The 70968-nt window shown below is 46.4% G+C and overlaps 1 protein-coding gene and 2 long non-coding RNA genes across 7 annotated transcripts; 1 reads left to right on the top strand and 2 right to left on the bottom strand.

The window, feature by feature from the left end:
* Window positions 1-30530: 30530 nt before the first annotated feature.
* Window positions 30531-52001, bottom strand: WNT5A (Wnt family member 5A). Of its 4 annotated transcripts, none has more exons than XM_019984803.2 (5): window positions 50706-52001; window positions 44686-44819; window positions 43156-43406; window positions 38675-38967; window positions 30531-35298 (listed from the first exon to the last, which is right to left on the bottom strand). In XM_019984803.2, exons 1-5 carry the CDS (start codon window positions 50709-50711, stop codon window positions 34840-34842), a joined length of 1143 nt encoding a protein of 380 aa, XP_019840362.1. In that variant the 5' UTR covers window positions 50712-52001; the 3' UTR covers window positions 30531-34839. The 4 variants fall into 4 exon arrangements, with proteins under 4 accessions (XP_019840362.1, XP_070632572.1, XP_070632569.1 ...); XM_070776471.1 differs by lacking the exon at window positions 50706-52001 and adding an exon at window positions 46803-46882; XM_070776468.1 differs by lacking the exon at window positions 50706-52001 and adding an exon at window positions 45779-45861.
* Window positions 38962-42640, top strand: LOC139178615 (uncharacterized). Of its 2 annotated transcripts, XR_011563008.1 has the most exons (3): window positions 38962-39566; window positions 40634-40961; window positions 41243-42640. It is a non-coding gene; the product is annotated as an uncharacterized lncRNA (long non-coding RNA). The 2 variants fall into 2 exon arrangements; XR_011563007.1 differs by having other exon boundaries at window positions 40634-42640.
* Window positions 52002-53481: 1480 nt separating the features above from the next.
* LOC109576504 (uncharacterized) lies at window positions 53482-64835 on the bottom strand. Its single transcript, XR_011563006.1, has 7 exons — window positions 62939-64835; window positions 61545-61726; window positions 59166-59356; window positions 57593-57788; window positions 56865-56952; window positions 55910-56050; window positions 53482-55084 (listed from the first exon to the last, which is right to left on the bottom strand). It is a non-coding gene; the product is annotated as an uncharacterized lncRNA (long non-coding RNA).
* Window positions 64836-70968: the final 6133 nt, after the last annotated feature.

Genomic DNA, 70968 nt, shown 5'->3' with positions numbered 1-70968 from the left:
CTGCTGTTATTGAGCTGTATGAGCTGCTTACATATTTTAGAGATTAATTTTGTTGATTTACATGCACCTGTCCGGCTTTCAAACACCATTTGCTAAAGAGACTATCTTTTTCCCAGTGTATTATACTCTTGCCTCTTTTGTCAAAGATGCATTGACCATAAGTGTGTAGATTACTTTGGGGGTTCTCTACTCTGTTCTATTGATCCATATGTCTATTTTGTGCCAATACATGCTATTTCGATTACAGTAACTTTGTAATATTGTCTGAAGTCTTTTAGGATTATGCTTCCTGCTTTATTCTTTTTCATAAGGATTTCTTTGACAAATCTGGGTCTTTTATAGTTCCATATGAATTTTTGCATTATATGTTCTAGTTCAGTGAAAAATTGTATAGGTAATTTGATAGACATTTCATTAAATCTGTAAATTACTTTGGGTAGTATGGCTGTTTTAACAATATCAATTTTTCTAAGCAAAGAGCATGGGGATTCCTGGCAGTTCAGTGGTTAGGACTTGGCCCTCCCACTCCTGGGGTCCTGGGTTCAATTCCTGGTCAGAGAACTAAGATCCCACCAGCTGCGCGGTATAGTCAAATAAGAGCAAAGAAGAGCGTGGAGTGTCTTTCCATTTCTGTGAGCCATCTTCTATGCCCTTTATTAATGTTTTATACTTTTCAACATATAAACCTTCAATCTCTTTTGTCAGGTTTGTTCCTAAGTATTTTAATTTTTACAGTATGATTTAAAAGTTATTATTTTTTTACATTCCTTTTCTGATACTTCATTGTTTGATGTAAAAAGTACATCCAGTTTCTGTATATTGATCTTGTACCCTGCTGCCTTGCTGGATTTACCGGTTCCAGGAGCTTTTGTTAGGTGTCTTTAGGGTTTTGCATGTGTACTATCATACCATCTGCACATAATGAGATTTTACCTCTTCCCTTTCAATGTTGATACCTTTTCTTTCTTTCTCTCACGTGATTGCTGTGGCTGACTTTCCACTGCTATGTTGAATAGAGTTGAGAGTGGGCATCCTTGCATTGTTCCAGATTTGAGCAGGGAGTCTTAGCTTTTCACCATTTAGTATTATATTGATTGTGAGTTTGTCACAAATAGCAGGTATTATATAAGATGTATTCCTGCTATACTCACTTTGGTAAGACTTTTTTTAATCATGCATGGATGTTGAATTTTGTCAAATGCTTTATCTGCATCTATTGGGATAAACGTGCTTTTTGTCTTTTATATATATGGTGAATCATGTTGGTTGATTTGTGTATGCTGAATCATCATTGTGATCTTGGGATGAATTACATTTGGTCATGGTATATGATCACTTTTATGCATTGTTGGATTTGATTTGCTAATATTTTGTTGAGAATTTTTGCATCTATATTCATCGAAGAATGTAATTTTCTTTTTTCATGGTGTCTTTATCTGGTTTTGATATCAGGGTGGTGATGGCTTCATATTAATAGAATGTTGTTGGGAGTGTTCTCTCTTCTTCAGTTTTTTGGAAGAGTTTGAGAACGGTCAGTAAAAGTTTGTATGTTTGGAAGACCTGTGAAAGCATTTGGCCTAGGATTTTTGTTTGCAGTATGATTTTAAGTTACAAATTCTATTTCACTTTTAGTGATCAGTCTGTTCAAAGTTTCTGCTGCTTCTTGGTTCAGTTTTGGTCGATTGTATGTTTCTAGACCATTCAGGTATGACCTAAATCAAATCCCTTATGATTATACAGTGGAAGGGAGAAATAGATTTAAGGCCTAGATCTGATAGATAGAGTGCCTGATGAACTATGGAATGAGGTTTGTGACATTGTACAGGAGACAGGGATCAAGACCATCCCCATGGAAAAGAAATGCAAAAAAGCAAAATGGCTGTCTGGGGAGGCCTTACAAATAGCTGTGAAAAGAAGAGAAGCAAAAAGCTGAGGAGAAAAGGAAAGACATAAGCATCTGAATGCAGAGTTCCAAAGAACAGCAAGAAGAGATAAGAAGGCCTTCTTCAGCAATCAATGCAAAGACATAGAGGAAAACAACAGAATGGGAAAGACTAGGGATCTCTTCAAGAAAATCAGAGATACCAAAGGAACATTTCAAGCAAAGACGAGCTCGATAAAGGACAGAAATGGTATGGACCTAAGAGAAGCAGAAGATATTAAGGAGAGATGGCAAGAATACACAGAACAACTGTACAAAAAAGACCTTCACGACCCAGATAATCACGATGGTGTGATCACTGACCTAGGGCCAGACATCCTGGAATGTGAAGCCAAGTGGGCCTTAGAAAGTATCACTGCTTTCTAAGTACAAAAGAACACTGGAACAAAGCTAGTGGAGGTGATGGAATTCCAGTGGAGCTATTCCAAATCCTGAAAGATGATGCTGTGAAAGTGCTGCACTCAATATGCCAGCAAATGTGGAAAACTCAGCAGGGGCCACAGGACTGGAAAAGGTCAGTTTTCATTCCAATCCCAAAGAAAGGCAATGCCAAAGAATGCTCAAACTATCGCACAATTGCACTCATCTCACACGCTAGTAAAGTAATGCTCAAAATTCTCCAAGCCAGGCTTCAGCAATATGTGAACCGTGAACTTCCTGATGTTCAATCTGGTTTTAGAAAAGGCAGAGGAACCAGAGATCAAATTGCCAACATCCGCTGGATCATGGAAAAAGCAAGAGAGTTCCAGAAAAACATCTATTTCTGCTTTATTGACTATGCCAAAGCCTTTGACTGTGTGGATCACAATAAACTGAGGGAAATTCTGAAAGAGATGGGACTACCAGACCACCTGATCTGCCTCTTGAGAAATGTGTATGCCCGTCAGGAAGCAACAGTTAGAACTGGACATGGAACAACAGACTGGTTCCAAATAGGAAAAGGAGTTCGTCAAGGCTGTATATTGTCACCCTGTTTATTTAACTTATATGCAGATTACATCATGAGAAATGCTGGGCTGGAAGAAACACAAGCTGGAATCAAGATCACCGGGAGAAATATCAATAACCTCAGATATGCAGATGACACCACCCTTATGGCAGAAAGGGAAGAGGAACTCAAAAGCCTCTTGATGAAAGTGAAAGTGGAGAGTGAAAAAGCTGGCTTAAAGCTTAACATTCAGAAAATGAAGATCATGGCATCCGGCCCCACCACTTCATGGGAAATAGACGGGGAAACAGTGGAAACAGTGTCAGACTTTATTTTTTTGGGCTCCAAAATCACTGCAGATGGTGACTGCAGCCATGAAATTAAAAGACGCTTACTCCTTGGAAGGAAAGTTATGACCAACCTAGATAGCATATTCAAAAGCAGAGACATTACTTTGCCAACAAAGGTTCGTCTAGTCAAGGCTATGGTTTTTCCTGTGGTCATGTATGGATGTGAGAGTTGGACTGTGAAGAAGGCCGAGCGCCGAAGAATTGATGCTTTTGAACTGTGGTGCTGGAGAAGACTCTTGAGAGTCCCTTGGACTGCAAGGAGATCCAAGCAGTCCATTCTGAAGGAGATCAGCCCTGGGATTTCTTTGGAAGTAATGATGCTAAAGCTGAAACTCCAGTACTTTGGCCACCTCATGCGAAAAGTTGACTTATTGGAAAAGATCCTGATGCTGGGAGGGATTGGGGGCAGGAGGAGAAGGGGACGACAGAGGATGAGATGGCTGGATGGCATCACTGACTCGATGGACGTGAGTCTGAGTGAACTCTGGGAGTTGGTGATGGACAGTGAGGCCTGGCGTGCTACGATTCATGGGGTTGCAAAGAGTCAGACACTACTGAGCGACTGATCTGATCTGATCTGATGTTTCTAGAAACTTGTCCATTTCTTCTAAGTTGTCAAATTTGTTGACATATAATTGTTCACAGTATTCTCTTGTGGATTTTTGTATTTCTGTGGTATCCGTTGTTATGTCTCCTTTTTCATTTCTTAGTTTGTTTATGTGGATTCTCTTTTCTTGTTGACTAGCCTGGCCAGAAGTTTGTCTATCTTGTTTATCCTTTCAAATAACCAGCTCTTAGTTCTATTGATTTTTTTTTTCTATTGTGTTTTATTTCCTCTCTAATCTTTATTTCCTTCCTTCTACTGACTATGGTTTTGTTTTGTTTTGTTTCTTTTTCTAATCCTTTTAACTGGCAGGTTTGGTTATTTGAAATTTTTCTTGTTTTTTGAGGAAGGCCTGTACTGCTATGAATTTTCCTCCAAGAACTGCTCTTGGTTCATCCCATAGATTTTCTATGGTTGTGTTTTCATTGTCATTTGTCTCAACATATTTTTATTTTCCTCTTTAATTTCCATGTTCACACATTGGTTTTTTAATAGCACTGTTTTTTTGTTTGTTTATTTGTTTTGTTTAGTATCCATATAATCATTTTTTTCATAGTTCCATGCTCAGTCCAGTTCAGTCACTCAGTCGTGTCCAACTCTTTGCGACCCCATGAATTGCAGCACACCAGGCCTCCCTGTCCATCACCAACTCCCAGAGCTCACTCAAACTCACATCCATCGAGTCAGTGATGCCATCCAGCCATCTCATCCTCTGTCGTCCCCTTCTCCTCCTGCCCCCAATCCCTCCCAGCATCAGAGTCTTTCCCAATGAGTCAACTCTTCGCATGAGGTGGCCAAAGTACTGGAGTTTCAGCTTTAGCATCATTCCTTCCAAAGAAATCCCAGGGCTGATCTCCTTCAGAATGGACTGGTTGGATCTCCTTGCAGTCCAAGGGACTTTCAAGAGTCTTCTCCAACACCACAGTTCAAAAGCATCAATTCTTCGGCGCTCAGCCTTCTTCACAGTCCAACTCTCACATCCATACATGACCACAGGAAAAACCATAGCCTTGACTAGACGGAGCTTAGTTGGCAAAGTAATGTCTCTGCTTTTGAATATGCTATGCTCTTTAGTCAAAAAAGATACTGAGATAATCTCTGTACTCTTAGATTTGTTGAGGTTGGTTTTGTGCCTTAGTGTGTGGTCAGTTCTAGATAGAGTTCCATGTGCACTTGAAAAGAATGTGTATTCTGAGTTCTGTGGATGTAATGTTTTGAAAATATCAATTAAATCTAACTGTTCCGTTGTACCATTTAGAATCTTTTTTGCCTTATTGATTTTCTGTCTTGAAGATCTGTCCACTGATGTGAGTAGGGTATTAAAGTCTCCTGCTATTGTTGCAGTCTTGTCAATGTCTCCTTTTATGTCTGTTAGAATTTGTTTATGTATTTGGGTGTGTCTATTTTGGGTGCTAGTCAAGGCTATGGTTTTTCCAGTGGTCATGTATGGATGTGAGAGTTGGACTGTGAAGAAGGCTGAGCGCCTAAGAATTGATGCTTTTGAACCTTGGTGTTGGAGAAGACTCTTGAGAGTCCCTTGGACTGCAAGGAGATCCAGCCAGTCCATCCTAAAGGAGATCAGTCCTGGGTGTTCATTAGAAGGACTGATGCTAAAGCTGAAACTCCAGTACTTTGGCCACCTCATGCGAAGAGTTGACTCACTGGAAAAGACCCTGATGCTGGGAGGGATTGGGGGCAGGAGGAAAAGGGGACAACAGAGGATGAGATGGCTGGATGGCATCACTGACTCGATGGATGTGAGTTTGAGTGAACTCCGGGAGTTGGTGATGGACAGGGAGGCCTGGCGTGCTGTGATTCATGGGGTCGCAAAGAGTCAGACACGACTGAGCGACTGAACTGAACTGATATTGGGTGCATGTTTGCTGACACATGTAAAATCTTCCTTTTATCATTATATACTGACCTTCTTTATCTTTCTTCATGGTCTTTGTTTTTAGGTCTGTTTTTTCTGAAATGAGTATTATGACCCCTACTTTCTTGTGTTCTCTGTTTGCCTGGAATATGGGTTTTCATCCCCTCACTTTCAATCTATGTGAGTCCTTTGCCCTAAGGTGGATCTTTTGTAGACAGCATAATATAGGCTCTTGCTGTTTTCTTCCATTTGCAGCTGCTATGTCTTTTGATTGGACCATTTAGTCCATTGAAACTTAAGGTAATTGTTGATAAATTTGTATTTATTGCCATGTTATACCTTGTTTTCCCATTCATTTTATGTTTCTTATTTTATCACTTCCTTTTCTTTTTGTGTTTCTTTCGTGGTTTGATTATCTTCTTTGTGTTATACTTACATTCTTTTCTTTTAGGTTTTTGTGAATGTATTGTCTGTTTTTGATTTATGGTTACCCTATTTTCAAGTATGTTACCCCCTTCCTGTATGTACGTACCTTAAACTGGTAGTCATATAGGCTCAAACAGATTTGGGGTGGGGGGAATCTGTATTTTATTCCTTCCCCACATTTCATGGTTTTGATGTCCTCTTTTGGATTTTCATGTTTATCCTTTTGCTGTCCATGGTGGTTATTAACAGTTTCACAGAATATTTTTGCTTTTTTAAAGATCTGTGTACTGGCTTATTAAGTGATTTACTTTTTAATTGAGATTTTTATCTTCCCTATAGATCCTTACTCCTTTTCTATTTAGAGAAGAGCTTTCAATATTTCCTTTAAGATAGATTTAGTGTTACTGTATTCCTTTAGTTTTTTCTTGTCGGAGCATTTTTTTCTCTCTCCTATTCTGAATGATAATCTTGCTCGGTAGAGTATCCTATATTGTATATTTTTCCCTTTCATAACTTTGAATATATCTTGCCTCTCCTTTCTGACCTGCAATGTTTCTGTAGAGAAATAAGCTGATAGACTTATGGGGGGTTCCCTTGTAATTAGCTCTTTATTTTTATCTTGCTGCCTTTAGAATCCTCTTTATCCTTAACTTTTGCCATTTATTAACATATGTCTTGGTGTAGGCCTGCCTGGGTTCATCTTGTTTGGAACCCTCTGTACCGGTGTACTATTTCCTTTAGATTTGGGAAGCTTTCCACCATAATTACTTCAAATATATTTTCCATTTCCTTTTATCTTTCTGCCTGTTCTGGAATCACTGCTATGAGTAGATTGGTTCACTTTTTACTATGCCACAGGTGTCTTATATTGCTTTTTTTTTTTTTTTTTGGCTTTTCTGCTGTCCTGATTTGGTGATTTCCATTATTCTTTCTTCCAGGTCACTTATTTGTTCTTCTGAATTACTTATTCTGCTGTTCATTCATCTGCAGTTCCTGTCTCTGCAAATGAGTTTTCTATTTTTTCTTGGTTCCTCTTTGTAGTTTCTAGTTCCTTTTTACAGTACTCTGCATTTCTGTCAATAGCCTTTCTTAATCCCTTAAATATTCTCACTGTGTGTGTGCTCGGTCACTCAGCTGTGTCCAACTCTTTGCAATCCCATGGACTATAGGCTGCCAGACTTCTCTGACCATGGCAATTTCCAGGCGAGAATACTGGAGTGGGTTGCCACTTCCTACTTCAGGGTATCTTCCCAACCCTGGAATCGAACTTGTATCTTCTTGTGTCTCCTCCATTTGCAGACAGATTCTTCATCATTGCACCATTTTCATTATATCCTTTCTTAAGTCGGTGTCTGTTAGAAGAGGTCTGTTGCCTTGTTTGGCCTTCAGGGTAGTTCTCATGGTCTTTTAACTGGGAGTGGTTTCTCAGCTTCTTTATTTTATTTATACATCTCTTACCTTCCGAGTTTAGAAGAAACAGTTATCTACTGAGGCCTTTGTATGTGGCGGCATCACCGTGTAACTTGTCTGAGTTAAATACATTTGGTGCCAGGGTTGTTTTTAGCAGAGATGCCTATCGCCTCTTTGCTCAGCGTGTGCTGATCTGTATGCACTTGACAGGGTATGCACAAGTGGCAGTCCATGCCTGGTCTTGAAGTGCTCAGTGGTGGTGGAGGCTCGGGGACCCCTGGAGCATGTGATGGGAGTGGAGGCAGCTCACAGCCACTTGTGGAGTCCAGGTGGGCAGAGACAGCACTTTGTGCCTGTTCCTGGGGTTTGGGCAGATGGAGGCAGCAGTTCACAACTGCTCCAGGAGGGAGGTGGCAGCAGATCATGATCCCTTGATTCTTTTTTCTATATTATGTTCTACTGCAGTGATTTCCACTGCTGTGTCTTCCAGCTCACTGATCCATGCTTATACTTCATTTATTCTTCTATTGATTCCTTCTGTGTATTTTTTCATTTCATGTATTTTATTCTTCACCTCTGTTTGGATGTTAATATTTTCTTTTTGTTAAAAACTACATGTAACTTCTCACTTTGTTACTTCTCGTATCCTTTGTTTTCCTAAGTTCTTTGAACATTTTTATGATCGTTACTCTGAACTCTTTCTTGTGTGGATTTCCTTTTCCAGGTAGATCGCCTGTCTCCATGCCGTTCAGTTGATCTTCTGGGATTTTATCTTGTTCCTTCATCTGGAACATATTCCTGTCCCATCTAAGTTTTGCCTAAATAACTATTTGTATTTTCATGATGTGGTATGTTTTGTTTCTCAGCCTTGGAGAAGTGTCCCTCTCTAGGGGAAGTCTTATGTGTCCCAGCAATACACTCCCCTCTTGTCACCCAAGGGCTAGGGACTGGCTGGCCCCAGAGTAGGTGCTGGCCTTTGTTTGCAGACTCAGTTTCACAGGCTGCAGGCTTGTAGATTTTTGCCTCTGGTGCACCCTGGTGAATGAGGTTGATCTAAAGGCTGTGCAGGCTTCCTGGGTTGAGGGGCTCTTGCCTGCCCACTGGTGGGTGGAGCTGAGTCTGGGCCCTCTGGGCAGGGCCATGTCAAGGGGCATGTCTAGAGGTGGCTATGGGCTTAGGAGGTGTTTAGGCAGCTTGTCTGCTAATGGGTGTGGATGTGTTCCCACCCTGATTTTTGTTTGGCCTGAGGCATCCCTGGAGCCTGTGGCAGTAGGGCCAGGTCTTGGTTCTAATGACCCAAGTAAGATGTCAGCCTCCAGCGAGAATTTATGCAGATGAATACTCCCATAATCTCTGCCAGCAGTTTCTGTGTCCCCAGGGTGAGCCACAACAGGTCCTCCCAGCTACCCAGGGCACCTCCCAAGAGTAGCAGGTAGGTCTGGCCCAGACTCCTATGAAGCTTTTGCCCTGCTTCCTGGTACACATGAGACCTTCTGTGTCTCCTTCAAGAGTGGAGTCTCTGTTTCCCCCATTCCTGTGGCACTTCTGCAGTCAAGCCTCATTGGCCTTCAAAGCCAGATGCTCTGGGGGTGCCTCCTCCCAATGCTGAGCCCCCAGGCTGGGTAGCCTGACATCAAACTCAGAACTCTCATTTCTGTGGGGGAACTTCTATGATGTAATTATTCCCATTTGTAGGTCACCCATCCAGGGGATGTTGGATTTGATTATATTGTGTATGTGCCCCTCCTACCATATCATTGTGGTTTATTCTTTATGTCTTTGGATGTACAATATCTTTGTTGATAGATTCTAGTGTTTTTTCTTGAGCCCATCTTTGCATGAAATGTATCTCTAATTTTCTTGAAGACATCTCTAATCTTTCCCATTCTATTGCTTTCCTCTATTTCTTTGCACTGATCACTAAAGAAGGCTTTTTTATCTCTCCTTGCTATTCTTTGGAACTCTGCATTCAGATGTTTATGTCTTTCCTTTTCTCCTTTGCCTTTCACTTCTCTTCTTTTCATTAGCTATTTGTAAGGCTTCCTCAAACAGCCATTTTGGTTTTTTGCATTTCTTTTTCTTGGGGATGATCTTGATCCTTGTATCCTGTACAATGTCATAAACCTCCATCCATAGTTCATCAGACACTCTATTAGATCTCGTCCCTTAAATCTATTTCTCACTTCCACTATATAATCATAAAGGATTTGATTTAGGTCATACCTGAATGATCTAGTGGTTTTCCCTACTTTCTTCAGTTTAAGTCTGAATTTGGCAATAAGGAGTTCATAATCTGAGCCACAGTCAACTCCCGGTCTTGTTTTTGCTGACTGTAGAGAGCTTCTCCACCTTTGGCTGCAAAGAATATAATCAATCTGATTTTGGTATTGACCATCTGGCGATGTCCATGTGTAGAGTTTTCTCTTGTGTTATTGGAAGAGGGTGTTTGCTATGACCAGTGCATTCTCTTGGCAAAACCCTGTTAGCCTTTGCCCTGCTTCATTTTGTACTCCAAGGCCAAATTTGCCTGTTACTCCAGGTGTTTCTTGACTTCCTACTTTTGCATTCCAGTCCCCTATAATGAAAAGGACATCTTTTTGGGGTGTTAATTATAGAAGGTCTTGTAGGTCTTCATAGAACTGTTCAACTTCAGCTTCTTCAGCGTTACTGGTTGGGGCTTAGACTTGGATTACTGTGAAATTGAATGGTTTGCCTTGGAAACAAATAGAGATCATTCAAGTCGTTCTTGAGATTGCATCCAAATACTGCGTCTTGGACTCTTTTGTTGACTATGATGGCTACTCCATTTCTTCTGAGAGATTCCTGCCTGCAGTAGTAGATATAATGATCATCTGAGTTAAATTCACCCATTCCAGTCCATTTTAGTTCACTGATTCCTAAAATGTCGACGTTCACTCTTGCCATCTCCTGTTAGACCACTTCCAGTTTGCCTTGATTCATGGACTTAACATTACAGGTTCCTATGCAATATTGCTCTTTATAGCATCAGACCTTGCTTTCATCACCAGTCACATTCACAACTGGGTGTTGTTTTTGCTTTGGCTCCATCTCTTCATTCTTTCTGGAATTATTTCTCCATTAATCTCCAGTAGCATATTGGGAACCTACCTACCTGGGGAGTTCATCTTTCAGTGTCCTATCTTTTTGCCTTTTCATACTGTTCATGGGGTTCTCAAGGCAAGAATACTGAAGTGGTTTGCCATTCCCTTCTCCAGTGAACCACATTTTGTCAGAACTCTCCACCATGACCTGTCCATCTTGGGTGAAAGAGGAGAGTGAAAAAGTTGGCTTAAAGCTCAACATTCAGAAAACGAAGATCATGGCATCTGGTCCCATCACTTCATGGGAAATAGATGGGGAAACAGTGGCTGACTTTATTTTTCTGGGCTCCAAAATCACTGCAGATGGTGACTGAAGCCATGAAATTAAAAGACACTCCTTGGAAGAAAAGTTATGACCAACCTAGACAGCCTATTAAAAAGCAGAGACATTACTTTGCCAACAAAGGTCCGTCTAGTCAAGGCTATGGTTTTTTCAGTAGTCACGTATGGATGTGAGAGTTGGACTATAAAAAAGCTGAGCGCCAAAGAATTGATGCTTTTGAACTGTGGTGTTGGAGAAGACTCTTGAGAGTCCCTTGGACTGCAAGGAGATCCAACCAGTCCATCCTAAAGGAAATCAGTCCTGAATGTTTATTGGAAGGACTGATGTTGAAGCTGAAACTCTAATACTTTGGCCACCTGATGCAAAGGACTGACTCATTTGAAAAGACCCTGATGCTAGGAAAGATTGAAGGCAGGAGGAGAAGGGGACGACAGAGGATGAGATGGTTGGATGGCATCACTGACTCAATGGATGTGAATTTGAGTAGGCTCCAGGAGTTAGTGAGGGACAGGGAGGCCTGGCGTGCAGCAGTCCATGGGGTCGCAAAGAGTCAGACATGACTGAGCAACTGAACTGAACGTTTTTTAATTGATGACTGTTTAGCAGTTAATTGTGATTTTGGTATGGTCATGAGAGGAGTGAGCTCAAAGGTCTTCTGTTTGTTTGGAGAGTGTATAATTTCCCTGGTTCTGTCTTACCGCAGTAAAGATTTGAAATGGTGGACCATTGTTACAGCTCGTTTACAGCTCTGAGTTTTATTCAGCAAACAAAGCATAGTACACCCTCGAGGTGTGATGGTGGGCTGACCCCAAAGGAGAGACCTCAATCTGTCTTGGCTTCCTCTTTTTATGTTTTGTCTCCTCCCCGACTGAGCCTGCCCTGTGCAAATTGGGCTGGCCACAGGAAGGGGGCGTGTTTGTTTCACCTGAGGGTCTCACTTTGGTGCCTGGATTTTCTTTTGTTCCATTTTCACAGCCTTTTCCCTTTCTTTGCCTTTTAGCCACTGCCATTTTGGACTCTTTTTTTCCTATTCCACCTAACATGTTGATACTTGGCCATCTTGCCTCCCATCCCACAAAGGAAGTTATAGTTTCTTGAAATACATTTTTTATCCCATTTTGTCTGTCTTCTTCTCCTTGGATCCCTATTATACATAGATCGACTCATTTTGTATTGTCCCGTAGGTCTTGTATATTGCTTTCATTTTTCTTTTTAATTTGTCTTTATGTCTGGTATTCTCATTGAGTGATTTCCATTATTCTATTTGCCAGACCACTTACTTTTTCTTCTGCATTATTTCATTTGATATTTATTGACTGCAACTTGGCTTCATCTCAGCAAATGCATTTTCTAATTGGCTCCTCTTTACAGTTTCTAGTTCCTTGTGACAGTGGTCTGGATTTCTATCAATAGCCTTTCTAATTCCTTCAGTATTTTTATTATGTCCTTTTTTGAACTAGGGATCTACAGTGCTGGAGAGATCTGTTTCATTCTTCACTCTTACAGGAAGTTTCTCTTGTTCTTTTAATTGGGAGTGTTGCCTCTGCTTCTGCATTTCTCTAACACTATGAATTGAAAGACAGTTATCTACTGTGGTCTCGAAATGCTGTTTTTATATAAAAGTGTCCCTTTGTAGCCTTTTGTTGTTGTTGTTCAGTCGCTCAATCATGTCTGACCCTTTGCGACCCCATGGACTACAGCACACCAGGCTTCTCTGTCCTTCACCATCTCCCAGAGTTTGCTCAAACTCATGTCCATTGAGTTGGTGTTGCCATCCAACCATCTTGTCCTTTGTCATCCCCTTCTCCTGCCTTCAATCTTTCCCAGCATCATGGGCTTTTCTTATGAGTTGGCTCTGTGCATCAGGTGGCCAAAGTATTGGAGCTTCAGCTTCAGCATCAGTCCTTCCAATGAATATTCAGGATTGATTATCTTTAGGATTGACTGGATTTTGCTTTAGTATTGTTGTGATCCTCACAGTCAAAGACTTTTGTGTAGTCAGTGAAGCAGAAGTAGATGTTTTTTTCTGAAATTCTATAGCTCTTTGGATGATCCAACAGATGTTGGCAATTTGATCTCTGCCTTTTCTAAATCCAGTTTGAACATCTGGAAGTTCTTGGTTCACATACTGTTGAAGCCTAGTTTGGAGAATTTTGAACATTACTTTGTTAGTGTGTGAAACTGTGTGGTAGTTTGAGCATTCTTTGGCATTGCCTTTCTTTGGGATTGGAATGAAAACTGACCTTTTCCAGTCCTGTGGCCACTGCTGAGTTTTCCAAATTTGCTGGCATAATGAGTGCAGCACTTTCACAGCATCATCTTTTAGGATTTGAAATAGCTCAGTTGGAATTCCATCACCTCCACTAGCTTTATTCGTAGTGATGCTTCCTAAGGCCCACTTGGCTTCACATTCCAGGATGTCTGGCTCTAGGTGAGTGATGACACCATCGTGGTTATCTGGGTCATGAAGATCTTTTTTGTACAGTTCTTCTGTGTATTCTTGCCACGTCTTCTTAATATCTTCTGCTTCTGTTAGGTCCATACCATTTCTGTCCTTTATTGAGCCCGTCTTTGCATGAAATGTTCCCTTGGTATCTCTAATTTTCTTGAAGAGATCTCTAGTCTTTCCCGTTCTATTGTTTTCCTCTGTTTGTTTTCATTGATCACTGAGGAAGGCTTTCTTATCTCTCCTTGGTATTCTTTGGAACTTTGCATTCAGATGTGTATATATGTGTAGCCTGCATGAGTCTAGGATTTTTAACGTAAGAGCCTTTTTGAGTATGGGTTCCTACCACATTTTCCCTTGGTGAGCTCTGGCCATCATTGCCTGATGGGGTCATGACTGGTAGTGTGACCAGAGCTGGTCAGGATGTTGAGCATGGTCTCGTCTTTGCTCTGCAATTTTCACAGCCCTGTCCAGGGCAGGATCTGCTCCCCAGTTGTTGGAGGAGAGGCCCCAGCTCTCTCTCTGATCTGCAGTGTTGTGAGTAGGTGGGATGGAGTGCTTCAGCTGGGAGAGGAGCCAGTGAGTATTCCTTCACAAGAGCTACACCAGGAGGTACAGGAAGCACGCTTATAATGTCACGCATCACCCACTGTGCCCACTCCCAGAGGGCACTGTCGTTGGGCCCTGCCCTTGGCCGTGCCTCAGCCGTGGATATGCAGGTAGTCAGCCCAGATGTCCCTCAGGCACTGAGCTCACCCAGCCTCCAGTGCAGATCCATGGAGGTCAGGTACCGGACTAAGCTGCAGTCGCGTGCCTGGACCCACCGTGGAAGCTATGGGGTGAGCCCAGACCCTGGCCTCGCCTCTACATGCTTGCACCTACAAAGCCTGCAGCTGCTGATGCAGACACACCCCGCCGTGGGAATACCTGCAGTCGGCTCAGATGTCACCCAGGCATTGAGCTCAAAGGTGCCAGCAGCATCAATCCTCCAAAGCTGCCAAGATACAGCTAAAGTTTCGGCCCCACCTACATGTGTGGTCAGCCCACTGGCTTGCACACCCGCAGACCTCATAGAGGTGGAGCCACCCCCACTGTGAGCGCTGGGGAAAGAAGTTGCCGTGGTGAGCCCCACCCCTCTCTAAAGGGGCACTAACGAGGGGGCTTCTTGTCGACCTGGGCTGGGCTTCCATCCTGCCTGTACCCCCAGGGCAGCCAGAGGTGTATACAAATTCTAGCCCCTTGGGGTTGTCTCCCACAGCCAGCCCTGGTCCTCTCTCCTGAGCTTTTTGTAGAAATCTGGGTTTCAGCGCCCAGCCACCATGCATTCCAGCAGGTGCACGTCTCAGGCTGTGGACCGCAGCCAACAGAAATGGCCAGGGTCCACGTGGTTCCTCTCTGTTGGCCCGCCACAGGCTGGTTGCCACACTCTGCTCTGAGCCTGTGAAGTTCCTTGCTGTCCTGGCTGATCTCCCAGCTGTTGAAGGAGGTTCCCAGAGTGAGGGAGCCTCTCCTCTTTCCTAGCACCCTCCCAGGGGTGCAGGCCCCATGCTGAATCCGTTTTGTTTTCCCCTTCCTTTGTACCTGGTCACTTGGTGATCTTTCTTGCAGGTTTATTGTTATTATGTTATAAATTAATATTATTATAATTGCATTATATACTATTATAATATAATTATAATATAATTAATATAATATATAATAATATAATGTTATAATATTATTATTCCTTTAATTTTGGCTGTGCTGAATCTTCAGTGAGACCTGGGCTTTTCTCTAGTTGCGGCGAGTAGGGGTTGCTCTCTAGTCGCCGTATGCCAGCTTCTCATTGCAGTGGTTTCTCTGGTTGCGGAGCACAGGCTCTAGGGTGCAGGGGCTTCTGTAGTTGCAGCACGTGGGTTCGGTTGTTGCAGGTCCCGAGCTCTAGAGCACAGGCTCAGTAGCTGTGGCGCACCGGCTTAGTTGTTCCGCGGCATGTGGCATCTTCCTGGGCCAGTGCTGGAACCGGTGTCTCCTGCATTGGTAGGTTTACCACTGAGCCACCAGGGAAGCCCCTTCTTGCCATTTTGATCCTAGGAGATCTTCTGCCGGCATTGAGTAGGTGTTCTGTGAGCACTTTTCCACATGTAGATTTTTTTATGTATTTACGGGAGGAGGGAACTCCACGTCCTTCTGTTCTACCTTCTGATCTCTCCCAAAAGATATTGAGTATAGTTCCCTGTACTCTATAGAAAGACCTTGTTGTGTATCTATGTTAACTCCCAATTTATCCCTCTCCACTCCCTTTTCCCTTGGGTAATTGTAAGTTTGCTTCCTATGTCTGAGATTCTATTTATCTAAATAAGTGCATTTATATTGTATTTTAGATTTTACATATAAGTGATATGATACTTGTCTTTCTCTGAGTTCATTTAGTGTGATAATCACTATCTGGTCCATTCATGTTGCTGAAAGTGGCATTATTTCATTCTCTCTTATGGCTGAGTAATATCCCATTGTAAATCTGTGCCGCATCTTCTGTGTCCATTCATCTGTCAGTGGGCATATAGGTTGCTTCCACGTCTTGGCTGTTGTGAATAGTGATGTGATGGACATGGTGATGCAAGTATCTTTTCGAATGAGGGTTTTGTCTGGATACATGCCCAGGAGTGAGTATTTCTAAATCATATGATAACTCTACTTTTAGTTTTAACACATTACTGACTGGGTGATTTTTGCAAGAACTAATGCCTATGACCAGCAATTTGTTATGTGTGAATATTGAAACACCTGCCTTTGAGTAAATATCAACAATTTCTTGCATTTAATGTATTTGTTTGAAACTTTGTAGATGTCTCACTAAAGCTTGGCTCAGATGGTAAAGAATCTGCCTGCAATGTGGGAGACCTGGGTTCAGTTCTTGGGTCGGGAAGATCCCCTGGAGAAGGAATTGGCAACCCACTCCAGTATTCTTGCCTGGAGAATTTCATAGACAGAGGAGCCTTGCGGACCGTGGGTCACAAAGAATTGGACACAACTGACTAGATGACATGACATAGTGTGATAGGCAGTGCAGCAGACACCTCTGTGCAGGGAAAGAGAACACCTATTACAAATATATAGTGTTTCACTGTGCTGCAAGAGCAGACTCTGTACTTTTTGGCAATCTTTTATTTTTAGTCCTGGGGGTATTATTGCGTCCAGAATATGTTCTTTTGTTTTACATGATAGTCAATAGGGTACATGTTTCCTGGGGGCTCTTTTAGAAACGCCACAAGAAGGACCAGGTGTGGGACTACCACTGCATTCACCAGAATGGTCAGAGACCCATTATCTAGGGACTGCTGAGAAAAATTGCTTGTAAGGCATTTTATTTGGAGCATTAAGGTTATAATAAATTTTAAATGCATTGAACAAACTACAGTTATGCAAATAGAAACCCACTGTCTTATACCATCTTCAAGTTTTCCAGAGGATATTAAAGTTTGCCAGATACTGATGGATTGATCAACTCCTTTATATATTTATTATACTCTAATGTACCAGTGCGGTGAGTTATGTGATGGCCAGTCCTCCTGTCTTCCTGTCCTATAGATGCTATGGTGGTGTCATGAAGAGCTGACACTGTGCATACTGGCCTCTTGTCTTTCCATGTAAGAACTGCTTCCCCCCTTCCATAAGAATGTCATTTCTCCCCTCTATATATTTTTACATTTCTCCTTAAATTGGTTTCGTAGACCATGATTCTCTCTTATAGTCCAGCAAATTCCGGTTTTATTTTTCAACAATATTTCAGATGTGGACACACACCATGATAATAATTGTCTTGGTAACATGGCTCCATGACCCAAAATATGGTTACTACCAATAATATTGTTTCCTAGTTTCTTTCCTTCACCTCAAGGTGTAAATCTCAAGATTGTGTATGTGTCTACTTTCACTAACCATCCTGACCAAAATTCCATACTTTGTGGGTTTTCCTGGATTATAGGTCTTGAATGGAGTCATCCATGACACTCCACTTTTATCATTAATCAAGCGATAGCTCTTGTGTGAGTATATGCAGTAATTGAAATTTTGGTAGAAAATAATCCAGAAGAGGCTTAACTTTTGAAATTCTCTCTGTAGGAAGTAGAGTTGTCATTAAACTGAAGAAATGTCATTATTTATTTGAACCTTCTTCTTGTCATAAACTTTGGAAAGATAGATGTTTCAAGTAAGGTATCAGTCAACCAATATTCTTTCCACTGTGACTTTTATTTGTCCCATCAAAATTATTATCCAGGAAACTTTTTCACATCACTATTGGCTACATCAGTCCATTTTAAAGCCTTACTGCATTTTTTATATGGTTTTTCATTCTGTTGGTGATACAAGTTTGACAAGCAACCAGCTCAAAAAAAGTCACTACCCGAAATTAAACCTGTCATTTCACGAAATTCAGCAGTTATACCTGACGCACCTGTAAAGTCTTCTAATTTTCATGAAATGTTGTCTTCAGTCCACTCTTCCGCAGAAGCAAAAGCACATTCTCCATCACCATGAGTTTCATTTTTGCTGTCTGTATCAGAATCAGTAAGGTTTTCTTGTCTTTCTGTTGGTCTAATTTTCACATCGCCTGAATCATAATTATATTCTGAAGAACTATCATCTTCTGAGATACTAGTATATATGTTGCTTGGAGAATCAGAGAAAATATTTGCATAAAATTCACTGAAAAAAATCTCCACTCATTTTTGAAATTTTTTTTGGTGATGCATTATTTTTGAAAATTTTACGGCAATAAACTTGTGTTTATAATATTCATGGTTGGAACAAAAACCTAATGGAGCAAAATGTGAATGATAATAGCAATCATAAGTCATATAATGAACCTGTGATCGATTTGAAGCTCTACCAGCTTCACACGGTAATGTTACTTGTATCACTCCCTAAAAAGGATTGATATGTCTCTAGTCAGCAATGTTCAGGTAGCAAAAGGCATATTAATATGTCTGTGATCAATAATGTGTTAGGGAACCTCCATACTGTTCCACAGTGGCTGCACCAACCACATTCCTGCCGACAGTGTAGAAAGGTTCCGTTTTCTCCACATCCTCGCCAGCATCTGTTATTTATAGGCTTTTCAAACGATGGCCATTCTGACCAGTGTGCAGTGATACCTCACTGGAGTTCTGATTTGCATATCCCTCATAATTAGTGGTGTTGAGCGTATTTTCATGTTCTTATTGGCCACCCGTATGTCATCTTTGGAGAAATGTCTGCTTAGGCTTCTGTCCATTTTTAATTGCATTGTTTTTTCATTACTGAGCTGCAAGAGCTATTGGAGTATTTTGGAAATTAAGCCCTTGTCAGTTGCATCATTTGCAGAGAGTTTCTCCCAGTCCATCCATACATTGTCTTGTCTTTTATGATTTTCATTTGTTGTGCAAAAGCTGCTAAGTTTGATTCATCCCATTTATTTATTTTTGTTTTTATTTCTGTTACGTTGGGAGACTGACCTAAGAGAACACTGCTGCAATTTATGAGTGTTTTGCCTATCTTCTCCTGTAGGCGTTTTTGGGTGTCATGTGTTACGTTTAAGTCTTTGAGCCATTTTGAGTTTATTTTTGTGGATAGTGGGAGGATGTGTTTAACTTCATCGATGTACACGTGGCTGTCCAATTGTTAGCACAACGCTTGCTGAAGAGAGACTGTCTTTTTTCCATAGTGTATGTGGGGAGAGACAGAGAAGGGACAGGAGTAGAGGATGGGACAGGAGGTTGCTGACACTGACTTTAATGCTTTTTGTTAACTATTTTGAAAAGTGAGTCAAGGAAAAGTTGTTGATTATCTACCTTTCTCTTTTAGATGAAATGAGCTTTATCAAGTTGTGACCACCATAGACGGGATGTTTGGGTATATGTCTGGCTACAGACTGTTAGCAGAAGGACTTTGATAGCAAGTGCCTTGTACTTTAGACAGGGTCTTATCCTTGGGAATCGAACCTGTCTAGCTAGCTGCCTTTCCTCTTTCCTTATCTCCTTCCTTCAACTTCTCCACTATGAATTCTAAATCAGATCAGATCAGATCAGTCGCTCAGTTGTGTCCAACTCTTTGCGACCCCATGAATCGCAGCACGCCAGGCCTCACTGTCCATCACCAACTCCCGGAGTTCACTGAGACTCACGTCCATCGAGTCAGTGATGCCATCCAGTCATCTCATCCTCTGTCGTCCCCTTCTCCTCCTGCCCCCAATCCCTCCCAGCATCAGGGTCTTTTCCAATGAGTCAACTCTTCGCATGAGGTGGCCAAAGTACTGGAGTTTCAGCTTTAGCATCATTCCTTCCAAAGAAATCCCAGGGCTGATCTCCTTCAGAATGGACTGCTTGGATCTCCTTGCAGTCCAAGGGACTCTCAAGAGTCTTCTCCAACACCACAGTTCAAAAGCATCAATTCTTCGGCACTCAGCCTTCTTCACAGTCCAACTCTCACATCCATACATGACCACAGGAAAAACCATAGCCTTGACTAGACGAACCTTTGTTGGCAAAGTAATGTCTCTGCTTTTGAATATGCTATCTAGGTTGGTCATAACTTTCCTTCCAAGGAGTAAGTGTCTTTTAATTTCATGGCTGCAGTCACCATTTGCAGTGATTTTGGAGCCCCCAAAAATAAAGTCTGACACTGTTTCTGCTGTTTCCCCATCTATTTCCCATGAAGTGATGGGACCGGATGCCATGATCTTCGTTTTCTGAATGTTGAGCTTTAAGCCAACTTTTGCACTCTCCACTTTCACTTTCATCAAGAGGCTTTTGAGTTCCTCTTCCCTTTCTGCCATAAGGGTGGTGTCATCTGCATATCTGAGGTTATTGATATTTCTCCCGGCAATCTTGATTCCAGCTTGTGTTTCTTCCAGCCCAGCGTTTCTCATGATGTACTCTGCATAGAAGTTAAATAAACAGGGTGACAATATACAGCCTTGATGAACTCCTTTTCCTATTTGGAACCAGTTTGTTGTTCCATGTCCAGTTCTAACTGTTGCTTCCTGACCTGCATACAAATTTCTCAAGAGGCAGATCAGGTGGTCTGGTATTCCCATCTCTTTCAGAATTTCCCTCAGTTTATTGTGATCCACACAGTCAAAGGCTTTGGCATAGTCAATACAGCAGAGATAGATGTTTTTCTGGAACTCTCTTGCTTTTTCCATGATCCAGCGAATGTTGGCAATTTGATCTCTGGTTCCTCTGCCTTTTCTAAAACCAGCTTGAACATCAGGAAGTTCACGGTTCACATATTGCTGAAGCCTGGCTTGGAGAATTTTGAGCATTACTTTACTAGCATGTGAGATGAGTGCAACTGTGCGGTAGTTTGAGCATTGTTTGGCATTGCCTTTCTTTGGGATTGGAATGAAAACTGACCTTTTCTAGTCCTGTGGCCACTGCTGAGTTTTCCACATTTGCTGGCATATTGAGTGCAGCACTTTCACAGCATCATCTTTCAGGATTTGGAATAGCTCAACTGGAATTCATCACCTCCACTAGCTTTGTTCATAGAAAGCCCCAAATCTTCACCACAATCTGCAAGCTCTTCTTGACCTCCAGCTGAACTTCCCAGCCTCGCTGGCCACCGTTACCTCCATTTTTGGTCATCTAGTCCCACTGACCATCTTCCAGCTTCTCAGACATGCCATACCACACAGGGCCTTTGCATTTGCTATTTCTTATGGCTGGAATACTCCCCCGACTCCACTCTTTCCAACTCTGCCTGTGCCCAGGTACCTCTGACTTATTCACTGAGCTTTGGTTTAATCCCCAACTGAGTTTTCATTTCTTTGAGGGAAACCTTCCCTGGTCGCCCGACTGGGATGAGCTCCCTCGTACAAACTCTCAGAGCACGGTGACCCCTTCATGTCGGTTACCGACGGCTCTGTCATGCTTGTGGGTGCGGTGGTTTGAGTGTCTGTTTCCCCATCTGGTTAATCCCATAGGAACACAGACAGAGTGTGCGCCAGTTTACACCTGATTCCTCAGTGTCTAGCACACAGCTTGGTTATCATAATATTTTGTGAGTAAAGACATGGATGAAGAACTGTCATTTATAGCCAGAAAAACATCCACTTAAGACTGATGGTTAAATAAAAACATTTTCCATAAAATAAAAGCTAAGATAGTTCCCACTAAGATAACCCACTAAAAGAACACCGAAAGGCTGGACTTCCAGCTCTAGGCAAGGTCAGCACAGATCACACAGATGTCTGAGAAACAAGATCTCGGCAAATATATCGGAAAATCTAAACACTGTATGAAGTAATACTTGCCGTGTCTATTATAGGGCATTAAACAACAACATACTGGTCAAATAAGAGCATATACGTTAGGAGAAAAACTAAAATTGAAATGATCTAAGAACCTCGCATTGTTTGAGATGAGGATCAAGGTACTGATTAATATTAGACTGTCTTCAATGTAAACTTAAGCTCCAATGCTTAAGCATATTGGGTATCCACGTTGTCAAAAAATAGGAAATGTGGTTTTCAAAACAAAAAGTCAGAAAATGGAATGAGGAAAAAGAAACACTACTCACCCCAAAGGAAAAGGAAGATAAACGAAAGAAAGAGAGTGAGTGAAAGTCTCTCAGTCGTGTCTGACTCTTTGAGACCCCATGGAATAGTCCATGGAATTCTCCAGACCAGAATACTGGAGTGGGTAGCCGTCCGCTTCTCCAGGGGATCTTCCCAACCCAGGGATGGAACCAGGTGGATTCTTTACCAGCTGAGCCACCAGGGAAGCCCAAAGAAAGGAAAAGTAGGACAAATAGAAAACTCAAAATATATCAATGATCACAGTCACTACAATGAACTGGCTTTTCAAAGACAAAGAGTAAAGGTGGCCAGAGCAAAGAAAATCCAACTCCAGATGTTTAAAAGAAACACTCAAAATCTAAAGATTCAGAGCAGTTGAATAAAAGGATTGAAAGAGACAAGTACCAACCAAAAGAAGACAACCATGGCCATATTGATACCAAACCCAATAGACTTTGAGGTGCAAAACATTCTTTGATATTAATAATTGTACATATAAATTATACATTTACAATTATGAATAATAATAGTAATGAAAGTTCCTGTTTGCAAGCAAGATAGCAAGTGAACAAATGAGTAAGATGCCATTAATTCATTTGTATCTTCAAGTCGTTGAAAAATCACGTCCATGGCAAGGGGGCAGGCAGCTCCGTTGAAACCAAGGGGGAGCTCCCTCCCAGCTTCCTCCGTTGTCTGGGCTGTACTGCCTGCCAGGAGCCTGCCATCCCGCTTTACGCAGCCTCGAATAGGAGGACCTCCCCGTGCTCACCACAGCTTCGCTTCCCTCAACTGCTGGCCGAGTGGACCGGTTTCCACTACTGTTTGGCACAATTCCTCAGTCACCCCCACTGAAAGCCACAACCGCTCAGCCACACGTCCTTGGTCCCCTGTTCTTCCAGCCCCGGGTCAGAGATATAAGGGAACCCAGATGCTCTGTGTCGAGTAAACATCCTCCAATTATCCCTCCTCTCCAAGCTTCACCATGTATGCATGTGTATATGCTTAGTCCCTTCAGTACTGTCCGACTCTATGTGACCCCATGGACTGCAGCCCACCAGGCTCCTCTGTCCATGGGATTCTCCAGGCAAGAACACTGGAGCGGCTGGCCATGCCCAGGGCATCTTCCTGACCCAGGGATCGAACCCGTATCTCTTACATCTCCTGCACTGGCAGGCGAGTTCCTTACCACTAGCGCTCTGATTCTCCCGCCTCTCCAAGCTTCACCCTGTGAGTCTGACTTAAATTCTTTCTCTATCTGTTCCCTCAGCACTTTTGCAAAATTATCAGCACAGAGCACTGTCCCAAGTACAAAGAAAAAACTCCTTAAGAGCCCTTAGCCTGACATTCCGGAACTATCCTAGCACATCCTGCTTCTCTGACTCCCGGGCAGGCAGGAGTGTGGTAACAACTGCCGAGCTCCTGAGCGACCCTCCACCCTTGGGACCCAAAACGTTTCTAACTTCAAGCCTGAAGGTAGCTGACAGAGATCATTTTTTATATGTTAAAATGACTTCTTTGAAAAAAATTCATTATCAATATCATAAACATTAATCAAATTTAAAACTGACTCTGCTGCTGTGAACACTTTTGTGCACTGCTATTCAGACATTCCCCACCCACACACATACGAAGTTTTCCCCATTCATTTCCATTATGAAATAGAGCATTTAGTCTAAGGGCAAAAATGAGATGAAGACCCCTGGATATCAGCAAGTCAGGCGTGTGACACACCCGTTAAAATCACGTGTTCTCAGGACTAAGTTTTTCACTGAAAAGTTGAAAAATCAACAACACATTAAATAGTAAGAGAAATGGTTTCCCCCCAAAAGAAAAGAAAATATAGCTCTTTGAATCAGTTATCTGTGACTGCATGACAGACTGCCTCACCACCCCTAGACGTCACAAAATACAGTCCTGAAACGGCATTGCCCTGCAGGAGCCATGTCTGCGCTCTCTGGACACCTCATCAGAATTCTCTCTCCCTCTTTTTTTTTCCCCCTTTAAATTGTGGTAAGAACACTTAACATGAGATCTACCTCTTAACAAATTTTAACTGTACAATACAGTATTGTTAACGGCAGGCGCAGGGGTGTACAGCAGGTCGCTAGAATTTATTCTTCTTGCATGCCTGAAACCCTATACCCTTGAACAGCAGCCCCCATCTCCCCTCCCCTCCTTCCCCTGGCAACCGCCCTTCCAGTCTCTCTCTCTGTAGGCGCTGGACTATTGTGGATGCTTCATGTAAGTGGAATCACGCGGTACCTGTCCTGTGACTGGCTTCCTTCACTTAGCATAACGTCTGTCCTCCAGTTTCATCTGTGTTGTCACGTATGGCAGGATTTCTGGGTTTTTTGAAGCTGAATAATATTTCCTTGTGTATGTACATTATCCATTCATCTGTTGATGGACGTTTAGGCTCTTTTCAGATCTTGGCTGTTTTGAATAAGCCTGCAGTGAATATGGGAGTGCAGATAGCTTTTTGAGATCCTGATTGAGGTTCTTTTGAATAAAGACCCAGAATGGGGGTTGCAGGGTCCCATACTAATTCTAGGAATTTAGACCCCGGGAGTCGGGCTCAGCTCCCCACCCCCACCCCCAAGTGTGCTGACTGAACAATGGCAGATCCCCACTCAGGGTCCTGGTATTCAACCTGACAGGGAGATTTCTAGAAACACAGGAGACCTGGGAGTGAACATCTGGAGCAGAGGTTTCAGCCTCACCCAAGGTGCCCAGAAAGAACAGACTCCCAGGACTCTGTCTGACCACAATGAGTCTGATGTCCAAAAGAGGGCTCCAGCATCTGTCTCTTAGAATATCCAGCTGATTCTGGAGCACTGACAAATGTGGAGCATGCAGCAGAAGGCAGGTCTGCGTCTCTCTGATCTGAGGTCCCCGGAGCCAGCCCAAGGCTCGAGGCCTCGTTGGCTTCCAGAGACATGACACCATCTTCCACGGAGCGGTGGTGTCCTCCCGCTGGAGCAGGTTCTGGGACTGCCGCCAAAAGACCCGTAACTGACACGGCCCAGAGCTGATGGGGCTGCACACCTGTGCAGTGCCGGCCTCCATTTTGCACTTTGCAGTCTTGGCTGTTGTTGTTGCATCTGCCTCTCTGTGGAGCGTTTTCCCACGTTTGGGCATCTACATACGAGAAACAGGTCCTTGCAACAAGACAGCTGAACTGTGAGTTTCACATTCTCCATTCTGGGGGAGTTGCACTGTGGATAATGTTTTTCTGGTTTAAATCAGCCCCTGTCCACCGCCGGTGTTGGTGCTGGTTCCGGTGGCGGCGGCCTCCGGTTCCTCCTGCTGGCCCATCTTGAGTGTCCAGTGGGTCAAGGTGTGGCTCCAGGCCAGTGCTCCCAGCAGAAGTGTTCTCAGTGTGGGAAAGTCCTGTAGCATCACCGTGACTTTGGATGTGAGACTGATAAGCATGTGAAGCGCAGTTAGTGCAACTGAGGAACTGGATATTTTATTGTTATTGTTTTTAAATGAATGGCATCTTCTTTCTTTATTTGGCTGTGTCAGGTCTTGGTTGCAGCATGTGGGATCTCACTTTTGTATTTTACTTAAATTGAAATAGCTGTATGTGGCTAGTGGCTCCCACACTGGACAATGCAGTTCTAGATACTTCACCTAATTAATTATTGCATGGAAGGAACACCCAGCTTCCTGTTCCAGACGAGGAAATGGATACTCAAAGAGAGGCAGAAGGTCGTGCCTGATGTCCCCAAGAGAGACGGGGCGAGGATTCAAACCCAAATTCAAGCCATGATAACTGCTTACCTCCCCCGCAAACACACACACAAACACACACAATGTGTGTGAAACACTGATGGGAATAAAATAAAGCTGAACAGCCCATCTCCGAGGCATCAGCTCTGTTTTAGTTACAAAGCCAAAACAAAAAGGAAAGCCGCAGAGCAGGACACACACTATCAATTCCGCCTAACCATGCAGCCGCCGGCCAAGGGGCTTGGCTTCTCCCCCAGCCGCCCTGGCTCGACGCGGGGCCTGCGGTCGGGTGTGTTTTATTGCACGCCGAAAACTCCAAGGCAGCTCGGCCTCCAAGAACAAAAGCGACTGCGGGGTGAGGAGGGAATGGGGCCAAGAGGCAGGCCCTCCCATCTCCGAGGACGGACCCCGCGTCTGACAAGCCACATCGAGGCTTATAAAACGGAAAGGGGCTCGGCCGCTGGGAAAAGGTCCCCGCTGCCTCTCGGCTCCCCGCGCCCCGGGAAAACTCCATCGCTAACAGTTACGGTCAGCCATTTAAATCACATTACACTGTAAGTGGATATACAAATTGTCAGCCCTAATGAAATTTAGAAGGAAGCAGTGGGAGAGGTGAAAACACTTAGAACTGGTTTCTTGGTTTGCGAGACCCGAATTCAAGTGGTTTACACTGCTCGTTGAGAACGTGCTCAGAGTGTGGTTTTCCTGCCGGCGCGTGGAGGCTCCAGGCAATCGCGGTGCAGCCTCCGGAAGGTTCGGCCTGGATGACCTCGGGGTCACGTGGAGCAGCTGGAGGCACAGGAGGGTGTCCTCTTTCTCGCACCTTGCGGAAGGCCCGGTGCCCAGCTGCGTGCGGAGGAGCGAGTGTGTTGGAGTAACTCAGGAGCCATCTGCCACTAAGTAATTGCCCCAGGCTTCTCTCTCCAGGGCGAGAAGGATCCCGGCAGACAGGAGGGCTTGCGGGTTAGGATAGTAAGATAGGAGCTTCTGTTTAATGAGTGGTCACCGCTGGCCTACCACTAGGCGAACCCTTTCCCCGGTGATCCTCCCCGGCCCGCTGCCGTGCACAGGGTTGCCCCTTTCACAGACCAGGTAATGGGAGCTCAGAAAGGTCGAGGCTCTTTCCCAAGATTGTGCAGGCGGTTCTGATTTCGAGGCTCAGAGTTCTCCTGCACCGCCACCTTATGCCCACCAGGGCTCGCAGCAGGGACCTGTGGGTGTGAGACTGTGTGCCCCGGAGGAGGACACGTGCCTCTGACGTGCTTTCCCTGCGTCGCCCCAGTTTTCATTTGCATTCTCTTTCCACATAATGGGGTTTGAGGCCTGGTCTCCGGCTCCACGTGCCTTCAAATTCCTGGGAGGAAATTACCAGCAGGAAATCAAACTCAGTCATGTGACCCTGACCAAACTCTTGTGCACATGTCAGGAAGTAAGGCCCAGAGAAGGGGAGAGATTCGTCCAAAGTCACACAGCAAAGTGGTGGCCAGAGTGGGGTCACCATCTACACGGTGAAAGTCCCATTGGCTTGTGGTAAAGCCAGCGTTGGGGTCTCCCTGGCCTGGTTCATGTGTGGAGGGGACCCTTGCCTGACCCACTCCGGGGCCTCCTTGCACAAGCGTGTGAACTCGGATGAAGGACTCTGAGGTGGTCTCAGCTTGAAAACCAGGAAGAGGGCCTGGGTCAGGAATGAAATGTTGGGTTCCTAGTGTTTCTAGCCTGCCATTTGTCTCTTCCCAGTAACCCTGAGGCGCTATTATCTTGGGGATGGAAGTAAGGGCTCTGTAATCAGAGAGACCCAGCTTTGCTTCTGACCAGATCTATAGTTTTGGGCAAGACACTTAATTTCCTGGGGCTTCTCTTTCTTCTGTAAAATGGAAAGAGTGACCCTTCTTTTTTTGTCAGATGCCATGAAATCAAACAGTCATGTAAAGAAAATAAACTTAAAGAAATAGCTTAAAAAAATAAGCCACCCAGGACGTGTGTTCAGGAAAAGGGAGGAATTGCTAACAAAGCAGTGGTGTGAGCTGCACAGGTCTTTCTGTTCCCACTTTATAAACAGAAACCTGAGGCCCAAAGGAAGCGCAGTTGGCCCAAAGGCTTCCCATGAGGGCACAGTTGGCTACCTGCTGCCAGCCAGGTGGGGTACAGTGCAAGGTGTACCTGGGGTTCAGGAGCCCAGGCTGCCCTCCTGTGCCCCAGGATCTTGCTCCGTAAAGAGGAGGTAGGTCCCCACCCTGCTCGTGGTACAGGTCTCTCCTAAGACATGGGAAAACATTCCTTGGAGTTTCCCAGGGATGGGGGAGGACTTGGCACGCCTGAGCTGAGGCTGAGCCCATCCTGACTCCCCACCCTCTGCTTCCCCAGCCTGAGCCTGATCAAGAATCTTCAGGAGCCCCCTCCCAGGGCCTCCAAGGAAGCACCCTGCAATTTGCTGAATCAGGGAGGCTCATGAGTCATCACAAGCAGGGTGATAGGAATGTGGCTGGTTTCTTGCCATGCTGGAGGGGGTGATTGCTGCCCCCATGACTGCCGTTCATGCCACTGCCTGAGGTCCGATTTGGTGCCACGCCGCTTACTTCCATGATTAGCCATCCTCACTACACACTGTTGCATCATAGCCTCATGACCCACGTGAGAATACTGAATGAAGCTCTGAGAAGTTAAGTAACTGGCCAAAGGACACACAGCTCAGAAGAGCAGAGCTTGGAACCAGCTTTTCTTGACTCCAAAGTCTTTGTCCTATGCACTGCACCGTGCTGAGGTTGGTTGCTGTGAGAGAAAGGAATCCTGTCTCAGGTGCTGTCGCAGGAGAGTGGGCCTCTTGGACTCTTGGCCTGTGAGGGAGACTGTCTGAAGGTCTTCAGCAGCTCCTCACAGTTGGTGCGGATCTTCGCACTGTGGCTTCACCACTCTTCTCATTGAGAGGTGGTGTGTGCTTCTCCATCTCTTTGAATCCGGGCTGTGTGTGGGCTTGCTTTGGCCAGTAAATGCAGCGGATGTCATACGCATTCATGCCTCCACGGCCACCGGAATTGGTACTAGGAACTGCCTCAGATACCAAGATCCAAGGATGTTTGAGTCCCACAGTCAGCACCCTGTACCTGTGGATGCAGAGGGAGGACTCTAGTGGAACTTTGGAGCTTCCAGCCTCACCTGCAGGGGATATGGTACCACAGTGTGAAAGAGCCCAGGGCGCCCCTTATCCCTGAAGATAAGAGACCGTGTGGAGAGAAAGGCCCAACCAACAGCCAGAACCAGCTCTTGGTGTGTATGAGAGGTCGTGTAGGATCAGCCAGCCCCTTGCCCATCTGCCAGCCCCAGGTGAGAGCAGCGGGACACTGGTCCCCTGCAGCTAACCTGGCCCATGTCGGTGACTCGCAGGACCATAAGCGGATACAATGGCTATGGTTCTAAGCCACTAATTTTTGTATGAGTGTGCTGTGTTATTCAACAATGGACAAGTGGTAAAGTGAGTGACTTGACTCTTCTGGTCTCAGTGTCCTCATCTGTAAAACGAGCCTACACTTGTCAGAGAGGGTGAAGCTCAAGCCTGTGAGTCTTGAGGCCCTGAGTCTATAGCATGGGGTTGGCAGCATCGGCATCAAAGGGTCACCACTGGGTGAGCAGCTCTGGTCAGGGTCTCTGAGGCAAGAGGCGTGTGGTGAGCCCCTCCGAGGGTACGATGCACATGGCAACTTCTCACAATTACTTGGGCCACAATGTCATTAAAGATGATATTGAGAAACTCTGACTTAGAAGGAGAACACTGGTGGAGACCATGGCAAGTCTGTGATCCTGCGGGCTCAGTTAGGTGACAGAAAGACTGGCCAACTGGACACACAGCCTGGACGGGTGGGGTGGGGGCCAGGCAGCGGCTGCTGGGGTACAGCTGAGTGTCCCGTGCTGGGGACTTGTGGCACCGTGCACCCAGGCGGCCAGTTCTTCCCGTGTCATAGCCAGAAGTGCACACTTGAATGTGAACACACTCATCTTTCAAGTGCTGGCAACTAATTTGAGTATTTTTTTTTTTACTGTTTTGCCGGTCAAAGAAAACACATCTGGCAGCACACAGCCAGGGGGCCACGGTGTGAAAGCTCCCCCAAATGCTCAGAGGGCCTTCCTGGCTCTGAGCTGGCTGCTGGGGGTATTGTACACAACAGGGCCCCGCCCTCCAGGGGACTTCTCGGGCTCAGGAGTCACCCCGGGCAAGCACCCGTCCACCGTCGGCCCTCCTTCCCCGAGTGCTCAGAGCCTCAGTCCCTCTATCTCAGGCCGTGCTTCTCAGCTGGGGGCTGATTCCACTTCCTGGGATACAGGGTCCCTGGTGTCAGGAGACATTATTGCTTGTCACAAATGGGGGGCCCTCCTGGCATCTCGTGGGTAGAGGCTAATGATGCTGCTAAACATTGCACCCCCAAAATAAAGAATGCTCCAGCCTCACCACCAAGGTGAGAAACCTGATCTCAGCAGCTGGCTGGCAACCATGGCAACATCCAACCGGGAGCCAGCAGAATATTCCAGGTGATTCAGTCTGTTTCCCTAAGACTTTGTTCTCTCTTCTCAAATCATTCTTTCTTCTCTTGCCCGGGAATGTCTTCATAATCCGGTCACTGTGCTAAATGCCTGCAGTGTCTAACGATCTCCCAAATACAACTCTCTTATACATTAGTAGCAGCAGAACAAATAAATGGTGGGGGTGGCAGGGGGTGGGAAATAGCTGCAGGCAAAAAGATCCACGATAGATCCTTGAAATCTGACCATAGGATGTACATGCCTGAAATGTGGATATTTGTTCTGGATTCTCTGAGCCATCATCAAGCCCACATTAAACTTCAGTGGTCATGAACACCATTGCTGCCAAACATAACACGTGACTGCAGATTTCATAAAATGATTTTAATAGAAAAGTAGTACAAGATATGAACAAAAATAAATACTCTTTATCTCATTTCTAGCCCAGCAAATAGTACACTGCACATAAAACTGATCTACAATGCAATTTTCCTCATTTCTTGTTTGCCTCTGAGATACAGAGACAGCATGTTAATTAAATCTTCTAGATTAAAATTGATACATTTTTAAGAAAAAAATCATACCAACCTTTAATCATTCATTTTTTTAAAGTTGGCTCACAAGATGCTGTTTCTCTAACATAAAATATTATCCAGTCATCAGAGTTAAATATAAGGTCTGTGTGAATAGGTGAATTAGAAGACTCTCTTACTCAGTTTTAATTCCTGCATTGCTGTTTCCAATATTAAGAATGCATTTCATTGTCTTACTTTCAAAGTATAGCATCTGCATCTGGCTCTCACCAATCCACAGAGAGGGGAGAGTAACAAATACTTTTTAAAAAAATAAATATTTTAGAAGTCTATTTTACAGTGATCATGCAGTATTGCAGACCTATGCCTTGGTGTGTATTTGCATCATACACATATCCTTCAAGTTATTAGTCCCTTTTCTAGCTGTCTCTATTTACATTATGGATCACTCACTCTTTGGGGGTTGCTTTTGCTAACGATCTCTAGGAGTCAGCCCATGACAGTTTCTTATTTGGAGTACTTGTGCTAACATGTCATCTTTGATTCTGGTGGCTTGAATAAGGTCTTACAAAAACAAATTGAAAACTGTATTGGAAAATAGAACAAGCAGAGGGTTTGTGTGGCCTACTGAACAGTGCCGGTCTTGGGAGGTCAACAGCTCAGAGAACTGAACAGATACACTGGACTAAAGCTTAAAACAGCCTTCCTTTTACTTAAGCCCATAATTACTATTTTGAACATAGCTCCATTCGCTGCTGCCTGTATATAAATTTTTTGCTAATTTTCCTGTATTGGGAAGATCTTGAATGCAGTCCAGGATGAGATGAAAAAAAAAAAAAAAAAGCTGACGCTCCTAAATCGAATATATGTTTTTGCAATAAGGAACACTGGTCAATATACAACTGAGGAAAACCTGAAACAGATGTGAGTCCTAGAACCACAAGCGTTTGAATTTGCCCAGAAATGCTATTTTAAACACTCTATATGTTGGTCTACTGTTTTTTTGTGGAATAATGCATTCTTGGCATCCTTAAAAGGTTTCAATATGTTACAAGGTTATCCAGAAAGAAAAAAGCAAGGGGCTAACATATCAATTTGTGCATCGCGGCCCAGACTCACTGCGCCTTCAAGAAGCACGAGGGCTCGTATTAATTGCACTTAACACAACGAACCTTCAGTTTCCTTCATTCTCTGCAGATTGAGGCTTGCTTTTCATAAAACTACTTTCCAAGGGGCAGAGACACTCCATCCACAGAAAGTTCAAATAGAGTGGTGCACTAGCTGCAGTGGTGAACACAAATACACTTTTTTTGCACTAAAATTCTGTTCATGGATAAAAGCATGTGCCTTTTCAGTTCTTCTCGGAGATGCTACAACACCAACACGCTCTGAAACAATTAAGTTACATGCATAATGCTCAAAGAATGTGAGCAACCCTATAACCAGCTTTAAGCCATCTGCTTGATTTTTTTGAGGAACATATATAGGAAAAGAGAATTCCCCTTTTGTTCTGTTACATATAGAAATCTTTTGAAGCTCCCAAATAATTTGGTTTTGGTAAAATTCTCCACTCTTCTATTTTTCTAACATGTAGTCACCCCTAAACTATCCCTCATGTTTTCTCAAAAACTCTCCACATGAAGTATCTGAAGGACAACTGAAACCACTTACCAATATACAAGTAATATTTTATTTTATATTCTATCTTCCATTTGGCATAAGCCTTTCGATGTTTTGTTTTTGAACCAGTGAAATATACAAATCACACAAGACAGACATATGTACATTAAAAGTACAGAATAAAGGCCATAGAAGATATACATAATATCTGAATGACAAGTAGAATATTTTACATTAAATAGTTTCTTTTAAAAACTAGGATTGTTAAACTCAACTCTCTTCATAAACATGAATCACTAGAAAGGAACAAAAAATCTGGTTTAGCAAATAAAAAAAATTACTTCATGGTTTTTGTATAATAAAAACCAAAAAAGTGACATTTTAAACTAATTAGTGCTTTTTACTTTCAAGATCTTTTGCTTGCAATTCACTGCAGCTGGGAGCAGGGGGAGTGACTATCCTTGTGCAATAAGAGCCACAGGTGGCCGGGCTGACCTGAGGGCCACTGAGCCTGTGAGGGCTGCAGAAGGTGTGTCTTCCCAAACTTCTACAACAGCACAAGTCTGAGATGAGAACACAGGTGATGGTACTCTTTGCAAAGAGGTGTCCTGGTTTTTTGTTGTTTTTGTTTTTTTAAACTAGCTAAAGATGTGAGCTGGATTTTCCCTGGGGACTCGGTAGGTGCCCTCAGGTCTAACAGGCACCAAGTTCCACCCTGCAAAGTGAGCAGAGGAAACAGAAATGCTGACATGTGTCCTCTTCATTCCCACCTCTGTAATGAACAAGTAATGCCCTCTCCAGCAAGCGTGCAGAAAACGAGGCTGGAGAACCAAGGGATGGAGCAGGGGAGACCAAAGAAATCTTCAAACCACCACACCCACGACCAAGACCTTCCAGACTCCTCAGAAACACAGCTGCTTCACGATGCTCAGCATGCAGTGGCATCAGGGCCACAGCCTGAGCTCAACTTAGAAACCGTCGGGGAAAATCCCACTTGGATTGCAGTGGAGGACCTCAAGGCTCTAGACCAAAGAAATAACCCCAGAGTAAACTGTAAATCCAAATCACTGGCTGCACTGAGATATAATTATATTTATATATATATATGTGTATATATATATATATATATGTTATGTACAAGAGACTGAGCTATCAGGTACCACTGAACCAACTGTTCAAGTCCACTGGGAACAGTTCTAGGTACACCTGCAGAGAAGCGGAAGCATCAATGGAGAGTCTGAACACAGGATCAGAAGGGGGAAATGCTGCCACACCTCTGTGAAGGCCATTCACCAAGTGATGTCATGAAAACATCGAAAACTACTGTTCCTCGAAATAAAAGTTGTAGGCGGAATAAAATCCCTAAGTAGCGAGCTGTTTTCCAAGAGGAGCTCCTAGGGTTTCATTCCCTGTCCTACAATCAGAGGGGACCCTGCGGAGCTCCGCTTGGAAACGCGGCCGCAGCGCAGCAAGGCGCGGAAGCAGAGGGGGCGCGGGGTCAAGGAGGGAGGGCGGAGGTCACTTTTTTCCCTCAAATAGGTTTTCTGCTTTGGTGCAGGGCTGAACTGCACACAAGTACCTTGAAGTTCAGGTTGAGGATCTGTGAATGGAATTCATGTGTTTTCACTATTATCATTTATTAACCAAGTATCCCTAAGAAAATTACAGTATATTTTCCTTTATCGCCAAGCCAACCTCCCTGCCCTTCTCCAAGCAAAACGTCTGGTACCAGAATCATTCAGGGATCCTTTTCCAAGTGGATAACCTGATTCTCACAACAGCTTTGAATGTTAAATCAACTGACTCAATAAAAGGAGTTTTTTGTGTTTTAATGTCTAGGGCTTCTCTCCCTGCTCCCCAGGTTTCAGTAGCTAATAGAACGGACCAGCTGTAGATGGAATGCTGGAGGACAGTGAGACATATGATAAACCTTCTTTCTTGAAGGGATATGAGATTCTTGTTCTCAAATTTTAAATACATTTTGGAAATATTTCAGGCTGGCAGCCCCTGGGAAAGAGGGGGGTGGGGTTCTCATTGTTTTGTCTGTTTCTCAAGACCTTCCGGCTTCCCCAGACCGCAGAACTCCTTTTGCTCCCAGGCGCTGGGTCATGCATAGCTCTGGGCCACCTCCTTGCAGTGGGGTGCTACCTGTCCCATGCGATAGCTGAGACAAAGAGAACAATGTTTCCTTGACCTCCAGATGTGCACACATCTCAGCAAGGGCATGTTTTATCCCCCCCCATCCATTATACCATCAAAACAAGTCTTGTCTTACCTTTTCAAAGATCCACAAAATAAATATTTTCTTGGTTCCCAACCCCCTTATTGCCAAATAATAATTATAATATTATTAACCACAGAGTTCTCAGATGGGAACAGGGGGAAAAAATGGTTCCGGTTGCAATTCTTAGGGATGAAAAAAACATTAAAAAAAAAACCCAAACAGAATCACTGTACTTTCTATAAATAAGTGGGTCCTGGGAGCGGGGCCGGGTGACGGGCAGGCGGCGGGGCGCCCGCTACTTGCAGACGAACTGGTCCACGATCTCCGTGCACTTCTTGCACTTGACGTAGCAGCACCAGTGGAACTTGCAGTGGCAGCGCTCGGTCTGCACCGTCTTGAACTGGTCGTAGCCGCGGCCGCAGCACATGAGCTCGCAGCCGTCCATGCCCTCGGACGTCTTGTTGCACAGGCGGCCCTGCGTGCCCAGCGAGCCGGTGCTCTCGTTGCGCACGCAGTAGTCGGGGCTGGGGTCGATGTAGACCAGGTCCTGGGTGGTGGGCGAGTTGAAGCGGCTGTTGACCTGCACCAGCTTGCCCCGGCTGTTGAGCCGCATGGCCGCCGCGCTGTCGTACTTCTCCTTCAGGGCATCACCCACCTTGCGGAAGTCGGCCAGCTGCAGCCAGCACGTCTTGAGGCTGCACGAGCCTGACACCCCGTGACACTTGCAGGCCACATCGGCCAGGCTGTACACCGTCTGCGGGAGAAGGGGACAGTCAGCGGGGGGCACCCTCACCTGGGAACCCAGACCCTGGTCACCAGCTCAGCCCGGGCCACCTCCCCCTCGTCCTCCAGACCTGGAGGCTTTTGTGGCCTTCTTTAAAAATGAGTCTGTAAAACAAATCGGTTCTTACCCCTCATTGTTACACATCATCATAATAAACTACCTGGTTTTGAATGGGAACAAGAAACAAAATTGTTGCCTTGGCTTCTTTTTTGGAAGCAGGAGACTGCCGTCAGGTCTGACCTGGACTCCTGTGAGCAGCAGCCTGTGAGGGAAGCATCCCACCGCCTGCGTCTCAGAGAAGGAAAGTGAAGCCCAGCGAGCTGTGTTAGCAGCCCAAGCACTGGGAAGGAGGGGCCATGACCGGAACCCAGGCAGGTGGGCTCCAAGCTCACGCCATGGGCGCCCAGCTGGTAAGTGGTCAGGGTTCAAATCTTTCCTCACTCTTACTGTTCATACTGCCGTGGGGCGAGCCCTGTCCTAAGAGCCTCTCCACTCTCATCTCATCAAATCCTCCCAGCACGGTTGTAACCTGGGCGGGACTGGACGAGGGCCCAGTGACGCAGAGAAGGTAAGCGGCCCAGATGGTCACACAGGCTGGATAGAGGGGGACCGGGCCTGGATTTCAGGTACCTTCACTGCTGCTTCCTGCACAGCCCCCACGCTCTGCACAGGCTGAGCGCGTCCACCCTGGACCCAGACAGACACAGATTCTGTCCTGCCCCTGAATTTAGGCAAGGGCATCACCATTCTGGGCCTCCATTCCCATCTGCAAAGGGCACTGTGGTGGTGCCAACCTCACGGCAGTGTTACAAGGGTGAAACCAAGACATGCTGGCTTGAGGTACTTAGCAGGCAGGATGCAATCAGCAGACCTGGTTTGCAGGGTGACGAGGGCATGGTGCTGGGCCCTGCAGCAGCAGCACCCACGGGTCTGGGAGGTGGCCGCTGCCCATTTACAGTGCCGGCTGCCCGGGGCTGTGCCAGTGAGCCTCCCAAGCCAGCACGCTGCTGGCAGCGGCCTGTCAGGACCTGGAGGCCAGAGCCGTGCGAGGCCACTCCTGCCCCAGCAGCGACCCTCTCCCTCCAGGGCTTCAGAAAGGGCTTTCCTCAAAGGGGAGCTCAATCGTACCCCCTCCACATGAAGGGTTTCAGGGCCGCGGCTAGGCTAGTGTGGGAAAGGGTTTTGCAAATGTATTTAACCTTCACTCCCCTTTGAGGAGAATCAGAAACTAGATTTTCTTTCTAGGAGTCTAATACGGTTTCCTGACCGAGTGTCCAGCTTTCCTCCTCTCACCCCTACGATCCTGGAGGAAAACCGTCTTCTCTGTAACCTCATCCACCAGGATCAAGCATAGTTTGCTGCTCCAACTATAACATTTCCAAAAAACCTACGTACAAATGCTCATGTTAAATGAAATTACATCGAATGTGCTTTTCCCACTCTCCGACCCCTCCTGTCTCCCCTTGGAAGTCCCTTGACCTGCTCTTCTTGGTTGCTAAGCTCCTGTGATTTCTGTCCATGAGAGAAACCGAGGAAATCCCCAAACAAGGCTGAAAGCACCAGAGAGGGACATAGTGGGTCCCGAGTCAGCCATACCTCTGTCCTGGAGGCATTTGTGGTCTGAGACGCTGGGCGCCCTGCATGCAGATTAAGGTGATGTGTCCTGGGTAGAGAACAGGACCGAGGTGCTAGGCTCCCGAGACAGTGGGGTAGCCATGCCCACCCCAAGGCCTGGGCCGGCTGCAGGGGGCAGAAAGTCCACCCCTGGTACAGGCACCCCAGCAAAGGGGAGCCTCAGAAAGAAGTGGCCACGCTCCCCTGGAGCAACCATCTGACCCCTCAGGCACCACAGGTAAGATTCTGCAGAGTTGAGTCCTTCTGTGGTCCCCCACATAGTCAAGATCAAAGCTGAGAAGAAACAGGTTACCTGGAGGGATCTGGGTTACTTCCACTTTCCTATGTGCTCTGCTTCATTAGGTCTAGTGACTCAGTTATCATCTATCAAGCACTTACCACTGGTTGACACTGAACTCAGCCCTTCGGTTGAGCCTTATTAATTAGAACTCAGAAGTGGCCAAGTGTTAATAACAAGGTTCAGTCTACTGTATGACCCCAGTGAGTCCTTACAGCAACCCCAGGCGACACTGTTACCGTCCATCTAACTGGTGAGCAGATGGGGCAACGGATGCTCAGAAACAGAGCAGGGTGTTAACCTAGATTTCTTTAATCCCCAAACCTGCAGCCCTTTACCCTCGAGCTGCAATGCCCTAGTTTAAGGGAAAAAGTGCCTGGGCTGACAGCTCCATCCCCTAATTCTCTGCCCTGCCTGGAAGTGGTTCTCCAGTCTGTTTCCCGCCTTTCACGAGAGGGTGTGCAGGGCTCTCAGGTTCCTTCCTGTCCCCTGGATGTTACTTTGTGATTACCATTCCTGTTCCTCACCCCAAAATACAGAAGAGTGAGATCTCTGACCAGAAAGTTCCTGGCACCCACCTTGGGTTCTCTGAAAAAAATAATGGCCCTGGTTTTCAGTGCTGCCAAAGTTAGGAAAAGTTTTCACCCCTTCATTTTAAAGCAGCCATAAAGTGCCATGTGTTTAACCGCAGGAAAAAAGGGTCTTTTTAACTATTGTGAGGGAGCTTTTCACAGCCCCACCAGGGGAAGGAAAGAGTGAAACGGGGGATGGGGTGGAGGGGCGGGCTGCCTTGGGAGGACTTTCTCTCTGGACACTTTCGAGGCCCTCTCTCTTCCTTCCATGGGCCTGATCGTCAGACCTACGAAATTCCACCCGGTTGGTTGGAGAGTTATCCTAGAAAAGCTCTTTTTACAAACCCTCAATCCATCAGGCCTGCTGTCCCAGGACACAAGGAGGGGCACAAAGAGGGGAGGAGGTAACCCAGAAGCTGGGCGAGGGCTTGCTCAACTGGGCACCTACTGAAATAAATAACTCCCTCTCCCCAATTTAATCTTAATCGCAGCCACAAACTTGTTCCAGGGAGGAGGGCTGCGAACCTAAGCAGCATGTTTAGCTCTGGCCTGGCCAACTGCGCTGGGGATTTATTAAAGAGGCGGAGAAAGATCTTTCTCAGGCCACTGCAGGCGCCCCTTGGCTAGAGCTGGCCACGGCGGGCTGCTTCCGCTCCAGGAGGCCTTTCTGGGGTGTGCACCCCTCTCCAGGGAGGCCTGTGGGGAGCTGGCTGAGGGGAGTGGAAGGACAGAGAGGAGCAGGCAGGGGGGAAACAGACCGGAAAAGCTAGGAAGGGAGGCGGAGACAGGAAGAGAGCCGCAGAGACACAGGGAGAGCCGGGAGCCCCGGCCCCTCCCAGGCCTGCGGCGGACGGAGGCTCACCCGGCGGCCGGCCTCGTTGTTGTGCAGGTTCATCAGGATGCGCGCGCTCTCGTACGAGCCCTTGGCGTGGATGCGCTCCCGCTCGCGGGCGTCCACGAACTCCTTGGCGAAGCGGTAGCCGTAGTCGATGTTGTCGCCGCAGCCTCCCCACAGCCAGTCCCGCGGCAGGTCCTTGGGGCGCGCGGCGCGGCTGCAGCCGCAGGTGGACAGCTCGCCCTCGCGGCAGGCGCGGCTCATGGCGTTGACCACCCCCGCGGCGCTCACCGCGTACGTGAAGGCCGTCTCGCGGCTGCCTGCGGGCGAGGACCGGTCAGCGGGCGCCCCCCACTCTGCAGCCCCGGACGGCGAACACCCCTACCCGGCTCCTAAAGGGGGAACTAGGAGGCCCCAACACGCAGAAACAACCCAGGAGGGTATTAACACCCACACACCCCACCTCTGCTCTGCCATTTCAGACAGAGCCCAAGGCGGGATGCTCAGAGATCGATTATTCTATACACCTCTTCTGAAAATAACCCAAATGCCTAGAAAAGAAGTCACCAAGGGAAGAAAACACACAATTGGGGTAGACTTCTTGACACTTACTTTAAACATTTGTTACTATTTTCATTCTGAGTGACCTACAGGACAGGAGCACAGAGGCTTAGAGCCTCTGAAAGCCCTAGGCCCCCAGGAAAGCCAAACACTGCAGCCGCCCCTTCCCGCTCCTGTGGCCCCGCTGGTAGTAACCTGGCTTCCCCTTCCTCCGTCTGCAGCATCAAGTCTGACTCAGAACAAGGCTCCTGACTTCCCCAGAGGATATTTCTCAACCGGTTCCTAGAGAGTTACAAATGAAATTCTGGCCTCTTCTCAGTTCCCAAGCTGCCCGGCCTGATGCTTCTCACTCAAGAAGGTGAGTATCTTACTTTCACAACAGCCTGCCGTTCTTTAATGTCATTTCTGTGACTCCGCAGCAGCCTCTGACTCCAAGTGTCAGGAAAACAACAAAAAGGGGGGGGGTGGGGAATAGTCTTAAGGAGAAAAGAAGAAAAAGGTTCTCCTTCCCTAAAACTTGTAAAGAATAGCTCCCTGTCAAACAGTTCTATAGGAGCCCTATTTGTATGGAGAAAAACGGAGGTGAGCATAGACTATCTTAATTTCCAATTTCCACTTGTACCTAGAGACATTTCTACATGGGACAAGAAGTCACTTAATGAAAGTGTTATACTACAAGGGAGAAGGGTTAATACCCAGCCAGCTGAAGCTGGGCCTGGGGGCACGGGGTGACAAGGGGGGCCTCATTTTCCTCAACTGTAAAATAAGGGTATTGAACCAGATGCCCAGGGGGGAAAAGGCCCCTTCTGACACTGGGATCCCTGTACCAGGATCAGTTTCTCTTAAAGAGCTTGCTAACAATTTTTTTTTTTTGGTGGGGGTAGGGAATCACAACAACAGCTGACCATAGTATTCAAGGGCCATCCTGCAGGAGGGCGGCTCTGCCAACTCAGGGAACCTGCAGACTGCCCTTCCTTTGGGCTTCTGCCCCTCAATCTGTGACCACTTGTGATTCCCCTCTCAGAAATGGCGATGGCTCTGATTTACCAAACCTTCCCTCCCACATTGTAAAAAATGAATAACTTGAGGAGTGTGCTGGTGGTTGGCAGGAGGATCCAGAAAGTTCCTGTGGGGGTGTTCCATCTATCTAGTTGAATTAGCAAGGCAGAGAACATCAAGGGAGTGGTGAGAAATGAGGAGAGCAGACAGATCCTAGGGAGTGATCTGAGGATTAACACTGATAGTACAGAAAACCCTGTGGACAGGAGACTCATAGAATACAGAGGTAGCTTGAGGAAGAGAGATAAACCATCCTCTGGAGACAGAGGAAGAGAAAAAGCTCTGTCCTGCATACAGAGAGCATCAAAGGGATTTTATACAAAGCACGACAATGCTATTCTTGACTATTTTCTTTTTTTGCCCCAGAAATCAAACCTGGTAGCTATCTCTAAGCTAGTTGGTCACTGCAGGGAAAATGTCAGCATGAGAAGTGCTTTCTGGCTGCAGCGTGGGGACGCAGCCATCCTGGAAGCAGCACTGCATCGGGTGACAGCTCCTCCCTGAGAGATCAGCCTTCCTGTCCTCACCCTCTGGGAAGACGGCGCCTTTCTTACACATCTTTTCACAGCAGGCAAACAAAGACAAGCCGGAGACAAAAGCTGGAAGGAAAGACTAGCATGATGAAAAATGAGGACGTTTTCATAATGAAGAGGCGACTGTGTACAGCGCCTGGACTGGCCTCTAAAGAAAGTAGGTGAGTGCTTGGGGGTGGCAGCCTGAGTCACAGAAACTGGCCCCATCATAGGGTCTCTCAGGGAGGAGAACCAGCTTCCACATCCCTGGTGATCTCCATGCTCTGGAGTGGGCACCCACACACTTAGCATCAAAGGTGTTTCAAATTTTCCCTTAGCTCATTCTCATCTAACAAACCCTAAAGTAGAAAAGTGAAAATGAAGTAACTTCCACCGTTGGGGTGGGGTTCATGTTCCTCTTCCATAAAAATCGATTCTGATTTTTCGTCTCTCTCTCTCTAAGGCCCTGTGTTCCACCACCATGAGCCACCCTGCAGCAGCTGTCTGCTCTGAGAGCTCGGACACCTGAGGACCCTTTGGCGAGGGGGCCTCAGGGATGATGGTACGATCCAGGAGGGCTCCCTCCTCTGGGGCCATCATGAGCTTCCACTCCTGCCTACTTCCCATCAACCAAGACGGTGCCTCACAGCTAAGGACCAGAGAGTCTACTTACAGGGGACAATTAAACACAGGCCTTTGTACCAAGGGTTCTGCTTGTTCCCTAAGGAAGCAGTCTCTTTGAATCTTGGACCACATTTTAAGTAAATCTTCAGCAGAACTCAAATCCACTTAGCAAATGATAGCTTATTCTGAACATTTTGGCCCCAAACAGGCTACATACAAAGAGGATCTTAAATCAAAGCTATGTTCCAGTGACTACACAGAAAAACAGTTCCAATTGCTGTTTTCCTTCCTTGTTACCATCAGAGGTGTATGATTTTCACTAACTCATACATATGGGAAAAACTCCCAAAGTTTGAGAGGAAGGTAGATAGAGGGAACACATAAGGCAAAGGTGGAGAGAAGGCTGAGAGGTTACTGTGATATAGCTGACAAAGATGTTTTTGGATCACTCACAATATCAAAATGCAGGAGAATTAAATCTTCACTACACCCTGAGTTAACCACATAAGGCAGCCCATATTTGGGGAAAACTCCTGTGTTCCTGAAGCTTAATTCCTAGATTCAGGTCCCAGAATATGCATTAGCACATTTTAATCATTAACAGGAAAGCCCTAGGAGGCTCTGTAGGCTGAGGCTGCAGACCGTTCTCCCATTCAATTAGAGGAACGGCTTCCAGTCCTGTATTATTTTAGTTTATGAAGCCGCTTGGCTCAAACATCCACTGACAACTCTTTTTTGTTCTCAATGAATGCACTTTTCAGGGTTTTTTTAAAAAGCATTTTATCCATCCGTGACGGACATTAAGCCAACTTTTTATCTTCAGTCAGTATAAATAGTTAATTGCTTTGATAAATTGCTTATTTTAGGAGTCACTGCAGTCATATTAATTATATGGGCTTGTTTGCATAAAAGTAAAGAGACCAAAAATATTCACTAGCACACACACACACAGGACCACATCTGTCAGACTGTAGCCTACACTATTCAACTAAATCAGAGGCAGACTGATTTTCCAAATTCTTTGCCTTTAGCCCAGTTTTAGTGCCACCTTCTCCCTGAATAGAATAACAAGTTCAACAACACATTTAAAAATAAAGAACTGGACTGTGAACGATACATTAAACACTTTTAAGTTTCCAGGTTGCCCTTTGAAGCAGGTGTTCTTATATCAGTGGCCAACTCACAGATGTAAATTGGATCACTTCTAATTAAAATTCTTCCTGGGACTAAAAGTAAAGTGTCTAACACGTTTATCTCAATAGATAGCTTTAGGAAATATCTATATTAGGAACATTAAAACCTTACTTACGTCCAGCTCATCCAGCATTCTGCAAGATGGCAATTTTCAGTTTGATGCCTGGGCCATCTGAATTGTGGTTCAAGTTAGGAAACTTCTAACAATTAAGAGTTTTGAAGTTTAAGGACAGAAATGACTCAGCTTTCCCCATCTACTTTTGTGAAACCAACGTAAGTGTTCTGGTACTATTTTACACAAAATGCTTTTTAGGAAAATTAAGTGATGAGAAAAATGAAGGTGTAGTTGATGCCCACCCTCTCCTGATCTAATTCAAGAAGTCCAAAACTTATCATTAGACATCCAGAGGACAGGCACGAACACAGCCATAATGACAGAAGTCCCAAGCCGCCACCCTGCTGGAAGAGTCCCATCAGATGAAGCTTTAAGTAACACTAGAGACATTTCCTAGGAGAAAAGTTTCTATATATTTAACAACATCTGAAACGGTTTCCTACCGATCTGCATGACCCTGCCGAAGACAGAGGTGTTATCAACGGTGCTGCAGTTCCACCTCCGGTGCCGGAACTGATACTGGCACTCCTTGATGCCCGTCTTGGCGCCCTCTCCAATGTACTGCATGTGGTCCTGATACAAGTGGCAGAGTTTCTTCTGTCCTTGGGAAAGTCCTGCCAGTTGGCTGCAGAGAGGCTGCGCTCCTATGATATATACTTCTGACATCTGAACAGGGTTATTCATACCTAGCGACCTAAAAAGGGAGGGGGGGGAGATGTGCATTCAAGATTTACGTGAACTCTCAAGGTGGGCCCCCTGAAAACATGTCAGCAATACAGAAGTTTAAGCACACAGATGCTTTTTCTCTCCTGCTTGTCCTCATGACAAAGTATGAGACGGGCTTCATAGAACTCCTCTGTTTAAACTCCACTCAGAAAACGGAGGCATTGTATAGCCCCTATCCCGCCATCTGGCTTCTCAGCTAGAGTTCTCACTCCCCTCCTTGCCCCTTTCTGCCATATACCTGAACCAAAATTTCTGATATTCCACACCAGAAAAGGGGTAAAAGGCAGTCTGGGGGGATGGGCCTCTGACATGAGAGAAAATGACTCACTTTGCCCCACAAATTGGACCGATCTGCCTTGAAAATGTATGAATACGGAAAGCAGACATAATTCGACACGGGTAGGAGATAGCAGTTCCTTTTGACGGATGGAAGAACAGGAGGACAAGTATACAGACGGAAGAAAATTCACCCTGTTCTGGAAGTTTTAAAAGGGCTCCTTATGTGACTGTGAGGGACCCAAGACAGAGTATCCGGGGAACAGAAGTCATGTTTGACAGAAAAACGCTGTTCATTTACAGTAAAAAAAAAAAAAAAAAAAAAAACAGAATGCAGTCAAAAATAATCCTCTAGATATAATGCAGTCTACTCTCTAGGCCCCTACCAGCAAGAAACCCGCATTTAGGGACACTGAACTACTCAAGGTAACCTTTTTTGATTAAATTTCAAGCCCTCAGTACTTCCCCACTTGGAGTGTAGCTATCTTCCTAGTAACTCTGCCTACCTCAGACCCTGAAAGTTAGTAACTTCAAGTGACAGAAAATAAACGTTGGAACTCACTTTTACTACCTAGAGGTAGCAAAAAGCACATTTTATAGATAGGCTTAGAATTATTAGAGAAGTGAATTCTGGTTTCCCTTAATTACATGATGTACTACAAGCATAATGTGAACCTCAAAAAAGACAAAAGTTAAATTTATAGCTTCTATTCCCTATGGAGCTAAAGATAAGCTTCACAGTGTTAAAAATAAGCAAAAATTTTAATTCACAAAATTTAAAGAAAATTTTGATTTAAACATTTTTATATTTATATATATACACATATATAAATGTCTATAAAAATATATATGTGTGTGTGTGTGTGTATTACATAAATACACCCAAATTCACGACTGAGAATATTGCAGCATTCATTATACAATACAAACGAATCTTAAAGTAAAAGAATATGCATATAGGATAAACTTACCACCAAGAATTAGCTTCTATTACAACCTGGGCGAAGGAGAGAAATATGGCCAAAGCCATTAGGAAGAACTTGGAAGACATTGCCCTTCCAGCCGTCCCCCAAGCAACTCCTGGGCTTAATATTCCAATCGACTTCTGGAGAGGGAAGAAAGGAGCAGATGTTTATTGCCTCTCAGATAATTTTCAAGCATACAAGTTTAAACAACGGAAGCATCCGGGATCTCTCAAGTTTACTGTTGATTGACTGCGCTTCTCCTCCGTGAGTTTTTGATGGCAAGATATAGGCAGTTTCTTTTTCCAAATTAATCCACCCACGCAACCTCACCAGGAAATCTGATTTCGCTGGGATCCTGCGCGCGGGGCACGCCAGCGATTACAAACATGTCTCAATGCTGTTGAGTCAAAGCCCCGGTGCCAGGCGCTGCCTCCTTCCTGCTTGCTCGCGTCCTGCACCCCCTCGCTCCCCTCTAGTTCCGCGCTGTGCTGAGTCCCTCCTCGGGAATTCACTCGGGGACCCGCTGCCACCCTCGTCCTCTCCCCGACCTGGGCAGAGCAACAAGTGGAGCCGGAATTAATTCCATGGGCGAGAGGAGCGCGAAGGCGAGTGGAGCGCGCCGCCGGCGGCTGCGAGGGAGGCGGGGTGGCCGGCGCGGGGGTGGGGGGTGGGGGCAGCACGCGGGAGGGAAGGGCAAGGGGTGGGGGGCGAGGCCCCCGGGAGCGGCGAGCACGGGAGTGCCCAGCTGGGAAATGCAGCTCTGAATTAACATCATCAGTTTCATAATCAGTTTACGGCCCGCTCCGGGTCTAGCCGCTTCCATAGCGGGAAAGGCAGCCTGGGTTTCCTTAGACCGCTCTTCGGCCAGACTGGGGTGGGGAGGAGATGGGGGCGCACGGGGCATAAGGGGATGGGCGAGCGGCTCTCCCGGCGCAGGAAACCGGAAATCAGTGCCCTCTCCCTGCCTTCGGCCTCCGCCTTGGAGTGTATCCCAGAGGAGGGATACACAACCCCCCACACCCCAGGTCGCGCTGTCCGAGGAGAGGGGCTCCCTTCCCGGCCCTCCCCACAGCGCTCCCCCAAAATCTGATTTTCTCACTCCCACTACCGCTCCCTCCAGTCCCTTCTAGCAGCTGCCACGGAGAAAGGGGAAAGGAAGCCGAGGGGACTCCAGTTTCCTTTGGTCCTGGTCTGGAGTTGCATCTCGCCATCGGGGCACCTTGAGCGTGGTCTTGAAACTCCGCTACCCCACCCTCCAGCCCAATTCGGACGCGGTTGGGTCAGTCTCGCAAGATGAGGGTGCAGGGCGAGGCCCGGGCCGGTGCGAAGGAGTCCCCGGCTGGGCCAGAGATGCGCTGGCTCCCGCGCCTCGGCCGAGCCCCTGGATTCCAGGGCGCAGAGGGCCTCGGCAGCGAAGGTTCCCGTCGTCAAGAATTTCGGGGGCAGGGGGCGGCCTTGGAGGTTTCCGCCGCCGTCCTCCCCACTGGTGACTTCTCCACCTGTAGGCGGTGGCGGAGCGAGACGGCGGCGGGTGGGAGGAACGGCTTTCCAAAATCCCCCTTTACATCTCTGATAAGAGTAACCCTGCCGCGCTGCGCCACCCTCGGCTCCCAAGGGAGCCCCTTCCTCGGAAAAGGAAAGGTGAACCTCCTCCAGGCTGCAGAACGGCCTGGGCTGGAACCGGCACCAGAAAAGACTGGGGGACCGAGGCAGCGGTGGAGACGCGAAGGGGCTGAGGAGCGCGCCTCAGCTTTCCCTTGCCAGCCTCCCTTTTGGCCCGGATTCCTCGGGGCTTCTCTAGAGGAAATGCTTATGCGGTCCTCAGTGTTCGCCACCCAGGGCTCCGCGCCCGAGGCCCACTCATCCCTAAAACGTCGCAGAGCTGGGGGGCGCATGCCGCAGAAGAGAAGCCTGGGGTTTCCCCAGCCCAGGAGAGAGAAGGCTCGGTCTTCCTCCCCACCCCCGCCCGAAGTGTCAAGTTTCCTCCAGGGGAGGGGGTGGCTCGCGAGGGCTGCCTTCTCGCGCGGCCCAAGCTGCGAAGTCAACTCTCTCCATCGGGGGCCAAGGCCGTGCGCGTGCACACACTCATACACACTCACACTCTGGCACATTCACACACTCACTCGTGCACAGACACACAGGCTCTCCGACGTGCTTCCCAGGCGGAGGCAGAGACCGCGCTGCGAGCCGCGCGCACTTTTCCAGCTTTCCGACGGGCGGGGCACTCGGGGCGGGGCGCGGGCAGCGGAGAAATTGATAACAGATTCCGCGGATTACTGCGGATCTCTTTGTTAGAGGAGAAGCCACACAAACCGATCCCACTCTCGGCCCGACGACCTCGGGGAGAAGCCACTCGTTCATAGAACTGGGGCCAAAGTGGGAGCGGGGCAGTTGGCTTCCGCGACGCGGGTCTCTAAGCCCGGGGCTGGGAGTAGGCCGGAGGTGTCCCGAAGGGAATCTGCCGGGAGAGCCCCGCGAGTCACATCTCCACTTAACCCGCGCGCTTGCCCGGAAACAGCTTGGCCCTCTTCCCGCTCCAATCCCCCGTGCAACCCAGAAAAGGCCCCACAAGTTTAAAGACTGAAGGAACCCACAGCCAACTCACTGATACATCGAACTGTAGGGTAAACGTCCCTGCCTGTTTACCAAGAGAACTGATCCGAAAAGAGGACAAAATAAGACCTTTCCGGAGACCGTAACATGCAGGGTAAAAGTTCTGGGCAGAAGCTGAATTCACCGAAGACCAGGCTAAAAATTTTGAACAATTTCAGGGTCCGAAGAAATGGACTTTGTAAGGATACTTGGCATCTGTTTCTAGTGCGCGTCTGAGAGGAGGGCTGCGGGCATTTGAGAGGTTCTAGCGCAAGGGAGGGGTGAGGTGGGGGTAGGGCATTTGCGCGCCCTTGTTTCCAGCCCCAGAACAGATCCACGTAGAGTAGGCTTATATTGTCTCTCCTCCAGAGCCTTCCCGCTGGATTAAAAGTGTCCCTAACCCTTCTTTATCAACTGGTGTGCGGGCCGAGAATCCTCTAAACTCCGTTACGCGAGTTTAGAGGACTTTGGGGGGCGACAGAAAGCCCCGGAAAGCACGCTCAAGTCGGAGGCCAGAAGCGCCTAAAAAGAAATTCCCTCGAGGCAGGGAGAAAATTCTCGCCCCTCAGCCACTGGCGCTACCTCACTCGGTCTGGACACCCCCTTCCACTTCACGTCCAGCCCCAGCCCCTAGACCCTAGTCTCTGGGAGCGGAAATGATGGAGAAACTGGGAGAATAAATTAGATTGACCTGGGCTCGCGGTGGCGAAAAGCACAGGAAACTCTTAAGAATCCCAGCTCTTAGTGGGAGATAAATTTTGTTTTCCCCACTTTAATCTCTCCCGAAAGCAAGGGGAGAGAGATGGAGAAAACTGCAGGAGAAAAAATCAGTGGCAGCCACAAAGTTGGGGAACGAGGGGAGAAGCAGGAGGGGATGGTAGGCTGAAAGGAGGTCCGTTTTGGGGGAGCCCAGGAGGAGCCCGCACTCCCCCAGGCCTCTAGCCTGGAGCAAGAGAGCCGGAGCTGCCCCTAGCCGCCCGGATGTGTCCACAGCACCGAGGGTCGGAAGGGGTGGGGGAGCCGACAGAGGAGGTGGAGGAGGGAGTTCCTTGAGCCCCAATCAGTGCAAGGAAGGTGTGTGCAGCTTCTGACTGTCCTGACTCAGAAGGGACACCAACTCGGGTACCAGGGAGTCTCCGAGGGAAGCACAGTGGCCAAGTCTAGTTCTCTTGCCGGCCTCACCTCATCCATCCTTAGACAAGATCTCCAGACTGCAAGCCAACTCTCTCTCTCACACACACCTGGGGGGACCAGGGAGAAGAGGGAAACATCACTTCTACCTTCCCACACAAGAAGTCTAGCCTAGCTCTCTAGGCACAGCCTCTCAACTCTGTCCCAAAGAACTGTTTGTCGGCGGAAGGAAAGAGAAGGAAAATTACAGAATGCTTCAACACCCATTTTTCAGAGGTTGTTTCAACTCCACTTTTTAATAGACAAGAAACTGAGGACGAGAGAGAAAAAGAAGCGCTGGTCCTCGGCTTACAGGGTGAACCAGTGAGGGGGTCAAGACCAGACCCGAGACTTCCTAGGGGGACGCTCCTGCTCCTTAATGTGCCGGGGAGAAGGGGTACCAACCCTTCTTCCACTCGCCCGAGCCCCATTCGCTGGGTCGGACACTTGACCCCTTACTAATGCAGCCGCGCAGCGCAGCATGTCCTCTGGGGGCCTCCGAGGGGCGTTCCTGGGAGAGTGTGACCTAGCGATCCGAAGGGATGTTCTTGTAAAGCCAGAGGTGGGAGGAAGAGGCGAGCAAGCTGCCTGCCCGGCCAAGACACAGGCTCCAAGATGTCCTACCTCAAGGCAGCCAACAGGGGGCAGCCGGCACCGCACAGCGAGAAAGAAAAAGGCAGAGGACTAGCTGAGCTTTGGCAGACGGTGCTAACCCCTTGTGCACCAGAGCGTTCGGACGAGCGGAGGGAACGGCTAGGGACTCTGACCGAGCCTCCTGGGGAGGGAAGGTCTTCCTTTGTGGCACCGGGCCTGGCTGAGGATTTAGTAAGTGCAAGACCCGAGAACTGGCCCTTTACTCTCCACAACGTGCAGGGCACAGATCCACACACTTGGACACACAATGTCCACTGCCTGCACACCCTCGGCTCCCCACAGAGTTTGTCTAGAAGCAAAATCTCTGCATCTGGCCGGAGTAGCCTTGAACGTTGGCAGGAGGGCAGGAGGTGTGATCCCACCACTGACTCCAAGTGACTTCTAAACAGCGAGCTGTCCATCTAAAGAAAGACGGGAGACGAGAAGGGGCCCCCATGCCAGACTGCGATTGGAGACTAAAACAGGCCACGGGGTCTCCGAGCTGTGGGTTTTTTATAAACTTTTTTGAGGGGGTGCTTTAGGAAACATCTGAATTCCAATCCCAAACTTATTTTCTAGAAAATTTAAAAGAAAATCAAGAAAAATGAAAATAAGGACCGAAGCCTGCAGGACAGAGAGGAAAAATTGTTTGGAAAATAGCTAGTTATACTGCAGGAAATGTTAACTTTTCGTAAAAGTGAACTCTCGGTGACCCTCGGAGTGTGTGACTCGGCTTTAACATACAACTGACAATTAAAACAAACAAGAGTTCACAAACTGCCCCCCGCCCGCTCTCCCAACCCGGAGGCCCAAATGTTTCTAAAGGACAAGGAGGATTCCGCGCGGGGGGCCGGGGTGCGCTCTCCCAGCGGACCAAATTAGAGCCACCACCGCCAGCCCTCCCCACCCCCATCACCGCTGCAAAGTGCGGAGCTCACCCAGTGGCGGCTAATAATGCTAATAACGCGACCCCATCCCTGCGCCAGGGTGCGAGCTGGCCCCCTGCCAGGCACTCTTAAAGGCACAGGGCCTGCTGCGCTTGGGTTCCCCGGCTGCATTGAGCCGGCAACCTGGCCTCTGGCAGCAGAGGGCGGGGGGTACGAGGCTCAGGAATAGTCAGCTCCTGGTCTGGCTTCACGGTCTCTCAACCAAGGAGTCCCCTTCCCCTTTCTGAGCCCCGGCCACCCACCCTCTCGGGGTCCGCGCCAGTGGGCGCTTGGTAAATATTTGTTGAATTGAATCATTATCCTGTTACTGAAATATACATAGTAAGCTACACTTGAGTTTCTCAGGGCAAAAGGAAAGTCGTCTGCGGACCTCTCTCAGTTTTTCTGCGCTGTCTCTACCCCACTTTTTCTCCAAAGTCTAAAAAAGTTTGCAGAACTTTTGGTGGGACAAGAAGAGGTCTGTCTCCTGGGAGACCGAGGTAGTGCACGGGGATGGGGGGAGGGCGAAAGGGTAGGGGTCTCAGCCAGCTACGCGGGGGGTTTTAGAGTCTCCAGATGTAGAAGAAATGGAGGAGGGTAGGGAGAGGTTGGCGGGGGGTGGAGGAGGGTCAGTTAACTTCCAAAATAAAACAATGTAAAAAAAAAAAAAAAGTGACGAGCCTCGGCGACACACAGAACACCTACCTTCATTGCGAGGGGGAGGGGGGCGCGGGGAGGAAGTCGCCACCAGAGCCGAAGAATCCAAGCGGAGCGTCCTCGTTAAGCCTGCGGAGACGATCCTGCGCGGAGCTGCGGGTTCCTCCAGGGCTCGTCCGGCAGGCTCTGGAGACTGGAGCCTAAGCCGTCACTAGCGTTCGAGTCTGGGTGCCCGAGCCAGAGTAGTGCTGGGATGCGCGCGGGAACCGAGGGGGCGCCGAAGTCCGCCTGCCGGCAGCCGGAGCAGGGCCCGGCCGGCGCGCAACAAGGGAGCCGCGGGGCCGGCGAGGGCGCGCAGGCGACTGTTCCTCGGCGAGGCGCTCCCTCTCCAACGTCCATCAGCGACGGCGGTAATTAGGGCTTTCCAACCCCAAATGTGGGCGTGATTGTGCAAAAGACTTTACAACAAATAATAAAAAAAAAAATTCTTCACAAGAAGGTGAAAAAAAAATGCCCCACAACTCAACTCTGGCCCGGGGCGGGGTGTGGGGGAGGTGATCCCTGCGCCCAGGTGCCTCCGGTTCATTCACACCAGGATCCTGCAGACTTTTGGCGGCTCACGCCTCCCGATCGCCAGCTCCTCCTCTACGAGTCAGTCTGTGGCCGAAACGTCTGCTTCCAGGCTCTGATCCCGCGGCCGCGAGTGTGTGTGTGGACGTCTGTGTACACACACAGACACACACCCAAACACACACGCGCGCACTGCAGCTTGGGGGCCACAGAACAATCAGACGCGCACGGGTTTTTCTCCTGGAGATGCCGCTGAAAACGCTCCAGTCGTCATCCGAGCTGCCAGAGTCAGCGCCAACTTTTGTCCTTTCATTTTAGGGTTTGGCAAAAAGGTGGGAGCAAACTGGTAAAAGTCGTCCCTGAAAGTTCTGCCTCTGGTGGATTCGGGGACGATGCGCGACTGCCCCGGGGGGAGACACCGGTTCCCCCTCCCCACCCTCTTCTTTCTCTCTTCTGGTTAGTCCCCCTTTTCCCCCCCGCCTTTCCAGGGAAAAGGGAGAAGAGGCGCGAGGGCCAGGGGCTTCGCAGAGGCTCTTCAGCTCCGGCGGTCCATGGCCGGCGTGGCTGCCCACCTCCTCGTTTGGCGCCGGGGCCTGAGGGGCGGGAGAGCGGGCAGCGGGCGGCGGGCGGTCGGGTTCCGGCAGCGGCGAAGGAGCTCACTCGGCACAGGCTGCACGGAACCGGACTCCGGGTGGCGGAGGCGGCGCCTGGGAGCTTGCAGCAAACTTCCACGCGATCCTGCGCCCCGCAGACAGACTGACCGACCGCAGGAACCGCGTCCCCCCCCCACCCCCCCGGCCCTCCTGGCCAACTGCCTCCTCCTCTCCCTCCCTCTCTCCGGACTCCTCTTTCCCCTGGTGTTCTCAGGGAGAAAAAAAAAAAAAAATTAAGTTGCAGAACCAAAGGCGGCTGGAAAGAGAAGGGGCGGGGGGTGGGGGGAGTGGGGGTGGATAGGAGGGGAAAAAAAAAAAAAAAACCAACTTTGCCTTTGCGCATGCGTGGTGAGGCCGACCTATGACAAACTCCGCAGGATTTTAAAGCCGTACCACAAGCTGGGGTGCAGGGGGGGCGTCGGTATACACTCCAGGCAGGAGCCCCCTCCTCTTGGCTTCCCATCCCCCAAGCATCTGATGAAAGAGAGAGGTCCATTCCTTAGCCGCAGCCTGACAGCCGCCTGGCGCTCTGCTCTCCTTCCAAAGCTGCCTACTCGCTGGAAGGTGAACCCCAACTTCAGCTTGGACCCCTTGGCTCGCCTGTCCAAGGCTGCTTGCACTGGGCTGCACCCGGGCTGCCGCCATGCCACGGAATCTCTAGGAGGACCACCTCCCCATTCTTATCCCTGGGGGAGGGTCCCCAAGCCCCCGGGCTGGAAAAGAGGGTAAGTGCACAAGCCCTGCATCGCCCCCAGTGTAGCAGATTTGGGTACTCGGTCGTGATTGAGCATCTGGCTGTGACCCAGTGCATCTAGAAGCGACCCGTGGTCCTGCCGGTTGGATCTTGACTGGTTCCCAACCTCAGGTGTGAAGCCTGCAAAGTTCGGCAAAATCAGGTTCCGCTGCAACTTCCAGGCACTTCCAGACACCTGTGGTTTGGGGGTCCTGCTTGGGTGGGGTTGCCAGATGTGTCGCCTACACCCAGCATGCCAAGGGTGACCCAGGTTAAACCATGTCTCACACTGGAACACAGTTACTCTTCTCAGCTCTCACCACCCCCAACCAAAGGTGGAAGGGACACCCACACCCCACATACACACACACACACACACCACACACACACACAGAGAACATTTCTGCAGTAACTCCAGCATGTACTTGACCTTAAGGCACGTACTTGGGACGGTAGCTGTTCTTTACACCCCCCAACTCCCATCTCTGGCGGACTACCCCAGGGCATCGCCGCAGGTGCTTCCCAAGTCCCTTCCTCACCCTGACTTGTCCTAGCTGACTGCACCCCTCCAAGGCCCTGACCTGCTGGGCGCATCAAAATGGCAGTATGAAACTCGCTTGTTTCACCGAGGGTGCGCGCAGACCTAAGGGCTGTTTACCTTAGATCCCCTTGGGACGCAGCCTATTCACCCGAATCCCCTTTCCGCTAGACCTTATCTAGGCCTTGACCACTTGGGGGGCTATTTTCCAATTTATAATCTAGCCTTAGATCTGCCCATGGGAGGGAGGGTCTAAACAAAGAGGGGTCTCCGCTGGACATGCCACCCCCCCTTCCCGCCCCCCACCCCCCTACCCCCCCACCCCCACCCCGCCCCTGCAGTTCCCTCTCCAGTTCCTTGGCCCAGTGGTTGCAACCTGGCTTATCCGGGCCGTGGGGAGCACACTCTCAACCCAGGCATGTGCCCCAGCGATGCCCCACAGACCCAATTCACCCACGGAGGCTCTGACAAGTGGCCAGAAGTAAGCTGACCAAGAACACAGTTCCCCTGGTGGGGGTCGTCACCCAAGTGCTGGAGGCCAATGTTTACAAGATCCTACTGGCAGAATTTGCCCCCCACATATCATCAGTCCAGAAACACCAGCTTCCTCACCACAAACCTCTTTTTTTTTTTAACTTGTTATATTCTGAATTATCTGAACAACTGCCTGCTTCTCTCCCACTGCCTTTGTTAGTGTGTGTAGACACAGCCCCAGCACTTTTATTTCCTGCTCTGCTGTCTTTTCTGTCCTGGAGAAGACACTAGAGCTGGGTTATGGCTGAGTATAAACTCTGAAGTCTGGAGTTCCAGTCCTAAAATTGCCACTTTCTAACAGTGAAACTTTAGACATGTCATTTAGCCTCTCAGAATCCTCTTAAACACACACCTATGACAACTATAACAAAAATATTGATTTTGTTACAATATAAACAAAAATCAGAGAAATATAATGACCTCGCCACACAACAAAGAGAAACAGAAATATGATGACCTACCTGGTAGGAAAGCAGTAAAAATGAAACAGATGACCTTGAAAATCTGGGGTGCAGCGAGAATGAACAGCAGAGCTCATGGAGAACTTAGCAAGGGTCAGGCAGCACACAGGGCACTCATTACCTGCTCCTCTACAAAAAGCAGCTCTGAAAACGGGTTTTCAAACTCCTGTGGTGGTGAAACTGGACCTCCTGTGACAAGATCATTTAGAGTCTTAATTTATCCCAGTTGAAGTGAATGTTCATACTTTTCACAGAAGAAATACGAATGGTGTTGGGTTACTGGGTACTTCCCCAGACCTCACAGGGGCTATTTGCAAACTAAATTATCATATGCCCCCATTTTATCTTTCAAAAAAAATTCTAAAATTTCCAACAAATCAGTCTGTCCCCAAGGAGTTCAGATAAAAGATTGTGAACTTTATCTGATGACATTAATAATGTCTGCTGAGATTATACCCCAGGAGGATGCAGTAAGCTCGGTAACAGTGTTTTCCACGGCTCTCATTCACTCTACTGCTCAGAACAGTACCTGGTACTTAGTAAGTGCTTGGTAGTGTTTGATGAATGATCTGATGAATGCATGAATGGATGAAGGAATTCTTTCCAGGGAAAAATGTCAAGGGAAACCAACTGTGAAATCCACTGTGAGCCTTCAATCAGGTTCTCCTCTGCAAAGCGGGCCCTGTTGTAAGCAGCAGCCCCACCATGGGTGTTGGGCAGTTTGGCTGGCAGACAGGCAGCCAGCCAGAAGGAGGGAATGGATGCCCCTTCACCTCCCTCTTCAGATATTCTGGTCTCACCTGCCTCCAGTTTGTGCAACTCCATGGTTTCCCTTTTCCAAGTGTGTGTGCATTTGGGTGTGTGCATACAGATTGAGTCATCTGCAGACACACTGGCAAGGCATCGCCATACTCCACTCATTAAAAATGCTTTTGAGCCTGTGGAACAAATAAATCAATATTTTTGGCTGCTCTCCCACCAGGGTTATTTCACAAAACAGAGTGTGAGATAAGGAATTTATGAACGATCGCATCCCCATGCTGGCTTTCTCAGTGGGAGAAAGCAGGGCTGGGCTGTCATTCTGGGAAAATCTACCCTCCTTTTATGCCCAGCAAATAATATTTTATGGCCCTGGGTTTATGGTGGTGTTTTAATGATCCGCTGTAGAAAGCGGTTTTCTCTCCAGTCACTAGAATTTGTCAAGAAGGGCTGGAGGCCATAAAAAAGGGACGGGCCCCAGGGACAAACAGGCTCCATCTTCTGAAATAAACTAATAAAGATTCCCGAGATGTTTACTCCTCCACCTCAGAGTCAAGACCAGCCGGGCAGCCGGCGAGGGGCCCACAGATGGAGCACTAAACAGGACAAAGAGGCCGGAAGGGGCTCAGGGCTGCTCACCACCACATGGCCACAGTCAAAGTAATACCAGCACATTGTGTTACCACTGGCCTGGATGGGAGGGCGTGGGGGGTGCCGGGGAGACACTTTGTGACGCCCGGCAGACTGAGAGTCTCTCTGAGAACCTTGGGCTCTCTATTTGCTGGGCCTGATCACAGTTCTCTAATTTTGAGCCCTAAAGTCACTGGTACTTTCTGTGTGGGTGTCAGGGGTATTTGGGGGTGTTGAATAGATGCTTTTTTTTTTTTTTTAGTTTTACAAGACATTGAGGTCAAACAGACCTGAGTCTGAATCTCAGTTCTGCTTCTTGCTGACCTAGTGACTCTACAGGAGTCACTTCCCCTTCTGAGCCCTGATTTCCTCACCTGTAAATATGGAACATATTAGGAGTGTTCTCACAATTGAGATCATGTCCAAAAGGCCTCTTTCCAGATCTGGCCATGGAGAAGAAGGCTGCAGTGATTTCAACACAAGGAATATGCATCCCTGGGTCTCTGAGTAAAATCCTGGAACAAATGAGTTGCCTGAGGAGGGTATGGATGCAGGTGTGGGAAGAGAAAAGTATGGGATACAATTATATGTGATCCACTGGGTCTGTGCAGTAGAATTCAACATAGATGAGGGTGATAAATGCTGAGATAATAGTGAGTAATGAATAATAGCAATAATTGCAGGTAACATTTATTGACCTCTTATGTACCAGATATCAGCCCCTGTCTGAACTCTAAATTCACTGCTTTGTTTCATCTTTACTATTTCATGAGGGTACATCTTGTTATTATCTGCACAATATGGAGAAAAAGAAAGGTTCAAAGAGGTCACAATTTCTATAAACCCAAGCAGTTCTGGTGTTCAAACCCAAGAGTTTGACCCCTGGTAATCTGACTCTAAATAACAGAGGCTTAACCACCATACTTTACCTATAAATAATGAGAAACCTATTTGTTTTTTTGGTTATCTCCCTGGTTCCCCAAATGTGCCCACACTTTTCGCCTTGGCCAGCTCCACAAAAGGTGTACCTTAGTGGGAAGAGTCTTTCCCTGAAATGTTTTGATTCATTTCACTATGCCCCAAACCTGGAAACCTCTGGAATAAGCCACACTGAGGTCTCCTGCGTTGCAGGCGGATTCTTTACCAGCTGAGCTCAGGTAAGCTCCATAAGCCACACCAGGAAAGCCGGATTCAAGTCCAGTTCACTTTGATGGATCTGTCAAAGATGGGTCCTTATTTCACTCTCTGGCTTGCTAGGAAGCCGTGACTTCCCTGCCTTCATTCCAGCAGCACCATCAACAACCACAGCATCCACATTCAGCAACTCACCGTGAATCCTGACCTTGTCTGGACAGCGTCCTTTGGATTTCCCGCTCTTTGCATAAGGCCTCGGTCTGGTGTTCCTCCCGTGTTAACCCTGAAGCGAGGGATGAGGACATGAGGGCTCACTCTTCTCGGTGAGGCTCAGATCACATCACTCCCCTGCTTGAGGTCCTGCACGGACTTCCCAGTTTACCAGATAAAGTCTAAACATGGTGGCCTGCCTGCCAGCTTCACCGCAATGTGTCCTCCGCACTTTCTGTTCCCTCTGCCTGGAAAGCTGTTCCTCCCACCTGGGTCCCCTCACTGCATTCAGGTCACCACCTCAACATACGCATTAACCTAAGAGAAGCCCTGCTCGCCCGGCCAGTGGTTCTCTGTATGATTTTCTTGTTCTACCCTGGTCTAAAATGATCTTGTTTCATCGGCATGCATGTTTGTTTTCTGCTTCCCCTTGCTAGAATGTAAGCACTAGAAGGGCAGGCGTATCCTCTCTTTTTTCAGACTGTAACCTCCATTGACTGGCTGAGAGAAAATGCTCAGAATGAATGAATGGCCATACTCATAGCTGCATAACTGCTAAGCATCAGTCTGAGCATTGATAATATGACTAAATATTAGGGGTTTAATACTGTATATATACTTAACCTATAAAGGCAAAACTATTCTTTAATGTCTCCCTGTTTCCCCAGATGTGCCCCCCGCTTTCCCTCTGACCTCTCCCATATAAGACTTACCATAACCAGAAAGAGTCTGATAAGAAAAATAGTTTCTTGTGAAGAAAGACAGTATTCTATTACTTCCCCTTTTGCTATATCATTTCTTTGGAAAGGCGATTTTTTTCCTTAATTGGCATTTTCTTTTAAAAGGCAGCTGGCATGGTGAGTCTTTTTGTCCGTTTGCATTCTCTGTGGGCCACTGCATCTCTTGATTCTGGGTTTAGGAGAATATTGATTAACTATTTGCAGTAGAACCCAAGTCCCTTTATTAGCACAGAAGAAGCTGACTTTCTCTTCAGAGAGATAGGAAAAAATGCTGGAATTTTATTGTTGCCTTATTTATTTATTGGTCACAAATTTCAATATCATGTGCCTAAATCTGTGCATTAGGGTTTAGAAATCTGCTTTGGTTACACTTGTTAAAAATTACTTTTGTTCCCAAACAACCCGTTACCCAGCCCAACTCCTGGGTATGTCAGAGTAGGTTTTCAAATTCTTCAGCTAAGTTCCTTTCTCTGGAAGGGAAATCTAGAAAAGTGCAATTATTTTTCAAAATTTTTGGACTTCAGCAAGCAGTGAAACCAGTTAGTGGAAGAATGCAATCTCATTAGAACGGCTCATGTACAGATTCAGTTCTAAGCAGATTCCAGTACAGCTCAAATCTGTTCTTTCCAGGTAAGAAGCAGTGAACAGTCTTCCTTTCATGACCACCTAGAAAGCCTACCTGGAAGGTAAGTGTTAAGATGGGCTTTGCCTGAAGAAGAACAGTGCACCTGGGCATCTCAAGACTGCTTAAGAATAGGAACATCTCTTCTTGTTATTTTCAGCTATGTGACACTTCATTTTTTAATTTCAAACCAATGATGGAGAACATTTTTTAGTAAGAAGAAACATAATAGCAACATATCTAAATGAAAGGGACAGAATTTTAGCATTTAGTCAATTATTCGGTATACCAACCTATGCAAAAAAATATCTAGGAAGCTGAGGCATATCTTTTATTAATAACTTTTCAAGAATGTTCTGACTCATCATAGCAACTGCACATCTTGCTGAATTTTAACCAGAGTGGCTCTGACAAGATTTTCTTTCTTCTGTGCAAATATCCTTGACCTCCTTAAAAGGGACCACAAATAATTCCAAGTAGCAGAATGAAATCCCAAGTCCCTTTAATTTTGTATACATTGCCACTATAATCATCAGTGCTCAATAAAGTGACACTGTTATGACTTCTCAAATCTGTCTCAGTAGATCAGTGAATTTTGGAGAAAAGCTTCTTTTCTCCACTTAGTTTAATCTGTAATTCAGTGTTCTGTAAGTGTCCGTTAAGGTCAAGTGACAATTCATTGACTTTGAAACCATGAGAAACACTCGTAGGGCCAAAGATCCTGGTGTCTCCAAATGTATTTAAAGTAAGTGGTTTTGACTTAGGCAAAGATTTCTACTTAACCCAGAAGAAAAGCAGTCACTCCTTGGAAATACCACAGAATTCAGGAAAGTGAAATGAATAATGGCAAAGGATTAGATTTACCTATTCCAGCCTGTCCATATATCTACCGAGTATATACAGGAACATGATGGCTCCACTCACGTGTCATCTGTGGACAGCCCTCCTTTCCTCAACCCAGGAGTATGATCCTCTCCGTCATGCAGACATGTCATAACAGAGATTAGTGGGTATGTAAGCATCATGCCGCCCTCATTCTGCATGCTCAATTCAAGGATGTTTGAAAATATCTCTTTCCATTTGAAGACGGAATTCGATCCATATGGTGGCATCGCCTATTTTAAAATTCAACAACAGAAAATAAAAACAAGTCTTAAATTTAGATCATCCATTTGTTGGGACTGAATTTGAGCTACAGAAAACAAGTCAAATATCAGCTTAATATATACGGGAAGTAGTAGCCAAAACCATGACTGATAAACTCTTCTTTCAGTCATTCATTTCTTACTCATTCAGCTAATACTTATGGCTCATCTACTGTGGATCATCAACTATTCCTTTAACAAGCATTATAGTGCATCATTCATCATAGCAGAAGTGTATGTTCTGGGTCATGTTATCATGTTGGTTTGTTCATTTTAGTGAGTAGGTAGTTATTGACCACTTACATTAATCACTAGAACTGAACAGGCTCTAGAATAAGAGGGAGGCCCCCTAAATGTGTCTGTAAACATATCTGTTGTTACTGCTGCTGAGTGAGGGCATTGGGCCTCTGGCCTCTTAAGAGCCAAAGTTCAACACTGGGGATCTTTCCTCTTCCTGACTGGCTACTCTACAAGTTCCAGGGGAGGTCCAGCAAGAAGGACGGGTTTACTTGACCTAATGGGTCGCCATCAGAAAACAGGCCTTCCTATGGCCATGTGATTGCCAGGGCTCCCAAGCACTGTGGACTTACCAGAGGCTGTGAGCACAAACACACGCTGGTCTCTGCACCTGAGATTGGCAGTTGGGAGAACTTGTAAACTGTCTCTCTTCTCCAGTCTTGACTACCTAGCTCCTGGGAAACAGAATCCCCCACAGTTCTGTCTTAAAACACTCACTCTTGTCTGTGCTAAGCATTTTACGGACATGATATCAAGCCTGAGCTGAAGGCTGTTATTATCCTATGTCACAGAAGGGAAGCTTGAGCTTGGAGCAGTGAAGCAACTGGCCCCAGGACACAGCTGGGTAAAGATGAGTCCCAAAGATCAAGAACCCTGATTGGCTATAAATATGGTTTCTGGGCAAGGGATTAGGAAGTGTCCCATGACATAAGCAGTGTTGAAAATGAAGGTGATACAGGAGTAAGCAGTGTCCTAAAATGGAAACAAAACGAGACACTGGCCTTCTGACCTTGTTGAAGGCTTTGGATCCAGCCATGCCTGAGGCCCATCTTAACCTCCTCACCTTTCTTTTGTGAAATCGGTTTGAGTTGGGTTTTGGCACTTGCAGTTCAAAGAACTCTGACAATACAACAGTGTTTGGTCATTTTAGGGAAATTAATTTTTAAGTTAGAAAGGCAAAGCCAGGTTTAGGGTTAAAGGATACCTGTTAGCTACTGGGGTTTGGACCAGCCCCCTCAAAAGTAAAGATTTGATGTGAGACTGTCCTCAGGTTCTCCTGAGACAGAACATCTTGACATCCTGTCAGACCAGGAAGAAACCATGGGGGTGGGCGGGTGAGTACCAGTGCAGGAATCCTGTGGGGTGGGAGGCGAATGTGCATGTGAGTCAGGCGAGGGCCCTGGGAATGCTCGGAGAATACACGGGGGCCTGGGTCAGGGAGACTATGTGAGGGCGTTCTCTTGGAGGCCAAACACTCAGGGCTGAGGGACAGGTGGTGCAGCCTGCGACCTATGCCAGCGTCTCCCAGGACACCTGCCTCTGACATATGCGGGACTCTCTGTGAGGAAGTCAACAACTGTCTTTTAAAAGTAGACCCCCAATTTCTGGGGTCTCACTGATGCTATTTCATTTGGAAACATACATGGTTTAAATAAACTCATCATTTGAGCATTAAAATCCACTCAGGGGAGAGAAGGAAGGAACTTAGATTCCTTCTGCCCATTAGGAATAAAATGTGAAATAACTCATTTCCCCAGGTGGATTTGTTGATTTGCTCTACAGAGAATACTTCTTGTACGCCTCCTGCATGCCTGGCACTTTCCTACAGGCAGGGTTACAGAGCTGGGCAAAAACGAGATCAAGTTCTTGCCTTTATGGTGCTTATATATCTTCCCTGCCTAAGAGATCTTCCTATTACATGGTAGTGAATACATTCTTTCTTCCATTCATGTAATGGTTTTCTATTTATACTAACTTGTATAAATACACATATTATATATGACAAAGTGAAAGCTCAGTGAGCAGGATGTTCCAGGAAAAAGCTATTCTTTGATGATAAATTAATTGTTTAGCAAACCGAGAATGTACGAATTAACATGCTCAACTCCTGCTATAACTCTAAACCTCCTCTTTTTGTTACCTTTGTTGAAAAAAGGAAAATCTTCTTCCTCAATAAATACAGTCCGGTAAACCCGGATGACACGGTCTTCAAAGACTCAGGCATGATGGCCCGCGGGTGAGGGCACACGGCTCAGTGCAGTGGTCATGGACCATATGTGGCCGCCGAGCACTTGCAATACGGCTGCTCCAAATTAAGATGGGCTGCAAGTGCAAAATATAAACTGAATGTCACAGCCTCGGTATGAAAAAAGCAAAAGATTACAAAATATCTCATTAAGAACTTCTATACTGACTATGTTGAAATGATAATATTTTGGATAAATTGGATTAAAGAAAATATATTATTGAAATTAATTTCTCCTGCTTCTTTTTAACTTTAAAATAAATATATATAGCTCCTAGCAAATTTAAAATGGTATATATGGCTCACATTATTTTATGTTGGATAGTAATAGGTTAGAATAGGACTCTGGAGTCAGAGTCAAGGATTGACATCTGTCTTCTTTATTTAATAACTGTATGGATGGATAACAGCCTCACTAAAGCTTGGTTTCCCTCTGTGAAAAGGTTACTAAGGCACCTAGCTCACTGGCATTTTCTCATTAAATGAGAAGATATATTTGCAGAGTTTAGCACGATGCTTGGCATGTAGTTCCTTCTTAGTGGATGTCAGCTGCTCAGAGCAGTTGTTGTTGTTGTTCAGTCACTCAGTCGTGTCCGACTCTTTGCCACCCCATGGACTGCAGCACTCCAGGCCTGCCTGTCCCTCACCACCTCCTAGAGCCTGCTCTAACTCATGTCCATTGAGGCCTGATGGCATCCAACCATCTTGTCCTCTGTCGTCCCCTTCTCCTCCTGCCTTCAATCTTTCCTAGCATCAGGGTCTTTTTTAATGAGTCAGTTCTTCATATCAGGTGGCCAAAGTATTGGAGTTTCAGCTTGAACATCAGTCCTTCCAATGAATATTGAAGATTGATTTCCTTTAGGATTGACTGGTTTGATCTCCTTGCAGTCCAAGAGACTCTCAAGAGTCTTCTCCAACATCACAGTTCAAAAGCATCAATTCTTTGGCGCTCAGCTTTCTTCACAGTCCAACTCTCACGTCCATACATGACCACTGGAAAAACCATAGCTTTGACTATACAGACATTTGTTGGCAAAGTAACATCTCTGCCTTTCAATATGCTCTCTAGGTTTGTCATAGCTTTTCTTCCAAGGAACAAGCATCTTTTAATTTCATGGCTGTAGTCACCATCTGCTCAGAGCAGTGCTCTATGGTTATTGCCTCTAGAAATTCAGGGGATTGAACTAGATTAGTACTGACAAAAAATTACACTCTAGGAATTTGTATAAACTCCTGATGCTGAGTTGTTTGCTTTTAATTTCCCATTTTTCTAAATCTAGAGTACTTACAAAATGCGGTTATTGTGAATCAGGACAAGCCAGGTTCCAGTTAAGCACAAGCTCCAATGAGTTAGGATTTGCTCAGTTGGAGACTTGTACTCATTATAAGTCTTCATGGCCCTGGAGAATATATACGTGCAGTTATGGTCATACATACACACTGTTAATGCAGGTCATAGTCTCTGCGAGCTTACCATGTGCTGCACACTGGGGCAAACATTCTACCTCAAGGTTGTGCTTCCAACACAAAGCACAGGGAGGCTGAGAGATCTGCTTCAGGCCACCCAGCCAGGAAGTGGCAGAGACAGATAGAACTCAACCCACCTGTTTGACCCCAGAAGTCAATCTAAGTATTACTGATGCAGAAATAGTCCTGGTAATTCCTTATGGCCATAAAATCATGGTGCTTTCCTCAGAGCTCCACAGACTATTTAGCTAGAGGAGAAAGCTTGGATTACCACAGGAGTTCCAGATTGTTGTGTTGACAAAAGAGTCAGAGATTTCACAGTAAGGAAAGTTCTGCTAAGGTGTCTGTCCTCTAGTTATAAGGAAGCAGAGAACATCCGTCTGTAATAAAGGCCCCATTAAGTGCAGCCCTTCCCACCTGACTCAAAAATATTACCAGGCGACAATGGAAAAGTGGTAGAACTTTCTCTCTTGAGAGTTTTCCAGGACCTTACAAACATGACCCCGTTAAGCCACTGAATACCCGGATGAGATAGGTGGTTGGATGTTGTTATTCTTCTCACTTTCAAGATAGAAAACCTGAAGCTAAGAGAGATTAAGCAATTAGGCCAAGGTCAAATGAGCCAGAGACAGACCTGGACATGAAATGATTATCTTCTGAAAATCCAAACACATGCACAGAATGACTGGCTAGTTACCACTGTGTGTTAATATACAGTTTGATGCCCTCAGCACAAAAACGACTGGCTTTTAAAGATTTCTGCAGTTGTGTTTCCCCGAACTTGTATGGACTGTTTTAATACCAATGTCCAAACTAACATCAGATTTTCCCAAAATTTGGCTGAAGAAAAATACAGCTCCCTGCTCCAAAGGTAGTACCTGTTTTGCCTAGCCCAGTTACGTCTCATCGTACCTACAACTGCTGTTTTGCGAGGCTAAGGGGAGAATTGTCCTACAAAGCTATTCTGCTTGTGTTTTCTTTCCTTCAGAGATAAACTGTAGCATGTAAAGGGGTTTGAATGGGGGAGCATCTTGCAATTTGCTCTTCTGTTGAGACTGAGAAAAGAGGAGCATAAACTATCTCAGAGATTTACAAAATCTGGAATCCAACCTGCCCTTATTATCATTCTTCAGTCAGATACCCTCTATTCTTTTCAGCTGAATACCTCTAATAGTGGGTGACAGACCGTGACAGTATATGAACCAAAGTCAGAGGTTAGGGAAAGAGAACACTTCCAGGTGAGCCAGGAGGATTCCATGCTCTTGTGAACAACTGCAAGGATGCATATGCACAGAAAACTGGTCTCTGGAGAAAGTGCTGCTAACGGTCTCTCTTGTCCAGTTGTGCAAACAGCCTTGCCCCTCCAAATACCTGGAGCAAATTTTTATTTCTTACTGCCTCCTTGAATCTTAGGTAATTTAAAATCAACTACCCTGTTATCAGTTTTGACCACTGTCATCAGAAAGAAAACAGGGCCATTTCATTAGCTGGGTAGCAGCTGAGTATACGCCTAAAAATGGCCACATGCCATGCTCTGAGCTTGTTCTTTAAGAATTCACTGTGATCACCTTGGATTTGTTGAAATTCAGTTTCTTTGACTATAACCAAACAAAACTCTTGGAGAAATTTTTCTCCCATGACTTTTATAATTTCTGGAAGTCCAGGAGATTTGGAACTGGTCATCCTAAGAAATTTTAATTCTCTCCTATCACTGCTCAATCTGCTCAACTCCACCCACCACCCCCCCAACCCCGCCCCCCGCCCAGGCCCCTGGTCCTGTGCTGATGTGGACAGCTCCTTCTGGACACACAAACTTGATCTAAACAAACTTACTATAGGAATGATAGCCTGCTGATACATAAAGATTGCACGGGAGGCGGGGTGGGTTGGGGGGCTTAAAGTTTATCCATTTTCTTCTTTCTTAAGAAATGAAACACTTTGGGGGAATCCAAAGGCAAGACATTTTCCCCTGAAAACCACTGTAACCTCTTTTCTCATACACTGAAAACATGATGCTCAAAAATCAAAGAATCTTCAACTAGAGTTTTGCATCTAACTCCAACATCTTGCAAAGGACTGTCTTGAGCGTTTTCCATTGGAGTTATGGTGTCTGCATATTTCTAAAAGTCCTTGAATTGTTGCTGTCTTGGGATATTTCCATGCAACCTATTAAGCTACCTTGTTTGAAAGATACTGAACAGCCTCGCATCATTTCCAAACAACCATGCTAAACAAAGAAAGGCAACTGCATTACTAACGGAACACGGAAGACCAAGGCCATGGGTTGTGGCTGGGGCAAAGGTACTGATTCCTAACCAACCCATGACTTATCTTAAAGCCTGAATTCTGCCAGATGTGTGCAGCATCTGGGAAGGAAAAAGAGAAAAGGCCCTGCCAGTGCAGAGGCTTCAGCGGTGTTCTGCCACACCCGTCTTAGCCCCTTTTCTGTTTTCTAACCAGGCACCCATTTCTTATCATACAGGTTGGGCAGCTCTTTCTTGCATTTTAAGACCCTGATGTTTTATTGTCCAAACCCCTTGATTTTGACTTGAGTTCATGTGTTTTCTGGAAACACAAGTGGTAATTACCCAGGTCTTTCTTTCCCTGCCACTGGCAACAGTCACCAGGGAAATTTACAGCCCCCAATATCCAGATCTGGTAACTGGTTATTAAACATGGTTGATGAAACCACTGACATGGCAAATGTGATCAGAACAAGGACTGGCTTAGCAGCAGTCCTTGTGAGACAATGGTTGGGAGTCCACAGGTGATCAGCAATTTTATTTCATTAAACATTTCTATTATTTAAAAATTACTACAACTAATAGTTATCCTTTCCATTTTTTTTTTTTAATCTTTGAATGGCTGGCATTGTGTTACGTGCCCATTTGATCCTTGGTTAAAAAAAAAGAAAAAAAACCTTCTGGGAATGTACTATAATTTTAGGATTAGAAGACAGACACAGAGAGGCTGAGCAACCAGTCCAGGGTCACTTTCTGGGCTCTGATGGAGTCAGGATTATAGCCTGTCCAGAGTCTGAAAAGTCAAATACCTTCAGGGGGTCAGGGAGGGGTGAAGTTAGCCAGGTGTAGCTTTAGAGACAGAAACGAGGGCTGTGGAGAACCGGCAAGTACATCTAACATTTCTCCAAGTTCCCAGACGCCCAGCCTATCACTGTTGCCCTGGAGCGATGGGAGGAACCCTGAGACACAGTGCTGGTCAGACAAGAAATATCCAAAGTCTAAATTCATTCCACAGGCCCTAGTTTTCCAGCCTCTGCAATCTGAAACTGGATTCATACATAATGCCATTAAACCTGTATAGGATAAATTTTTTCAATGAGATATACAGACAGAGGACTTCCCTGGTGACTTAGTGGTAAAGAATTCATCTGCCAATGCTGGAGACAAGAGTTTGATCCCTGGGTCAGGAAGATCCCCTGGAGAAGGAAATGGCAACCCGCTCCAGTATTCTTGCCTGGGAAATCCCATGGACTGAGGAGCCTGGCGGGCTACCATCTGTGGAGTCGCAAAGAGTTGGACACGACTGAGCGACAACAACATAGAGACAGAAGAGTACAGAAATTATGTCACTTGATGAATTTTCATAAACGGGACATAACCATGTAACCAACTTCCAGGTCAAGAATCAGAGTATGGCCAGCATCCCACGAACCTTCTCTTGTGCCCTTACTGCACAAACCCTCCAAAGGTTAAACATCATCCTGGTTTCTAACCCCACAGATGAAATTCGTGTGTTTCTGAGCCTTGTGTAAATGGAATTGCAGAGTGTATTCTCTTGTGTTCATCTGCTTTCACCTAATGCTGTGGGAGAGTCTTCTGTGTTATGGCAAATAGCAGTAATTCTTTCTCAACAGCTTTTATCCTAAAATCTATCACTTGATATATTCACCTGAATACTGTATAGATGAGCCACCAAGGAGGAAGACTACCTTCTGTGCAAACTGGTTCTCAGAACTGAAACAAGTCATCCGAGGACTTTGTTAGAATTGTGGACAGAGTTCTGTTGCTAAAATATTTTTTCTAAACATTTTCTCATTTACTGTCATATTTTATCTTCTCATATACTATATTAAGTAGTTAAGAGAGACGTTATTTCTGCCGGTTAGATTCAGAAATGGAGAGTACATGCAGTTATACAATGGCAGGCTACCATTGAGCAGCCATAACAAAATGGTTATAAAATAAGAGATTTGACTTATGTCTTGATTTCCAGTCTAATGCTGTTTCTACCAGAACAGATATCCTGTCGCTCCCTTCTGGGTCAAGGCTCTAGTCAAGGGTAAAATAAACCAGCCTCGAAGCTTTACTGTCACTACGTCACATGGCTGTGCCTTTGCTGTTTGCCTCCTCAGCATCGTTTTCCTTTCTTGTTTGGGCGTCCATCCCTTCCCCTTTCTCAGTCCACAAGATTGAGGTGGGCTCCACACCTAGCAGGGAAGAGTACATGACTCCTCCCTTAGGGAGAGGGATGTAGGGTCTAGGGTCTCACCTGAAACCTTGAGGCTGCTCAAGAATGGAATACCAGGAAGGGAGCAAAACCAAGAAAAGGACATTAAGAAGTCATGTGAGCCGCCGGAAGAAGCCACTCCTGAAACTTACTACGTGTGAACTGTTCACTGCATGAAGCCATGTATGTGTATGTGTCTGCATATATTTATTTTTGTTCAAGTTGTCTTGTGTTCTGTTTTTGTTCTTCAAAGACTTTTGAAGGAATTCTTTCAAAATTCCTTCAAATGAGGGGGATGGGTACTTGCAAAAGAATAAAACAATCCAACAGTTAAATTTATTCAAATAAGCACTCATGTTTCACTTCTCAAACAGCCATAACACCCTTATCCAGTGAGTTATGCAGACATGGAGGCTCTGTCTTGAATTTATGTGAAGTTTCTTTTCTGAGTCCTTTCTAAGCGAAGCCAGAGTACTGGCACAGTCAGCATCTGTTTTTAACCTACAGAAATGCTGGCTTTGCCCTGCACCAGGGAAATGGTCTGTTCCACCCACAAGGCTCACTCCTGCCATCGATGCTGAAGTAACTCAACAGGGGGATGCAAGGCTAGAGGGGACAAAGGCATCTCTAATAGAAGAGAAAACTGACTGGTCCAAAAACAGACCAAGTCAATGGACTGGCGATTTAGACAATTTTGATCCAAAAGACTTGAAGAGTAATTTTCTTCTCTAGCCAGTGTGTTCTCTACACTTCCAGCAGAAAGTTCTATCTGAGAGATTTGATCCTTTATCTCTGCACTGCAACAATCTATCATAAAGTGGAAGGAGTAACTACAGTGGAGCAGCCCTAGAAACACTACCTCAGGCAGGTGATCCATCAAGGTCAGCAGCAAACAGCCAAAAACCATGGTTGATACTATGTACCCTTGATATGTAATGAAAGTGCCATTTTATCTCTGTGGTCTTCTGCCCATAACCCATATACCTCGTTTAACCATGAGAAGAAGATCACATACATCCCAGGAGAGGGGCAACCTACAATGTACTGACCCATACTCTTCAAAACTGTCAAGATCACCAAAAACAAAGAGTGTAACTCATGGGGATGTGACAACTAAATGCAGTGTAGACTCTGGAGGAGTTTCTGGAACAGAGAAGGGACCTTAGGTTAAAACTACAGAAGTCTACGTGGAGAATAGGCTTCCGTTAATACCAGTGTATTTGTGCCTGTTCCTTGGTGACAGTATACCACGTGGATGCAAGGTGACATGTAAGATAACGGAGGAAACTGTATCTGTGTGGGAAGGAAGTTTATATGGGAACTCGCTGGACTATCTGCTCACTTTGTCTGTAAATCTAAGAAGGTTCTAAAAATAAAGCCTATTAAAAATAAAGTTTATCTAAAAACTCATCTCTGCATTTTTGTTGCTGCAAGAGGGTTTCCTAAAATTCGGAGATCAAAGTGAGCCCTTGAAATGATGACAGGGCGGTCCACAGGCACAGTCTGAAACACCCTTCCGCCACAGTTACATATCCCTTCCCTGACCATCTTCAGCCCTTCCCATTCAGTAACAGAGAAACACTCTGTGTTCAGCCCATCTCTAACCTTTGCCAGTTTCCCTTTTCACCAAAGAAAAGGAAAGCTTCAGCCTCAGAACTTTGTCTTCGTTCTTTTTATTTACTTTTTTGCCCTTAGAGTTGGTGATGGCTATGTATGGAAAATAACCCTACTTTCTCATTTATGATGAAGGCTTTTTTTCCCTTAAAGTAAATTTATGTAAATAAAACAGTAAGCCTTTTTAATTGTATAAGGTACTTAACTCAAGCTACATATTGTCTTCTGACATCGTAAGAATCAGGCAAGCAGGAGGTCAATTACTGGAGTTGAGAACCAGTGGCCACCATACTTAGATCTACACCCTTTATCCTGGCGCTGAGGTCCTCGCCTGCCTGGGGACTCCTGTCCAGTAGCCCGTCACAGGACGCTCTCCCTTGCACACCCAAGGAGGTCAGGAGCCGACGCCCGGACACTGAGGTCTCAGGACACACAGGAGAGGCCCAGGACTAGCAGGTTAAAATCCGACGTGCTAAGCTCATCCCCACTCTCTTCTCACATGTGGCTCGACTTCCCTGGGGCCCCACTGCCATTCTCTTCACGAGGACCAGGGGTGGCACCGATGAAGCAACCAATTCCCTCCGGCCTCTGGGAGCTGGAGACCAACCTTGCGACACGGAAGCCCTGCTGGGTGGATACCGGGAGGATCTGAACCCCAGTCCCATACACCCCTCACTCACCTGACCCGGGGCCCGGAGCAGAGAGCTTCCTGAGCACTGCACGCAAAGCCTGTCTCCACGACCCACGGACCATCCAGGAGACGCCGGGCGAGGTGTGGAAGGTCTCTGGGCCTCCTTCTCCTCGTCTGTATGGTGAGGAGAGTAATAGCACTGGAATATATGAGGATAATACCTACCTCAAGGGATTACTGTCAGGATAAATGAATTCATGGACGCACAGCATTTAGCACAGCACTGGTACCAAGTGAGTGCTCTATAAATATGCACTGTTTCTGGTCATCTCTGTGGGCCTCCATTCCCCTCACTGTGAAACATGGGTCGTGACAGCACCAATCTCATGGAACTTTTGTCAGGAATAAAGGAGTGGGTGCACATGAGTCCTTGGTGACATGGCCTGGCTCCTAGCAAATACACAATCATGTTCAATTATTTTTATCTGTTTACTTATTAGTGTGATTATTATTATGGGTTAGCAACCCCAAGACTTAGAAAGTCTCTCCAATCTTTTTGAAACAGCAGTTCACAGATACAGGGCAGTCAAGGTGGATTTTTAAGATTTTAAAAAAACCAAAAAACCTTTTGCTTATCTACATGCAAAAGGATGGAACTGAAAGATAGATGGAACTGAAGGGTAGGTGGACCTGCAAAGTCTGAGTTGGTACTTTTCTTCCAAACAGACAAGTTTGTGTGTAAAGGAGTAGAGATTACGTCTGATGGCCAGCTGGCCTCATATAATCAGACCTGAAAGCCAGCCGGCTGCTTCAGAGAGCTCTACGAGGTAAGAAATTCTTGTCTAACAAAAGTTCTTTTTCCATAAAAAGGCAACATAAAGAAAAGGACACATGACTTTGCAGGTTACCCCCAAATGTCCCTGACTGTGAGAAAATTGCATACCTGGCAGCTCTGAATCCATGAAATACAGAAAAAAATATTCTATTTTGTCTGTGTCTTCTGGGCCGACAGGGAGGAGGCTCTGTCTCATCCTCTCCTCTGCAGAGGGTCTTCAGGGACACAGACTCCTGTCCCAGAAGCTCCAGGGACAGTTGGGGATTGCAGTGAACTTACCACGTATGCCTGGATCAGCTACT

The sequence above is a fragment of the Bos indicus genome, chromosome 22 (assembly GCF_029378745.1).
Source record: "Bos indicus isolate NIAB-ARS_2022 breed Sahiwal x Tharparkar chromosome 22, NIAB-ARS_B.indTharparkar_mat_pri_1.0, whole genome shotgun sequence".
Lineage (NCBI taxonomy): Eukaryota > Metazoa > Chordata > Mammalia > Artiodactyla > Bovidae > Bos > Bos indicus.
Note: the sequence above shows the minus strand (reverse complement) of the source record. Positions and strands in the feature narration are given on the sequence as shown.

Bases quoted from the DNA above. Each gene is read 5' to 3' on its own strand.
- WNT5A (XM_019984803.2), bottom strand. The intron at 43,407-44,685 runs GTAAGTTTATCC...CTCCCTTTTTAG, and splicing joins ATAGAAGCTAATTCTTGGTG to GTCGCTAGGTATGAATAACC. The intron at 35,299-38,674 runs GTGAGCCTCCGT...CTTCTCCCGCAG, and splicing joins ACAACGAGGCCGGCCGCCGG to ACGGTGTACAGCCTGGCCGA.